This window comes from Hyaena hyaena, unplaced genomic scaffold (assembly GCF_003009895.1).
Source record: "Hyaena hyaena isolate Hyena2069 unplaced genomic scaffold, ASM300989v1 scaffold_228, whole genome shotgun sequence".
NCBI classification, from domain to species: domain Eukaryota; kingdom Metazoa; phylum Chordata; class Mammalia; order Carnivora; family Hyaenidae; genus Hyaena; species Hyaena hyaena.
Window position 1 is genome coordinate 70,626 of NW_024080860.1, and position 60,948 is coordinate 131,573.

Consider the following 60,948-nt stretch of genomic DNA (forward strand, 5'->3'; position numbering starts at 1 on the left):
TCTCCCTCCTCCCCTGCTTCCCCAGGATGGCTGAGCTCAGGCCTCGGGGCTGAGCTGGAAGGTGGTCAAGGCTGATGATGGGCTGGGGTGGTGGAGGATGGAAATGGGAAGGAGAGCTGCCAGCTGGCCTGAGGGGCTGGGTTATATGGTCAGAACAGCTGGGATATAAAGGGATGGGGGGCTTACAAACCATGTCCCCAACCTTTGTGATCCAGTTTGTGTTTACCTCCCTGCGCCTCATCGTCCTCTTCTGTGAAATGGGGTAAACGGATGAGTCCCCAGTAGGGTCCCAGTAAGGGTTAAATGAGGTGCCTCGAACAATGGCCAGTCCTTGCACCGGAATGGGCCAGAGCCGGGCATCCCAGGAAAGGAGAGAGAGTAAGCCCGCCATAAAGCAAAAGAAAAGCAACAAACAAAAGGAGATTATCACCATCATCATCAACAACAACAACACACGCTCCCTATGCTCCCTCTAGGTCAGCTGCCCCTTCCTGCTCTGCACCTGTCACGGACTCTGCCCCAGGGACAGCTCTGTTTCTAAATTCTACACCAGCTGCCTCCTCATCCCCCTCCAGACCCCTCCAGCCCCTGCCCTTCCGCACTATTGTCTTGTCGCTGTCAAGGTGTCTCTCCAACCAGCCCGGGGGGCTTCTGGAGGACAGGTGGTGACTGCCGTCACCCCAACCTGGGCACACAGGTGCTCAGCTGCGATGGTGTCAGAAGAGCAGCACCAGCCTTGGCCAGCAGGTGGCAGCAGTCCCCAATCTCAGGGATCCAGTGGGCAAGGGGCCCACCCCTGCCCTCCCCAGCCTGTGGGATAGGAACCCCAAACTGCCCCCAAATGCCCAGCCTTTCCCTCGGTGCTCCTTTATGGGAACACCGCTCATTCAAGCGTGCACACATTTATCACCCACTCGACAAACGCACTTTCTGTGCCAGCCTTGGGGAATCCACAAGATGTGACCTGGTGCCTTCCCTTTATATGTCCCCATCTAATCAGAGGACAGACACCTAACACAATCTTCGCCACACAGGGCAAGAAGTGCTACAGTCAGGATAAATACAGGTCTTTGTGGGACCACACGGGAGCCCAGCCCTCATTCTTGGGCAGTCAGGACAAATTCTTAGAGGAGGTGGTATCTAGAGGAGGGAAAGAGCCAAAGTCAAGGGCCTGGTGCACGGGGAGGAAGAAGGAAACAGGGAGGAGAGTGTCCCAGGCCTGGGGAACTAAGACCAGTGCAAAGTCCTGAGGGGCGTGGGCATGCCCAATGAGCATCGTGACTTCGTCAAGGGAAGGTGGCCTCCAAGAGGCGACACGGGAGTGGACCACAAAGAAAATAGAAATCTATATTGGGGTATCAGGATTCTTCCCCAAGGGCAAGAGTAAGTCATTTCCCTGAACAAGTAGGGTGCAGAATGCCACAGAGATGCTCCTTTTTAAAAATTTTTTTAAATGTTTTATTTAATTCTGAGAGAGAGAGAGGGAGAGACAGCATGAGCAGGGGAGGGGCAGAGAGAGAGAAGGAAACACAGAATCTGAAACAGGCTCCAGGCTCTGAGCTAGCTGTCAGCACAGAGCCCGACACAGGGCTTGAACCCACAAACCGTGAGATCATGACCTGAACCGAAGTCGGACGCTTAACCGACTGAGCCACCCAGGCGCCCACCCCCCCTTTTTTTTTAATGTTTTATTTATTTCGAGATGCTCCTTTGACTAAAATGGAATAGGACTTTACACGGCATTGGTCTGGACTGAATACCCATTGATTATCCACAGTGAAGAATAGGGGTGGGAATGATGTGTTGTGGGAATGCTTATTCTCTCCTATGGGGAATGAGCTCTGCTCTCTCACTATCCCTGTCCTTGGCCCAAAATGCCCTTCCCCCATTCTTCATCTGGCCACCTCCTACTCATCCTGTGAAGCTCCAATTCAAATGCCCTACGTCTAGGGAGTGGTCCCTGATTCCAGAGAGTTGGCTGCTCTGGAGACTCATAGCATTTTGTGTAGCATTTTCTATTTCAGCCCCTGCCATGTTTCTGGCTCCTCTGTCTCTGTCCATCCCTCACCTGTCAGGGAACATTCCAGTTCCAAATTCAGCCCTTGTTTTTTATTTCATACACACACACAGACACACAGATGCACACACTCCCTGCACTGTGGCCCACAACTTCATCTCTACCCTAAGCCAGACTACTCCTGTCTCCTTAGTCTCCAGCTGGCATTCCACATGGACTCTTCATTGACTATCTGCATGTGTCCCCGGATGTTGGAGCAGGCACCTTAAATGCTCACACATGTCTGGTCTGAACCCCCACCCCACCCTGTCCCCTGGATCCACTCCTCCTCCCAGAGCCAGTTCTGCTCTCATCTGCACCTGTTGCTTCTAGTTCATAATATCTCTCATCGTTTTAATGGTTTTTTATAATAATCTCTACATCCAATGTGGGGCTCGAACTCACAGCCCAGAGATCATGAGTTGCATGCTCTACCGACTGAGCCAACCAGGTACCCCTGGTTGTTTTAATGTTTTACAAAAAGCATATTCTTTTCCTAATTGAAATAAAATATAGTTATATTAAGGCTCTTGAAGGGGCATCTGAGTGGCTCAGTCAGTTGAGTGTCTAACTCTTGATTTCAGCTCAGGTCATGGGATCGAACCCTAAGTCTGGCTCTGTGCTGTCATCGAGGAGCCTGCTTGGGATTCTCTCTCTCTCTTCTCTCTGCCCCTCTTTCAAAAAACAAAAAAACAAAAAACTTAAAGTAAGTCTCTTGGGGCACCTGGGTGGCTCAGTTGGTTGAGCGTCCGACTTCAGCTCAGGTCATGATCTCACAGTTCGTGTGTTCAAGATCCACATCGGGCTCTGTGCTGTCAGTGCAGAGCTTGCTTCAGATCCTCTGTCTCCCTCTCTCTCTGCCCACCCCCATGCTTGCACTCTCCCTCTCTCTCAAAAATAAACATTAAAAAAAAATAAGTCTCTTGAATGCCTTTGACTCTTCTCTCCAGTCCAACAGGCCCTACTGTTGTTCAGATGATCAAAGTCTGTCTCCTAGACACCGCTTCCAGCCGTCCTCCAGGCTCCTACAAGCCCTGCCCACATGTCAAGAACTATCTGTGCTGGCCATCCTCAGCTCAGACTTCTCCCAGGAAATTCAGATTATGTGGGCAATGGCGTACTCTCTTTCTCTCCATTGGCTCTACCATTAAAACGTAGGCAGAATATGACCACTGTCACCGCCATCACCATCAACACCTTTGGCCCAGCCACCCTCACAATTGTGATCACTTCCTAAATGACGGCCCTGCTTCCTCCCCAAACCCCTTCACAGTCTACAGGCACAGACTTGGGATGGTTCAATTTATGACTTTTCGACTCTCTGATGGTGTGAAAACGATATGCGTTCAGTGGAAACCATACTTCAGATTTCATATTTGGATCTTTTCCCAGGCTGGCGATATGAGGTGCGATCCTCTCTCGTGATGCTGGGTCCTGGCAGCCACGGCACCCCCCCAGCCATGCAATTAGGAGGGTGAACAACCCATGCACAGACAACCTGCCTGGGCCCAGACAGCCATTCTGTTTCTCACTGTCTGTACAGCATTCAGTATATCACCGGAGAGAGTCAACGCTTTATTATAAAATAGGCTTCCTGTTAGATTTGCCCAACCGCTGGCTCGTGTAAGTGTTCTGAGCACGTTTAAGGTCGGCTAGGCTAAGCTATGATACTCGGTAGGTTAGGTATATTACATACGTTTTCCCACTTTTGGTATTTTTGATTTTCAATGGGTTTATTGTGACATTATTACACTAACTTGAAGAAGATGGGTATTTTCCACCCAGCAAAGAGAGCAATTCTGTTAAAGCCCAAGATGGATCACAGCTCTCCTCATGTCCCTTATCTGCTCCCATCCCAGTCAGAGTAAAAGCCAAAGGAGTGGTTACTTACAAGGCTCTTCCTCTCGACTTCTTTGACTTCACCTCCTCTGAGATCTTCCTGCTGCAGGCATCCACGCCTCCTTACTGTCTCTCCGACATGTCAGGCATGCTCCCTGCTCGTGGTCATTACACTGGATGTTCCCTCTTCCCAGAATGCTCTTCCCCCAGAGACCTACATGGCTCACTCCCGTCCCTCCTTCAGATATTTTCTCCAACGTCACCTTCACAGCGAGGCCGTCCCCAACTACCAGATTTAAAATCGGAAATCCAGGGTGCCTGGTTGGCTCAGCTGGTAAAGCGCACAACTCTTGATCTCAGGGTTGTGAGTTTGAGCCCCACGTTGGGTGTGGAGATTACATAAAAATAAAATAAATAAAATAGGGGCCCCTGGATGGCTTAGTCCATTAAGCGTCTGACTCTTGGTTTCGGCTCAGGTCATGGTCTCACGGTTCGTGGGATTGAGCCCCATGTTGGGCTCTGCGCTGACAGCACAGAGTCTGCTTGGGATTCTCTCCTCCTCTCTTTCTGCCCCTTTTCTGCTCACTCTCTCTCTCTCTCTCTCAAAATAAATAAACATTAAAAATAAATAAATGCATACATACATAGATTGATAAAATGAAATTGGAAACCCATCTCAAATCCAGCACCCCTTCCCCCTACTTCCCTGTTTTGTCTTCTCCCTGGCCCATTATCACCACCATGAATTTTACTGGTTTATTTATCGTCTCTTTTTTCTCCTAAACAAGGACTCTGTGAGGGCAGGGATTTTGTCTCTTGTTTCCTGCCATATCTCCCAGATCTAGCAGAGTTAGTCTGCAGTAGATGCTCAGTTAATTTTTGATTCACGGAATGAAAGTCTGGCATTTGAGTGCCTCCCCCTTGTCTGCACAATAAAGTTCAACATTCAAGGCCTCCTTCACTGGCCTCACCTCTTACTCATGCACACCCTCTCTCACCTGCACCTCAAAGCAGGCTCCCAAGGTTCTCAAACACTCCCCAGCCTCATCCCAGTGTCTTTGGACACACACCTTCTGTCCCGAATGCCACAACCCTACTCCTCCAACACCCAGCTCCAATGTCACCGCCTCTGGGAAGCCATCCTGGGTCCCTCACATACTGAAACCATTGTCTACCTCTCCCACTATATGACATCTTAAGTGCAAAGCAGTGGCTGGAGCATGGCCTCCTAGGTAATGTGTGATAAGTGAATGAATCAACGATTGAATGAGGGTCAGACCGATATCCAAAAGGCAGAGTTTAAGGTGAAGGGCACACATCCATTCTTTATTCATTTTTCACGCTGCCATTTAACATGCACCTCAGTAAGTGATGCTTGGTGTGACACTGAGGCTCTCTGAGGACACAAGCTGTGTCTCCCCCTCCTGCCCTGTCTCCACAGGGCCAGACATGGGGCTCTGGGGATGCACCCACCACCCAGTCCACCAGTTCACCCAGCACACAGGAAAGCACTCTGGACCAGGAGTCGGGTAGCACCTTCCTGGCCACTGGTTCCCTGTAACCCCAGGCAAATGCCTTTAGCAGGTGAGTCCTGTTGAAAGGGGGGCGACGCCAATGCTTGCTCTGTGGGACCCCCAAGGCTGAAGTCTGGACAACTGGAAAGGGAGTGGCTGCCTCTCATGCCAGGCTGCATCTAAGCTAGTCTTGGGCCAGATTTCCAGGGAAGGAGAGATGGCTTTAACAGTGTCTGTAGCCTGTCTGCCAGCCAGCTAACCTGTGTCCACAGTCTGGGAGAAGTGCCAGGACCAGACAACACAGGGCAGCAGGGGGCTGGCCCAGCTCCAGAGCAACACCTTGGCAGCCCTGGGGAAGGGAAGAGGGAGTGTTTGGCCTGAGGTCAAGAGGGTCTGGGCCAGGGCACAGAGGGGACAGCTGGGAGGAGGGTGTTCCATGGCTGCTGTCTCAACAAGATGCTAGCAGGGATCAGAAAAGGAGCATCTGCTACTGACTAGCCCCCATCCGCCACCCCTCTACCTACAGCTAAGATCTTTCCGTTAGTGCCAGAGTGAGCTGGGCCCCAGGCTTAGCTGCCCCCTCCCCCACCCGGCTTCTATATAGGAAATAGGATCTCAGGGGTGGGGAAGCAGGCTTTCACTTAGATTTCCTTTGCCCAAAGACAGGGTTCCTGAATGTGCTGAGAGAGGAAACAAGGAAAAGAGATGGACACCCAGCATCAGACCAGTGAACTGAGAATTCCCGGGGAAGGAGGGGCCAGAGCCAGAGTCTGGATGAAGTGTTGGGGGAAAGTGGGAAGGGCAGGGGCCCAGAGGCTGGAACTCCGGAGGAGGTTTAAGGCTGGAGGAGGTTTTCGGAGGGGAGTGCTAAAGGTTCCAAGACCATAAAATCGAGGGGTTTTCAACCTCCAGCAAATCCCCAGGGAGGTGGGGTGAAGCTCCAGGGTCCAGAACGACGGCTGGGCTGCTGAGCCGATGAGCCCAGGGAGGGGTGTGGTAGGAGAGGAATCCCTGGGATCCCATCCCAGGCAGGGATCACGCGGCGTGGGGAACGCAGGTGAAAGAGATCCCGGGGCTCCGAGCCCAAGGCGCGGGGCGTGGGCCGGCGACTGGGCGGGGCGGGGCTGGGGGCTGGGCCGGGGTCCCGGGGGCCGGGGCGGGGCCGGGCTGGCGCTGCGCAGCCGCGGGGCGGCCGCCGCGCATGCGGGGCTCACACGGCTGCAGCCGGCGCCGCTGCCACTCCCGGGAGCATGAAGGACCGAACCCAGGAGCTCCGCACGGTGAGTCCGGCCCCCGCGCGTCGCCGCTCGCCGCCCGCGCCCCGCGCGCCGGCCGCTCCCCGCCCGGCCTCGGCGGCCACCCGGCGACAGCCCCCGCGTCCCCGACCAGGCGGGAAGGAGAGGTGCGGAGCCGAGGACCGCGACCCCCCTCCGGGTCCCGCCCCTCGGACCCACTCGGGGTCACGGGCTCGCGTGAGCTCGGCGCCGTGGGTCCGCGGACTGGCGGCCGGAGCCCGGGAGCCCGGGTAAACTTTTCGGCGCCCCCTTGTTTTGGGGGGTCGGAGGGCTATTATCGGATACCGGCAGCGGGACAGAGGGCTGACCTCTCCCGTAGCCAGCAGAGCACGTCCCGTCTCTGTCCCCACGCTGTGCCTCATCACTGACCCTCCTGTCCCCCGCACTGGTGGGGACAGACGGCGGGACCGCAGCGGGAAGGGGCCGGGGGCGGTCCCCTGCCCAGAGCCCAGCTGCGGGGCGCTGCGGAAACCGCGCCGCCGGGTGGGGCTGGGCTCTTCGGGCGGGCGCTGTCCCGCGGGCCGCCCCCGTCACCTGTAGCTCTCCCATCACCTGTGGCTCCCCACCCCGGTCGCGCTCGGGGTCTGCTGCCCGCCCAGGTCTCAGAGGAGTCAGATTCGCCCCCCTCCCCCTGTCCACCTTCCTGGCCTCGGGGCAGCCCCGACCCTTGGCGGTGTTTTCAGACCCTTCCTGCGTTCCTGGTCCGATTCCAACCTGAACCTATTTTTCCACCTGTGTCTCGAGGGCCCCCGGGGTGTGGCTCCTGGGGCGGGGTTTGGGGGGAGTAAGAGGATGCGTAAAGGTTCTGACCGGAGCCCACCCTTTCCCAGCCCTGACCCAGACCCCTGCCGCCTGTTTCTCATTCACCCCCCTCCCTGGTCTCCCCTGGCTGCTGACGTTTACCAGGGCATTCTCACCTTTGCCCTTAGAGATGGCAAGCCTGGGGGGCGGTGAGAGCAGTGAGGGAAATGAAGCCTGCCTGTGGGGAGGGGGTCATCAGGGGACTCTAGACCAGGCTGACCCTTGTCTGATCCCCTAGTTGACCACCGTGCTTCCCGCACCGCTGATCTGGGGGGGCGGGGTCGCTCGGAACCCTCCCCCTGTTGCCCCACCTGGAGTCAGAGACATAGATCCTCTCATATGGAAAGTTTCATGTGTGCTTTGGGCTTTTGATCCCATGGCTTGACCTCTCTGTCCAGAGGCTCCCCGCATTTGCGCCCCATCTCCCCCATTATACCAGTCTGGTCTCGTGGGCAGCGCGGAGCTGAGCCCCGCACCGTCCTGCCTCCATCTCCCCCTTGCTCTGGCTACCGGCCCCACCCTCCCATCAGACCTTTTATTCCTGGCCAAGTGCCCGGGCCCTAGGGTAAACCCCATGAGGTTTCAAAGGAAGAAGATGGTCCCTCATGTCATATATGATGTCTAAACACTTCCCCCGCCAGCCCTTGCGGTTGCCCTCAAGCTTCCTGTGCTGCGTTGAGTCAGAGAGAATGTTATCTTGGCGATGTATCCCTACGTGGTGCACTTGCTGATGCTTGGGTGCCTGGTGGGTCAGAGGAGAGTATGTGCGGGGACCAAGTGGTCAGGGAAACACAGCCCCTTGCATGTGACAGGATCTCCGGCTCATCAGCCTTCATCCCCTCTGATAAAGGGGGAAACTGAGGCACAAGACAGCAATGGCAAGTCTGGTAGTCCAAAAGGGATGGTAGAAAGGGGCTTTGGCCAGTCCCGAAGATAGTCAGACGTAGGCCTGGCTGGGCTTGAGGGACTATCAGGAGAGCCAGGGTTGTAGGGAGCTTGAATCCAGGTCTTTTGCTCCCGTGTGTGTCTCTGTGACCCCTCACCCCCACCCCACACACATATACATAAACACTAGCCAGCGTGGTCTCCTAGAGGGTGACGCCTGGCTTCTCCGTGAAGGGAGGGGGGCTCCCTCTCTAGACCCCACCCCTCAGACATTCAGAACCCATGGAGGCTTGCTGTATCCATTGCTGGGTGGCTCTGCCCGATGTTTTGGTTTCTCACAGCCTCCAGGAGCCTGCACTGGGTGGGGTGGAACTGTTAGTCTGTGGGGGGCTATTATTTCCCACAAGTCCCCCTCTGGGCCTTGGGTTCCCATCTATATAGCGGAGATAAGACACCTAGAACCCAGTTTCTCAGGGCAAGGGGTAGTCACAGGTCTCCTGAGTCGGACACCATATTTCGGGGAGACCTTGAACCCCAGGAGTCAGCATTTTCAGATCAGAATCCCCAGGAACCAAGAGGCCAGCACTGGCTGGGCTGGACAGAGGTGGTGCTTGGGACAGCGACTTGAACCACCGCCAGCCCTCCCTCCCTCCTCCTCCCCCCTCCCTCCCCACCCAACGCCACCACATTTGGAAGGAAGGCAAAGGGAGCTTATTTATAAAAGTCACACTTGGGGAAGGAGCTGGCGCATTTCCTCCGCGCTCTGCAGGCCAGGCCCAGCCCTCCAGCCTTCTCCACTCCCATCTCCATGCGGCTGATCCTCCAGTCCTGCAGACAGAGCGGGGGTTGGGTGGGCATGGGGGGGATTGTTGGGGGCCCTCAGGGATCAAAAGGGCAACCCAGGGGCCTAAGAGGGGCAAGGACTAGCCCAGGGTCACCCAGCCAGAGCGACCTGGGGCAAGGAGTCCCCGGGCGGCCCCACCTGGCACATGGCTTCCTCCTTTCCCTGATTCAGAAGCCTCCCTAGTTTTCTGAGAACTAGAAGTTCTCAGACCTACCCCTGGGCCCAGAGCAGTGCTTATCTTTGTACTGAGCCGTGCACGGCACAGGAGGCCTGCTGCAGGAGCCGGAGGATAGAGGCGAGGGAGTGTTGGGGCCACCAGACCCTGGAAGGAGAGAACTTGGGGTGGTCCGGAAAGAGGAGTTGGATTTAAATGTGGTGAGGGAAGGTGGCCCGAAAGCAGAGACCCGCGTGAGGCAGAGAGGTTGGAATGCCCAACCCAGAGAGACTGGTAGGTGGTGTGGCGCCTGCTCACGGGCGCAGCAGGGGCAGGCCCGGCTGGGGAAGCCTGGTGTGCCCCTCTGCCCCCCAGGCCCCCTTCTCTCTCTTCATTGCTGGGAGGAGACAGGGTGTCCTGGGCAACACCAGGCAGGTTCTTGCCTTAACCTCTGTGTGCCCATTTCACAGTGGGATCCGCCTTTCAGACTGGAAGAAATGGGGATATAAGAATAGGCCTCCTTCCTTCCCCTGACCTCCTTGGGGTGCAACGAATTTGGGCACATTTTCATCTGGGGTGCAGCTGCAATAACTATCTACTCCAACCTCCCCTTTCACATATTGGAAAACTGAGGTCTGGAAGGGGCCAGGGCATTATCCAAGGTCACACCATGTTGGAGGGGGCCAGGCAGAGGCCAGCTCACTTTCTGGGGCTGCCCTGGGGCCCTACTAAGGGGCAGGAATCTGATGAAGGGCACACACAGGATGCAGAGAGGGGGAAGGGATCAGATGGGGGAGACCTTCTTTGCTGGAAACGAAGCTTGGCCTCACATACCCCTGACTCAGCTCTGGGTCTCTCTGCTCTGGTGATACTGACTTTGATTCCTCATTAAAAAGGGGGAGGGGGGAATAGCCCTCAAGGCAGACACCAGCAACTCCTGCTCAGAAGGAATGAATCAGCCTGACTGGCTGGCCTCCCGCCCTCCATCCCTGGGGACAGGCCTGGAGGCTGCGTGGCCTCCAAGCCTCTGGGAGGAATCACACTTTTGTTTCCAGGAAGGTATCGTGGAATCCTGAAGCCTCTGCCGGGAGAGACCACCAGGGCTGAAGGTCAGGGGCTTCTCACAAGTGTGGCTTTCATTCCATGAGGCCAGAGCCTATCAGAGAGGAGGAAAACCAGATCAGTGGTTCTCAACTCTGGGGGGGAGGGGGGAGCTTTTTAAAAACAGCCTCATCAGCCCCACCCCCCGAAACTCCAGTCTCTCTGGGATAGAGCCCTGGAAACTGGAGGGGTTTTTTAAGCCCTCAAGGGATTATGGTCCTGGAACAGTGTTGAGAACCACGGAGGAGAGATGAACACAAAAACATCATGACAAGTCAAATGTTGGCTGGATGGGAGAAGAAAAGGAAGGATGTGGATGTATCCCGGTTGCTGATTTGAGGGATCCTTGGGAATGGGGGCTCAGGAGAAAGAGGTGGAACTTTGTTTGGGCCGGGTGACAGGAGGGGTGCATCTTATTGATGCCTGCGTGGGTTTTCCCTAAAGATGTTTGCAGCTTCAAGCTTGTGACCACCCAAGGCTCCAGCTGCCACCTCAAGTCCCCAGTCCAGTCCAGCCCTCTTTCTGGAGCTGTGGCCGTCACTCACAGAAGGCTGGCAGATTTCTAAGGGAGCGGGAGCACTCATGGTTCAAAACTATCTGAGTGGCCCTGTGTGCATGTAGATGGCCACCCTGACCATCCCGGACACTAGGAGATGGCACACCAGCCTAGTTCCTACTTCCTTTTGGGTCAGGAGTGTGTCTGGGTTTGGGGCTTGTCATTTACTCAGTGTTCCATGAGACCTGACTGGGCTTAGTTAACCTGGAGGATGTTTCTAGAAAGGTGCCATAGGGCACCGGCCTAGACATGGATGAGGTTGCAAGGGACAACAAAGTCATGAGCCATCAGATTCTCACAAAGTGGAATAAGGATCTGAACAAATGAAGACACGAAGCAGAAAAAAAGTCCTTCACTTGAGCCTAAAATCCAACCAAGTAGACAGTGGTGGGAAAGGACTTGGGACTTTCTTGGGCAGGAAGCGCTATATGGTCACTGACTGATACGATCATATATCATATATGATACTGATTGCATTAACAGAGGTAGATGATGTAAAAAGAGGGAGAGGATGGGTCAGCTCTTTGGTACCACTCAGACCACCATCAGCAGCAGATTCAGTTTGTATCATGTGCTACAGGAAAAGATAGAGGCTGAACCAAGCAAGTCTGGGGCAAGGGCTGTGACTTAGGGCCCTGAGAAGGATCTGAGGGGCAGGGAATGGCCAATATGAGAAGAAAAATCTAGGGAAGATGTGGATGCTATTTTCAGATCTCTGGCAAGTCTATCCCAAGGAGAGGGCATCAACAGGTTCTTTATGGCCTAGGACGAAACTACACAGGAAAGGGACAATTGGGGCAGCCGAAGATGGGCAGAGCTGCCCCGGGAAAGGTAGTGAGCTCGCCATCACAAGAGGTGTGCAAGCTGAGGCCATGGTGATTTTTCAGGTCCCTCAAGGCCTGAGAGTCTGTGGTTGTGGTTCCAGTAGAGAAGTAAATAGTATGTGGGGAAGCAGAGGAGCAAGATGCTGACCCCGGGAGCTGGGGAAGGCTTCTGGAAGGAGGCAGCATCCAAGGATGAGGAGAATGAATGTCAGCTTCATGGAATCGGCATTCCAGGCAGAGGGAATTGCCGTGGGGAAAAGGGAGGACAGTTAGGTGGGCCGTAGAAGCAGAGAAATGGTTATAGGTGGGGCATGCTGGGTCCAGTTTCAGGCTGCAGCAGTGAGGTGACAAGGGGCAGTAGGCGAAAAGTCCTGGGGAGGAAGAAGTGCGAAGACCCAGTAAGGAAGGGCTCCCCATGGAGAATCCCCTTAGGGTTTTGCCTGGAGCCACCGCTGGTGTGACCAAGGCTGGGAAGTCAGGCCCTAAACCCTCCAACTAGCTTTGGGGCTAATCTGAATGCCACCTTCAGGGTAGTTCCCATCCTGGGGGCCCCCGTGAGGCCCCGGCCCCAGGTATCCCCTTCCTCAGCTCTGCCCTCATTGATGGAGGGTCTGGAGGAGAGCGTGGGATTCTTTCCTGCCAACCCTGTGCTGGAGGAACTGCCTGAGTCCAGACTTCTTCAGTCCTCTGGGGAGACCGTGGAGGGAGCAGGTCAGAGCTCCTGGATGCCTGGAAAAGATATGGCCTCATTTTACAGATGAGCAAGCTGAGGCCCTGGGAGAGCCACCAGCCCAGATCCCAGGGGTCTCTGGCATTGACTCTCATCCTTGGAAACTCTGATGCCCTCCCTTGTCTTTGGCCCCAGCCGGTCATTACTCTTTCTGGGAGGGGAGCTGGAAAATTGTCCTTCTGTCCTTTCCTGTCAACCCCTGTCTCTCTCGACACCAGAACAGAGAGGGCAGGGCGCTGAGTGGCAGGGACTCCTAGGACCATCTACCAAGCTGGCAGGCTGCCCTGGAGGGGGACCTAGGCTCCTCCAGCCTGCACTCTGCCTCAGTTTCCCTAGGGAGTGCTCCTCCAGCTTAGCTCCGGGGCCTGGCAAGGTCCAAAAGTATAGAAATGGCTCCTAGATTTTCTTTGTCTATAGGTGGGCTCGGTTGGGGGGAGGGGGCCACCTGGTAGCAGCCACAGACACTTGTGGGAGCGAGGATTTATTTTAGCTGCTGGGGGAGGAGGTGTGATCTCTTGATGAGAGGGGCCTGTCAGAGCCGCCTCCAGGAAGCTCCCAACCAACCCCCTCTCCTGGTGGGGCCCGCTCCGGTTGGGCAGTGGGACCCCAAGAACCCCCCCTCCTCCGCGCATAGCACTTTACAGAACGTGCTGCGCCTTCCCCCCATGTCTCCGCCCTCTGTCCCTGCAGCCAGGGGTCACTGTCTGCGCTGCATACAGGAGCAGACTGACCCGGCGGGCTCAGTCAGCCGCCGGGTGCACTGGGCGCAGAACCTATGTCCCTCCCCAGCAGGCTAGCTGGGCCCAGCCCTCGGGGTCCCTCAGCTTTACCGACCCTCGACCTCCACCTGCCCCTATCCTTGGCTCTGACCCTGAAGTAAGAGAGATGGAGGTGAAGGCCAGTGCTGAGCCAGCTCATGCCTGTCCCTTGGAGTGCTACGAAACGAGAAGGTGTGACCAAGCCTGAGCGCCCCAGTCCAAGGTGGGGTCGGTCCTGCCCTGGGTATCCTGGCTTTGGCTGTGGGGACGGACTTGCCCTCGCCAGCTGAGCTGGCCGTCCCTGGTGACTGCAGGTGCACAAGGCGGACAGGAATGAGCATGGCCAGTGCACTGGGAAATCAGAGGGGTAATTACCCTGCCCCACGGTGGGGGGGGATGCTTTCCTATGGCTGTTCTTGGGGGGTAGGGAGGGCCTGCACCTGTAGCTGAGGCCTAGGGCAGGCCCTGAGCGAAGGGACATGACTGGGCTTGCCAGCCCCACCTCTGGGCCTGGAAGGAAAGAGGATCGAGGTCCGATGTGAAGAATGACAAGAGGGGCTCCCGGGTGACTCAGCTGGTTAAGCATCTGACTGCAGCTCGGGTGTCATGATCTCACAGTTCAAGGGTTTGAGCCCCCTGCCGGGCTCTCTGCTGTCAGTGTGAGCCCGCTTTGGGTCCTCTGTCTCCCTCTCTCTCTGTCCCTCCTCCACTTGCGTTCTCCCTCTCTCTCAAAAATAAACATTAAAAAAAATTTTTTTTAATTAATAAAAAACAACTGACAGGGAGAGAACAGAGTTTGCAGAGCCCCGTGCAGGCAGTAACCCTCTGGCGTGCCTGAGGTGCTCTGGATGGCCGTTTCTGAGCCCTCCTACCTTTTTGGAGGCACGTGTTGGTGGCACGTGGCCGCCCCTTCCCAGGTACCCCCAAGAAAGGGAACTTGGGAACTTTGGGCCCCATCTTAATTAAAACCTCAGGCTCAGAAAGTAGAGAAGAATGGCTTCCAGGCAGCCTGTCTCAGGCCAGGTCTGTGGCTTGGGGCCCCTGGCCAGGGGACCAAGCCTTCCCAGCTGTGCCCTAGGGTGAGGGGCATATGGGGAGGACCCCAGTCCTGTGGGGAAAGAGCAGGCAGCTGGGCAGAGGAAGGAGTCCCCGGCCTAGAAATGGAGACCTGGTCCTGTCACCAACTTGACAGGCAAGGCCTCTCTCCTTCTGCCCGGTCCCCAGGGGTCCTCCAGGCCTCACTGTGCCTGGGAGCTGAGGGCACAGCCGGACCTCGTCCCTAGGACAGTGACCCAGGCCCTGGAGCCGAGCTGCTGAGTATAGATGTGGGGCAGCTTGTGGCCCTGGGTGCAGCGGGCCCCAGTGGGCCTACCACAGGTCTGCTCATGTGTCCACACCCCTGTGCAGGCCAAGGACAGCGATGATGATGACGATGTCACTGTCACCGTGGACCGAGATGGCTTCATGGATGAGTTCTTTGAACAGGTGGGAGCCAGCACACCCCACCTCCTCACATACACTGGCAGACCTTGGGGGGGCCCACATCTGTCCTCTGAGCCAGGCCCAGGGTTCTCACACCAAATAACAGACCTATTCTGAGGGAGAATAGACTGAAGCTCAGAGGGGAGCAAAGTTTAGGAATGGACTGGGCCACTCTCCCCATCCCATTCTAGAAGGATATTTGGAGACCCCCCCCCCACCTGAAGCCTGCTCCTGCCGCTCCCCAAACCTGACCTCCAGCCCCAGTTTGGGCCGGCCCCAGGTCTGTGAGCCCCCACCCTGGGTCTCCCCCTGACTGGCCGGCCTGGCGCAGGTGGAGGAGATCCGTGGCTTCATTGACAAGATCTCAGAGAACGTGGAGGAGGTGAAGCGGAAGCACAGTGCCATCCTGGCCTCCCCCAACCCTGACGAGAGTGAGTGTGCATGAGATGGGGGGGTGGGGGGTTTGGGGCCTCCAGGGAGGCGCAGCTGCCGGGGAGGGGCTCCCGGAGCCCCAGCACCCTCACTCCTGGCTGGCCAGGGGTACCTGGGCGTGGCCAGGATGGGGCGGGCCCCATGGAAAGCGTCAGGAAACACAGCTGGCCCAGGCACTGGGGGACTCAGTGCCTGGGGTTCCCTCGGACTTGTGCGGAGTGCGGCTGCTGTCCTTGGGCCTGGGCGGCATCTGGCGCCAGCTCCCCCTGCCATCCAGGTAAGCTGGGTAGGTGGGTGCTGCCCAGCTCCACAGGAAGCCTCTCCGCCCAGCCCCTCCCTTTTCCGAGCGTCCCAGGGGAGCAGATGGCAATGCCGAGGCTCAGCTCCGTGGGAGGGCAAGCCGGCCGAACGGGAGGAGCTTCCGGAAAGAGCTGGCAGCCACTGGTACCCCGGAGCCAGGCGTTATCGGGATTCCAGGAAGTCACCTTTCTCCCTCTGCACAGGGAGCCTCTGTGTGTCTGCATTCCACTCTGTCCCCAGATAGGTCCCCTGGCCCTGCTGTCACAGTTCTGGGGGCGGGGAGGGAGGTATTGATCACCGTCCCCTCAGCCCCAGGGAGTCAGTGACAGGGCTGGGGTCCAGGTGTGCGACCTGGCCAGTGGACTGTGCGTACGTGCACACAGCTTCTGCTTGCTCATCTCCTCCCTCACCTCGCCGACCCCTTTGGAAGGCGCCGGCCCATGGGGCCCCAAGAGTGCAAAGGGGAGGGTCCCACCCCTGGTTGGGCCAGGCGAAGTGCTCAGGGCTGGATTTGTGTCTTCTCCAGCAGTATCTCCCCATCCATAGCCCCTCGGCCCTGGGTCCCCTGGCATCCTTGAGCCCCCACAAGAAATCTCTCCACGCCCCAAAGTGTGGTTGAACCTGAGACCAGTGCCAGGCCCTGAGGAAGGCTGGGAGCCGGGAGACCAAGCTGGGAATGGGTGGGAAGCAGAGAGGGGCACACATTGAGTGTGGCCGTCGTGTATCGGCCCTCCCCTCAGCGGTCTGTCTGGGAAGACAGCATGGTATGTCTTAGTGTGCATGTGTGTCTGAGTCAGGTGTGTGCCCCCGTGTGGGCTCCTGCTGAGGAGAGAGGGGGCTGACTGTGGAACAGTACTCGAACGAGCTGGGGCACTGGCCTGTCACCTGCTGGAAGACAGGCAGAGCATGGGGCGACGGAGGTGCCAGTCTGTTTCTCTTGCCACCTTCCACACAAGGTCGCCCCAAGTCATACAGTCGGTAGCGACCAACTGAGAATTACCACTGTGAGCAGGGCAGGCAGGAGTGGCCAGCAGTCACTGATGTGGGCTCCCAGGCCGTGCCTCACAGGGAGGGGGCTCCTTGTCGGGCAGAAGGCATGGTTAACAAGGAGTCACTGGGAGAGATGGCAGCGAGTGGGGGGCCTTCCCCCGGCCGAGGCTTGCTCTGCCTCCCCTGGGCGCTGCCATCCGGGCCGGGCTATTTTGGGTCTGAGCAAAAGCGGCTGAGACATCAGAGCAGCTGGTAACGTAGTTTCCTTTGTTTGTACGAACGAGGTGCCCTCCTCCACTCCCCGAAGCCCCCCACTTCGTTATCCACTTGGTAGGTACCTCCCCCATCAACCACTATAAATGCCCCTCCTGACCCCTTATAGGAGAAGGCCCAGCCCCAGAGGAAAGCAGCCATTGGATAAGAAAGGCTCAGCCAGGAGCTCAGTCCTGGTTTTCTCTAGGAAGTAGAGCCCTGGGGTTGCCCTGCGGTTGGGGGCCAGGGCTCCAACCCTCACCCCATAGGGAAGCAGCCCCCTTGCCTCCCTGGGGGTGGGACAAGCCGAGTACCCCCATGGCCTCTGCCAGCTTTAGAGGTGGCTCCAGTTGGAACAAGGGCCCGAAAAACACTAGGTCATGGCCTTTCCCCAACTTCGCCCTCATAGGCCCAGCCACCTGCTGCTTCACAGCCAACTGTGTGCCAGGGGCCACACCTCTTTGAAGCACTTCCCCATCAGCTCCCATCCAGGCCAGGTGCCTCACGCCCCTGTCCACCCACTGGGCTCAGCACCTAGGAAGAGGGGGACTCTTGAGTAGAACAAGGTCTGCCCCACCCCGGGTGCTTGATTCCACCGCCACCGCCCCCCACTCCAGCCCCCAGCTCTGTCACCCTATTGGCTGGATGCTTTCCCCCTCCCCCACCAGAGCTACCAGGTAACTCTAGGTAAGCCTGCACCCCCTACCTTCTACTCAGGCAGGCATCAAGTAACTGCTCCCCAGTGCCAACTCCAGCACTGCCAGCTGCTCCACAATGATTTCTGCCTTAAATTTAGACCCATCTGCTATCTGCGGGGGGTGGGAGAGCCAGCACAGGAGGAAGGGAGGCTCCTTGGAAGACAGCACCGGAGGGAGAGAGGCTATAGCTGCTGTGGCCCTGGCCCAGGATCGGAGGGGCAGGCAGAGCGTTGGCCAGGGGAAGGGGGAAGACCCGGGCCCCAGGGTCTGCCCAGAGACCCCCACTGGGCCCGCCCTATGCCAGAGGCTGGGGCTGAATGGCAGGCAGCAGGGGAACCCCCAGGTGTCTACCCTGTACCCCTTCTGCCTCCCCAGAGACGAAGGAGGAGCTGGAGGAGCTCATGTCTGACATAAAGAAGACAGCAAACAAAGTTCGCTCCAAGTTAAAGAGTGAGTGTGGGTTCCAGCCATTGTTTGGGAGGTGGGGGGCCCTCCGGGCCTGCTTTCTCTGTGTAGCGATGGGGTTTCACTAACTCTGAAGGATACATTGGATCTTGCTTTCCTTTATGAGGATGCCACCATGTGCCCATTCCCTCAACTGCTGCCCGGCAAGGCTTGTTTGTGCCAGGCTCCAGGCTGGGCCTGGGGACATAGATGCCCGAGGCTTCATTGAGGGAGTGCCCCCCTCTGAGCTTTGTCCCCCATGCGGCCCACACCACAGATGGCCCACCCCACAAATGCACAGGACCAGGGGCCTTGAGCTGTGCCGGGTGTGGCCGCTAGGCCCTCCCCACTCTGGGCATAGCCCCTTGTTGGGCACACAGGCTTCCTGAGCAGGAGGCAGGTTAGGCCTGGGCCACCAGGCCTAGCACATAGTGGGCATTCACACACAGCGTGGCGTGCCCTTGAGGCCTCACAAATGGGCACGCATGTGTGTACACACTGAAGCAAGCAGCATGCCTAGATGGGCCTTTGTTGGCCCCCGATCTGTCCGCAGCTCCCTCTTCCTCTGCTTCCCATGTGACCCCCCTCCCAGACCCCAGGAGACCCTCCCTAGGGGAGGTCCTGAGCCAGATCCTGGGCAGTGGTGAGGGAGACAAGTTATGGCGCAGCAGCCATTCATTCCCCCAGGCATCGAGCAGAGCATTGAGCAGGAGGAAGGCCTCAACCGCTCATCCGCCGACCTGAGGATCCGAAAGACACAGGTGCTGCCGATGGGCCTCTGGGGTGGGAAGGTGGGCGCCTGGGGCTCTGGTGCTTGGTGGGGCCGGGCCTGACACCAGCACCCCCACCTCGGATCCCTCAGCACTCCACGCTGTCCCGCAAGTTCGTGGAGGTCATGTCCGAGTACAATGCCACGCAGTCTGACTACCGCGAGCGCTGCAAGGGCCGCATCCAGAGGCAGCTGGAGATCAGTGAGCTGGCGGGGCCGGGGGTGGAGGGGCGGGGCCAGGGCTGCCACTGATCTCTGCGAGGTGTGCAGGGCTCAGTGTGACCCCTACTCGCAGCCGGCCGGACCACGACCAGTGAGGAGCTGGAAGACATGCTGGAGAGCGGAAACCCGGCCATCTTTGCCTCTGGGGTGAGTGTGGACCACACCCCTCCCACCAGGCCCCCAGGTGTGCTGGGACAGGGCAGCATTTGGACACAGCCACTTTGTGAGGCAGGTTTTAGAGAAGGCTGAGGCTCAGAGAGGAAAAGGGGCCAGGCTGAGGCCACATAAATGTTAGTGGCAGAGGTAGAATGTCTCCTGGTTCCTCCCAGTTAGGTCCACTTCCGTGCTTCTCCTGTCCATTTGCCACCAGCTAGGGGTGCCTTCCGCTGTCCTCTGGGCCTTTCTCCCTTCCTGGGGAACACGGTGCCCCTGGCCCTCTCAGGTGAAGCTTGAGCAGGGGGCTTTCTGAAGGAGGTGGCCCACAGGGTGAAAGGCAGCTTGGGGATGTGGGTTCCGGGAGGAGAAGAGGGAGGGGCAGTTACCCTCTCTGGGAGGTAGAACGGAAGGAGAGGGGGAAGGAGAAAGGTGGTTCAAGGTCTGGGTCCTTGGGGCAGCCAACTTGGGCTGTACGAGACTGGTGATAAGAGCGACCACTTATCTGGCATGGGCCAGGGTGGGTGTTGTTAGCCCCATGTTAACATGGAGAAGTCCAGCTCAGAGAAACCAGGGAACAGCTAGTCAGAACCAAGCAGGAAGTGGGAGAAAGCTGTGGCTGAAGAGGGAGCCACTGCCCATCCCAGCTGCCTTTGCCCTCGGCCAGCTGTCCTGGCCCCGGTCCCTGTCCTTGCCCCCTTCAGCAGGCCCCTGGGTCCCAGCCCGCTGCTCCCACCCCCTAGATCATCATGGACTCCAGCATCTCAAAGCAGGCTCTGAGCGAGATTGAGACGCGGCATAGTGAGATCATCAAGCTGGAGAACAGCATTCGTGAGCTGCACGACATGTTCATGGACATGGCCATGCTTGTGGAGAGTCAGGTGAGTACCAAGGGCCCTGGTGCCCTCCGCCCCCCAGCCCCCAGCAGCACCCAGGGCTGCACTAACCCCAACCCTTTTTGCCTGACACGCTGCCCTGCCTGGGAGGGACTGAGTCTCCAGGTAACTAACCACCTGCTGTTGAAACTGCCTCCCGGGCCGTGCCCACCTAAAGGACCCCGTCCCCTGCATGACTCTGCTACCAGGACCCGGTGCTGCATGGCTCTGCTTGGCCCTCCAGAACCCCAGGCCCTGCATGGCCCCACACCCAGCCTTGTCCTGTCTTATTCGTCCGCTGCTTGTCACGTGGGCACAGTGGACGGCCACTTTTCTAGGAGCCAGAAGTATAGCAGTGACCAGGACAGCGGAGGGCCTGCTTCCTGGAGCTAATGTCTGTTGGGAGAAAGGGCAGCATAAGTCAATGAAAAATGGAATGTTTTCCAGTTGTGCTAGGTGCTCAGAGGTTAGGAGGAGGCAGTGTTCTCCAACTTGAAAGTGCCCAAGAATCCCTTGGAGGGCTTGTAAGTTTGCTGGTGCCCATTTCCAGAGATTGGTAGCTCAGGGTGGGGGCCTGTAAATTTGCATTTTTTTGGAAGTATTTTTCTCTTTAGAGGGAGAGAGAATCCTGAGCAGGTTCCATGCTGTTGGCGCAGAGCCCGACATGGGGCTCGATCTCACTGTGAGATCATGACCTGAGTTGGCCGCTCAAATGACTGAGCCACCCAAGCACCCCTGAATTTGCATTTCTAACGGTTTCAAGGGGGATGCTTACGCTGCCAGTCTGAGGGCCATACTTGGGGCAACTGTAAGAGTCCCTGAGGTGGCCACTTTGGACGGGGTAGTCAGGGAAGACCTCTCTGTGGAGGTGGCATTTGAGCTCTGAAGACTTCTTGGGGTGACAGTGAAGAGCTGGCCCAGGCAGAGGGACCTGCAGCGGGACGGTCCGAGACTGGCAAGAGCAGGGCTCGTGGAGGAGGAGGCCGTGCGGCTGCAGCTCAGGGAGAGTGGAGGTGAGGCAGGGGGTGGTGCCCAACTTCTGGATTCTCTTCTAGGCTGGAGGGGGTGAAGTATGGGCGTGGTGCAGGCTGAGTTAGCAAGCAAGGAGGCCACGAGGAGGCTGCCACCGCCAGTGGCTGAGAGACCATAGCGGCACGGATGCCAGCGGGAGCAGTGGACTTGGAGAGAGCAGTCATCTGTCACAAAGCTGCTGCTGGGGGTCCTGGGCAGTGTCATGGCCAGAATGGCCTCTGGAGGCTGCGTGGGACCAGACTACAGGGCCCAGAAGGGCTATGGGAGTGGGCAGGGGGTCTTAAATATTTTACAGCTGGATGGAAGCGCTGTGCCTGCGGAGGATGGAGTGGGACACTGTCCAGACCGCCTGCTCCTGCCGTGCCCCCTCTGCCGCGCTCCAGGCCCGGCTCAGCGCCCTCTGCATGGTCCCCACGCCCCTGGCTGAGACTGCATGGCCATTTCCCTCCCCCAGGGTGGCTGCTCTGCCTGGGGTGCCTGGCCTGAGGGGCACAGGTGAGAGGCTGTACCCCATCCTCCTCCCACACACCCCTTTTCTTTGACTTCAAGGTGCTCCCCCAAAGTCCTGCCCTGAGGGGGCCCCTGCTGGAGCTCGAGTGTCCTGGCCCTGCAGGGAGAGATGATTGACAGGATCGAGTACAACGTGGAACATTCGGTGGACTATGTGGAGAGAGCCGTGTCTGACACCAAGAAGGCTGTCAAGTACCAGAGCAAGGCACGCCGGGTCAGTAGCCTCCCTCCACCCTCCCATTAGGGCCTCGGGGACCATCACAGACCCCTCCCCACTCTGCCCTGACCCCGCCTCAGAGCTGAGCAGAGCCCTCACCCTGAGGCCTCCAGCACTTGGTGCCACTGCCTCCCTAGGTACAGTCTGGGCTGCACCTTTCCCAGCCCATCTCCTACCCCAGCCCTCATTGCCCCCCCGCCCCGCCCCTTGTGTGCCTCTCCCCTCAAAGCTCTGGCCCAATCTCCTTCATCTGAGGCTGCTCCTTTCTGCTTTCCTGGTGCAGAAGAAGATCATGATCATCATCTGCTGCGTGGTCCTGGGCATCGTCATCGCCTCCACCTTCGGAGGCATCTTCGGATAGAAAGCACCAGCCACTCCACTAGGGATGGTCTGCCCTCAGGAGGCCCCCTGGCTGCTGCCGCCTTCTGGCTCGGGCCCTCCTTCCCGCCCGGTACTGCTCCTTCCTCTGCCGTAGGGCCCTCCACACCCACCCTGCCCTGAGCCGTCGTGTGCATGATCTCTGTGACCGTGTGTGTCTGTACCGAGGAGCCAGCGGGAAGCCAGGCTGGAAAACAGCCAGTGGGGTGGGGCAGGTCAGCAAGGAACAGACTCAGGCCCTGACCCAGGCCGCCTCACCCTTCCCAGGTAGCGCCACACTCCCCCCTTCCCCTGCCTCCGTGAATTCCACTCGAGCCTGGGGTCCGCCCCCTCCTGGGACCGAGGCTCGCTCTGGACCCCAACCTTGCCTCCTACTGACTGGCCCATCTGCCCTGACCTCCGTCCTCTCCAGCTGTCCCCCTAAGCTGAGCCCCCTGAGGGGTGGGGACCAGCTGGCCACATGGTGCTGCTTTTCAGGTTAAGGGAGGGGTGGCCCTGAGAGACAGCCCAGCTCTAAGCCTCTAACAGCTGACCACTGCCAGGGAGGCTCAGGGTGCTGTGGCCAGGTGGCTTCTGGCTGTGTCAAGACCAGGCTCCCTCCCCTGCCGAGGGGCAGAGTCCAGTGGGTCTTGGCTGCCTCATCCTCCCTTCCCACAATCCTGCAGCCCCAGGAGCAACCCCTTTGGGCTACGCCTCACCCCAGGTAACATTCCACGAGAGACCATCCGGTGCCTAGTTTCCAGCCACCCTTCGAGCTAGGGAGGCAGAGCAGGCCCGTCAGGTCTCTGCCCTAAGCCGAAGCCCGCACCCTGGGCCAGCCGCTCTCCCTGGCAGGCCTCAGTCAGGTCCTCAAGCCATTGTGTTGCATGTTTGGGACAGTGGTCCCTGCTCTCTTGTGCTCTGGGAAGTCAGATGTCACTTCAGGCCTGCAATCGCGTCCTGCCCTCGCTGTCCCCCATTGATGTGCCATGTGGGTGTCTGGTGTCTAGGATGCAGTATTCAGCAGCCAGCCAGGGAGGAGCGCCTCCCTCCTCCCCATCTTGGGGCTTCTCAAGTCAGAAACGTGCCCCCGCCCAAGATCCCTCTTCCTCGTTGACAGGCAAGGAGTGTGCATGCGAGTGCATGCAGTAGGGGATGGGGCCGCGTCTGTGCCCTGCCTTCCCTCAGCTCTGCTCCTGCCCAGTGACTGTGACCACTGTCCGTGCTGCCTTCTTTAACAGCAACTTCCCTCCCTCCACCCCTTCACCAAAGGTCTTGGGACAACCAGCTGCCCATTTTGTGAACTTTTTATGTAGAATAAACATTTGTATCTGTACCAGGTCTCTGGCCTAGGTTGTTTACGGTCACGAGGTCACGGCCTTAGAACCGGGGGTAAATGTGCCCAGCACTAACCGGAAAAAGGGGCTCGGAGGCAGAGGATCCCCACTTCCCTCCTCGGCCTTCAGCCTCCAGATCCTCTGGCCCCTCCACTCCTGCTTAAAGCCTGATGCCCATTCTGTCCTGAGGGCCCAGATCTGCCCCACCTTCCGCCTTCCCAGTAGCTACAAACCTGCCCTGGATTCCCATTCACTCAGCCTGCTACAGCCACCACCCCCCAAGCCCCCCGCCCTAGGGCAGGCTTGCCTGCTCTTCTGACCACTAGGAGTCGGACAGGAGACACACCCAGAGGCAACCAAGGCTGGGCAATGAGCATTTGGTGGAGCTCCGGGCCAAATGTCAGCCCAGGCCCTGGCTGAATGCCTCCTTGGGACTGGAGGACCAGAGACTGGGCGGTGGCCCCAAGACAGTGAGTCCCATAGACCCATTTCACCCCACCCATCCTTCCCTAGTGCTGGAATAGGTAAGCAGCCCGAAACTGATCTACCTGTGTTCCTCGTAGGTTAAAATAGGGTGGTTTTCACACATTTAAGTTCCTCAAGCCTCTTTTGGACCTGGGGAATCAAGTAGTCAGAGGAACTTGAGATTTGTTCCGGATCCCAGAGCTAGGAAATGCCAGAGCCACAGTTCCACAGAAAGTGGTTTATTGCTTTTAGAACAAAATAAGATGCATTTACAACTTTTGTTAGTAAAGAAGAACTGTTAGAACTTGAAAACATTTCTGAAACAATTGTTTTGTCAACTGATGCAAGTAGGCACTTCAACAGAAAACTTCCCGCTTCCAACTGTGCAGACCCGAGCTGCCCGGTTATAGACAAAGCGAACCGCTTAGAAGCGGGGCTTGCGCTTGCGGCCAGTGTACTGGGTGTCGGGTCTGACCTCCCTGTGGCAAAGAGACAAGAAGGTGGTCTCAGAAAAAAGAACAAAAGGACCCCGGGGACACTTCTAGATGCAGGCGAGCCCTCGGTGGCCACAGAACCCCCATCCCCGGCCTGTCCCCAGCCCAGGTACTCACTTGCCCTGCCGCCGGTAGCGCTCCTTCTTCTCCAGCACCCACTCACGGCTCTTCCTCACCAGCCCGCGCCTCGCCAGGCTGCGCTGGACCCTACGTGGGAGACAGCTCTGAGGGCAGGGGCGGACGATGTGCGGCACTCAAGCTACTCCACGCAGGGAAAAAGGGTGGTCCTCCCTGCGTCGGGTGGCCTCCAGTGCCCCTGCCACAGCAGAAGTCCCTGCTTCTGGACACCCTCTCCTCCCCCAGTGATATCCCCTGGGGCCAAAGCAGTTGTGCGGTAGAAGAGCAGGAGGTGAGAGGCCCCACTCCCTCCCAGGCATCTTGTGCCAGTGACCGTTTAGGTGGGTTTGTTAGGTGCTGCCTGTGGGGCAAGCAGGGGGCCAAGGTACTTTTGGGACACCACCAGCTGGGGTCAGCTCATGAGAGCCTGGCACTACCCGAGGACAGCCAGATGGCCAGCACTGCCACTTCAGCCCTGGTCTGGCTGTGGGGTCGGCCTGCCTGGTACAGACCAAGTGGAGGTTCCCAGCAACTACAGATGTCTGAGGCAGGAAAACCAGGCTGCCAGCTCCCGGCAGCCCTGACAATGATCCTCAAGCACTGCTGTTGGCCTCCAGCCCTGGCTGAGGAGAAAAGGGACTCCCTCACAGCCCCACGGGAGAAAGGCCCTGGGAACATGGAGAGCCTTTTGTCCCCAAACCACATCCCCACCTGGCAGCTGGGCTCAAATGGTCTCCAGCATAATTCCTGCTACGGAGGGCCGCTCGCCATTTGAGTAACAACCATTTCCTGAGCACCTGAGTGCCGGACCCATGGATGTCCTACGGCAGATATGGACCAGGCTCGCCCTTGAAGAGCCCACGACGGGGCCAGGATAGGGACCAGCCACACCAGGCAAAGCAAGTGCAGAGACCCAGCAGCTGCTGAGGGAAAGACACAGAAAGGAAAAGCAGAGTGTGCGAAAACCAAGAAGGCTGCTGAGCTAAACCAGCATTTCTGCAGGTTGAAGGTGGGGCAGCAGCAAGCCCAGAAGCACCGCACAAGGGGGCGGCCCTGAAAGGACAGAAGGAAGGTTAGGGAACAATCGGTGCCTGGTGTGAGAAGGGGAGGGGTCCAAGTGGGATCCTGAGGGTCCGAAGCACAAGTTCCCTCCTTGCATGAGGGCCAGCACAGGCCGGATTCCAGCACAGGCCCTGTCCGCGGCTACTTCTCATCTGTTCTGACCCAATAATAAAAATCAGAATCACTTAAAAACAAAACAAAACAAAACTCAGGCTCAGTTAGTTGACTGTCCAACTCTTGATTTTGTTCAAGTCATGATCTTGCGGTTCAGGGGATCAAGCTCTGTGTCAGGCTCTGCACTCAGCATGAATCCTGCTTAAGATTCTTTCTCCCTTCCCTCTGCCCCTCTCCCCAGCTCACATGCTGCTCTATCCCTTCCCCGAAAATAAAAAATTAAGGGTGCCTGGGTGACTCAGTGCAGTGTCCGACTTCAGCTCAGGTCATAGTCTCACAGTCAGCCCAGAGCCTGCTTCAGATCCTCTGTCCCCCTCTCTCTGCACCACTCCCCTGCTCACGCTTTCTCTCAAAAATGAATAAAAACATTAAAAATTTTTGAAAAGAAAAAAAATCTCAGAATCTCACTTGGTTAGGCCAGTTCATGGAGATGCGAATACAGGCAAGGAACGTGCTCTCCCTTGAGTAACCAGGCAGCCAATAACGTTTCATGGCAAAGTGATACAACGTGATCTAGACCCTTCAGCACATACAGGCAGTGGGGCATGAAAGAAACGTTAAGAATGCCCACAACCAGTGAGCAGGAGTTTGATGCACCAAGTGCAAAACAGGAGGCAGCTGCCAACCCAGGGCTGGAAGTGCAGGACTAATGAACAAGGGTCTGGAGGGAAGGACAAGCTGGGGGGGGCAAGCTGTGAGCCAGAGAAGGAACGATGGGAAAGAGTCATGAGGGCAGATAAAGGGAGCAGTGAAGGCAGTGACTGGGCGCCCCAGATCAAAGGTGCCAAGAGGGAAGTTGGTCATTAGTGGCAAAGGCCATAGTTGGACCGAGTAATCAGTCAGTCAGAGAGAGCGACAAAATGATTAGACAAAAATGACAAGAACGTGAGAAGGCCGGATAATCCTCCCAAAGGACAACACCCCCCCCCCCCCATCCTCCCACAGGCAAAGGACCTGCAGAGTGAGTGCGCCGGGCACTGCACGGAGTCTGCGCACACACGTGCTCTACTCAACATGCTGCCCGAGTGCTGGCACTACCCTCTTCTCAAAACAGACGAGAAACAGATGCTTACCTAAGTTTACAGTTAGCACGTATCATCTGTAGACCCCCAAGTGAGGACAAGAGGGATTCTACGGTGGATGGAGGGGGCTGAAGAACGTGCACGTCCCTCTGTGAGGTGGGAGAGGGCACCACTCGCCGAGAGCAAGTGGTGGGCACCTTAGAGCAGAAAACATCTAGGAGAGCCCCCCCACAAATCCCCAGGGGGAATGGGGTGAGAAGGCTAAGGGAAGTTCAGGGATCAGAAGTCAGGGGGCACCAATCTACGGTGAACACGAGGAACACCCTTGTGATCTTCACCTATGGCCTTACCAACCTATTCCCTGCCCACTTTTCCTCTTAAATATCTTAAAAGTCTTCAGGCTTCTTACCCACATCAACCAGGACTAAGAAATTACCTCCTTCACTGCCTTACCATCAATTATCCAGTCAGCATACCTTTCACTAACAAGACCCTACTCTGGGATCAAGGACACACCAGCAGAGCCCGAGTCATCCTCCTGGCTGGGGAGACAGAGAACCAGCACCAACAAGTACACAGACACACATGATTCAGAGCAGTGAAAGGTGGAAAGGAAAATAAAGGGCAAGAAGAACTCCACCAAGGATACCGGAACAGAAAAATGACAACATGGGGTTTCCCTTTTTCAAAATTAAAGGAAAAAGGAAGGATTCACCTTGCCGCTGTGCAGAAAACAAATTCAAAGAGGCAAAGACCGAAAGTGGAGAGAGCCAGTGCCGCAGCATCCATGCTCCAGGCAAGGGCGGTGGGGGCTCAGACCGGGGGAGGGAAGAAGGCTGCCACCCAGACAGACGCGGAGGACTGATCAGAGGGGACATAAGAAGGACTGTGTGCGGAAGGGCAGAGGAGGGAGTCTCGGGGTGAAAAGCAAGAGCTTGGTTTTGTTCCTGACACCAGGGGAACTCTAGGTAAGGGCACTCGGGAGGCAGTTAAGAAAATGGAGTTGGGGTTGAGCCCACAGGCATAAATCCAAAGCAACGAACCCAGAGTTAGTGGTTAAGGCGGCAGAGAGAGAAAGGGTCTGGGCTGCGCCCCAGAGTGCTTGGAGAAAGAACAGCAAGCAAGCTGAGACCAAAACTAGGATGCGGTGGGAGGCCAAGCAGGGAAAAGCACCCAGGGAGCAATCGGCTGCTGTCAGCGCCCACGGAGCAGGCAGGTTAAGAGGACAAAAGAGAAAGTGGACTGAGAAGTAGTCACAGATTTATCAAAGACAGAGGCTGGTGGGGTCCTGAGAAGCGCAATCTGTGAGACAGAGGTGGGAGCAGAGAGCAGGAGAGAGAGAATGGTGTGGCAGAGCGAGGGGCACGTGTGAGATGTGACTGGAGGAAGCCTGCACATGGGGGGGTGGGGGGGGAGCTGGGGCACACAGGGGGAAGACTTAAGAAACCGTGGCTCCCTCTGCGAGCCGAAGGGAATGACCCAGGAGAGTGAACATGAGGACGCAGGAGGGGAGGGAGAGCCAAGAGGGGACAGGGGCCAGGATGCAGGTGGGGGAGGCAGCCTCAGGGAGGGAGGAGACAATCCGGCAGTCCTGGCAACAGGGAAGGCAGAGGGAGGAAGGAAAGGAGGTTGCGTGACTGTCCACAGACATCCAGAAGGGCCCCTACTGCCCAGCTTGAGGCAGAAGCAGGCATGGGCCCACAGGGTTCCTCATGGTAACCACCCTGGTGTCACTGCCACACTTGAACCTGAGAAATCTGGTGCAAGCAGAGCCACGTCGGACGACTCCGGCAGCAGCAAGCCCCCGCACCCCAGGCAGGGCTGACAACTGCTTACCTCTCACTCGTGAATGTGGACTCCGTGGCCTCCTCTTCATCAGCAGTTTCAGTCAGAGCCTGTGGGGACCAGAGTGCCCGTAGATCAACCTGGAGACCTCTCAACCCACCTGCCCCACCCCAGGTCGGGCCACCCAGGCCTGAGACCTTCCAACAGGTCCCAGGCCCAGTCCCACGAGAAGGGAATCCAAAGGACACGAGCCTGCAAACTCTGGATCCCTCACCTTTGGCAGAAAGGTTGAAGGCCCGGAAAACAAACAGAGGTAGAACCTGAAACCAGAAAGTACAGAGTGAGGGCCGGGCTCATAAAGCCACACACGCGGGGGACAAGCCCTCACACTCCTTCCCACGAACAGGTGCAGAACGTGTAGGCCCTGGTGATCCAGCCCCGCACTCCTCTGGCCCACTCATCACCCCAACACCCTCTCCCCTCAGCGCAGGCAGCACACTAGCCCCCAGCTCTCACTTCTTGGCCTTGGCGCTGTTGGGGAAGTCCACCACCACGCCCCCGGTGAAGCCAGCCTTGGTGGCCTGGGCTGTGATCAGCTCCAACTGAGGAGAGAACGGCAGCAGCAAGTGAGGCGGGGAGGCTGGCGGAATAGACCGCTTCCGTCCACTCCCTTCGAGAAGCCAGTCTGCCCCCAGGGTGGACTCTGCTCAGGAGAGCTCAAAGTCTTCATCAAACTGTTCCCAATGGAGTCCCCAAAAACCTTACACAGGAAAGTGCAGATGGAACCAGCAATTCCCCTTTTCTAGCCCAGAAACCCACATCCCTGCTCCCATCTCAGTAATGAATGGCCACCAGTCAGGAGGCAAACTCTTTCATATTAGGGCCCGGGACAGCTCACCACTGGTCTTTCAGGGTCTGCACCTCTACCTCCTCATCCCTGTGGCACAACCCGTCACAGGACAGACAGCTGTTACCATCCTGTCAAATCCTCCCCCCACTGCCATTCATTTGGTATGGCAATCAAACATCTTTGTAACTGTCACCCCACAGATCAGCCGAGAACACACATACGTCCTATCCTACCCTGCAGCTACCTCTCCCCCTCAGGTGCTCACTCCCTACCTTTCCCACCAGTTAGCAACAAGTTCCTTGTTCTGTCACCTCCCAACAGCAAGAGGGCAGGTGAGGGAGGCACAGGACCTGGGTCTCTCCCCCTCCCCTGCACCTCCAGTAGCAAAGGGGCTCACCTGCTCTGAGTTCTCAGGATATAGCTGCAGGACAGCCCGGGCTCCACGCACCTGCAAGCAACAAAACATCACTCTCCTACAAACATACCATGGGCTCGGGGCCCAACACTTCTCTCTTCTTCATTCACTAAATATCTGAGATCCCACCGTGCACATGACCCTGTTCTTATGGCTCAAGATGCAGCCATGAACAAAAGGACAGAGCGCCTGAACTTCTAAGGGCACGTTTCAGTGAGAAAGGTGGCTAATATACGGTGGTGACTTAGTACCAATAAAAAAACAAATCAGAACAAACAAATGGTGAGTGACAAGAAACTGTTGGGTTTACTTGTGGCTCGAGGAAGGCCTCTGAGGAACACCTGAGCAGAGTCTTAACTGTCATGGGGAGCTGGCTCAACAGAGGAGGTAAAACCATTTCCACAGAAAAGCAAACAAAGGTCAGATTAACCCCAGTGTGGGTGTGCGACAGAAACCACCTAACAGCTGAGGGCAGCCATCCATCCACAAAAAACAACCCATCCTAGGAAAACCAGGGATGAAGTGGGTGATTAAGAACCAAGAGATACGTAGCCTGTTCCAAAAGCGAAAGAACTCATTTTTAGGACTTGAAATCTCAAACTATCATTTGATCCTATTAAACAAGTGAAATCAACACCAGCAGTTAGGAAGACAAAAAGCTAATATAGGTTCTGTCTGTGGTAAGTAACCCCCTGCACCCCATGTGAGCATCAGCAGCAGGGGAGCAGTGGGGTGGGAGTCACAGCATATACGTAGGTACTCGGCATGCCCTGGACAGGAGGTCTTGGTCCTTATTCTGTGGAGTCCATGTTCCCACACCAACTTCTGATTCAAATTTAGTGCAGTCTGACACAGGAACCGTGATGGGTCTCAAACTGTGACACCAGCACCTTCTACATTTCATTAGGGAGTGTCAAAGCAGCCAGCTCTCTCTTGAGGCTGAGACACGAGTAACCACAATAAGGTCTGCCATCCCGTGAGGTCCCATCTGAATGGCTTTCCCCTGGGACACTTCCTATTCCATCACTGCCAGCAGAAGGGAGAAGAGGCCAGTCCAGACTGGGAGGCAATCCCATACTCACCAGCACAGAGTAAAGAGAAGAAAAAAAGCAGTACAGGCGCTTGGTAGGAATGTCAGACTTCTTATTTGCATTACAGAGCCACTGGACAGCAGAAATGCTGAGAAAGGAAGGGACCCCAGTCAGGACAGGTACCAACACGCACTGCTCTCCCCACCACACACATCCTTTGGGCCCAGGTGAAGCCCTCCTGCCCATAACTCTCTTTCTGGGCCCGTGCAGATCCACTCCAGGGGACCATTCTACAATACTGAATGAGGAGAATAAAGAGAAGGTCAACGTTAGCTTCCTTGCAGCCAATCCAGATTTTCTCAACCTGGTTTCCCCATGCATCTCAAATTTCAAATTACTCAGCGTGTTAAGGCTCTCTGCCACCTACCCCTTCATTCCCTCCCTCCAACCAAGGGAAAACCCCTTTATAGTATTTACACCTAGACATTCATTTGTTTACTCTCCTCCTCAATCAGTTCCTTCAACTGTACCTGTTAGGTGTCTTCACTATCCCCAGATTTAAGAATTTCAAGCAACTATCATGTCCTCCGCTCAGGTGTTTTCCTCTTCACTGCTGTGCGCACACATCCACAGAAACCCAAGCCCCTCTCCCACATTTTATCTCCCTCTACCACTCTCCTCGTCAGCACTCATCACCACCTCCAGCTTGCTTCAACAACTTAACTCATGTCTCCTTTCTTCCCTTTTTTTTAAATTTGAAGGTGGGGAGCACATGCAAGCTGGGGGGGGAGAGGGGGGAAAAGGAGGGACAGGGAAGACAGAGAGAATCTTAAGTAGGCGGGGCGCCTGGGTGGCTCAGTTGGTTAAGCGTCTGACTTTGGCTCAGATCATGATCTCACAGTTCGTGGGTTCGAGCCCCGCGTTGGGCTCTGTGCTGACAGCTCAGAGCCTGGAGAGCCTGGAGTCCGTTTCAGATTCTCTATCTCCCTCTCTCTCCGACCCTCCCCTGCTCACGCTCGCTCGCTCTCTCTCTCTCTCAAAAATAAATAAAACATTAAAATTTTTTTAAAGAATCTTAAGTAGGCTCCATGCACAGAGCCCAACGTGGAGGTTGGCCCCACAACCCTGGGATCATGACCTGAGCCCAAATCGAGTCGGCCCCTCAACTGACCAATCCACCCAGATGCCCCTTCTCCCCTCTTCAATAATGTTCCCAAAATACAGCTCTGATCTGGCCACTCCCTAGCTTCCCATCAATTACTAAAAAAGCTCAAACTTCTCAGCATGGAGCTTAAAAAACTCTTCCTTCTTGGGGTGCCTAGGCGGCTCAATGGGTTAAGCGTCCAACTCTTGAGATCGAGCCCCAAGTCAGACTCTGCTGACAGCTTGAAGGAGCCTGCTTGGGATTTTCTCTTTCCCTCTCTGCCCCTCCCCTTCCCTTGCATGCACCTGCATGCATGCTCTCTCTCTCTCTCAATAAACTTTTAAAAAAAACACCGGTTTCTTCCCTACAAGCTATCAGGTTCCCTTCCCTGGCCACTTCTGTGCCTTTGTTCACACTGTTCCTTCACTCAGAAACCACCCTTTCCCCCGCAAGACTATCCAAGTTCCTCTGAGCCTTCAAGGCCCAACCTCAGCTCCTCCTACCCAAGGCTTCCTTGTGCTCTCTAGCTTTTCTTCACCGTTCTGGTGGGTCCTACAACTCTGTCATACCCCACACTCAATTTCATGTTTAGTTATGTGGCCCATGTCTTACAGCACCTGATACACCATGAAGGGTCTTAAAAACTGTAAGACGGGACTGTGTTGTATGTATTTCCACAAACCTCACAGCACCTTGTATCAGGTCTTACATATAAGATATGCTAAAATAAATAAATAAGTTTGCCATACCATCTCTCCTCTTAAAAACAAAAAACGACTATTTACCCCTAAATATACAGACCGTATCACCAGCCTTTGGTTTGCTGCAGCTTAGGACATCTCACCCAACCATTACTAAAAACCAATTGCTTTCCTTGAAATGCATTCTCTACCACCTTGTTCCTAGATAAACTAATTACTTACCCTAAAAGAAAATCTTCAAATCCAAATTTTTACTGCTTACCTACATCCCCACTCCTCAACCCACAATCACAGGATTAAAGCTGACTTCCTCCCCTATCCCTTACAAAGGGAATAGAGAATACACCAAATACACTACAGAATTTACCACAGGAGACAAGGAACAACTTTGTGTTTCTAATAGTCATTTCAATGTTCTAACATCAGTTATCGAAATACTACGTAATGACTCAAAACTTGACCCTGATAACCCAAAGACTAGGTCACTGAAGAAACTGGAAAATTCTGGACCACTCTCCATTATAAAAGGAAAACAAGATGGCCACTGGGGTCCACAAGATGGCTCCTAGAGGTGTAAGCAGCCATCCCTCCACCCTCCACCCTCCACCCCCCAACAAAGCAGGCAGAGAATCTACCAGCGGTACCTAAACCTGGCAACACAAAATGATCAAAGTAGACAGTTTCAAAATACAATAAAAAATACATAACTGGGGGCACTACTCTAACATGGGGATGTGTATTTTCAAGTCTTCTGTGTTACTCTGCACAGCCAGTTTGGAAAGCACTGACCCGCAGGACTAAGAGCAAGAAGTGAAGACTCTTACCTGATACAACCATCAAAGGTGCCTGGTTTGAAGGGAATGCCCTGGCCCATGTCCCCCAGAAGCAGGTCTCCCTCAGTGTCTCGGTCCAAGGCCGCATCTACATGGGACGATAACACATCAGGAAAACAGACGACGCATAGCTGCTCCATACTCATGAAGCACAGTCAGCTCCAACACTAAGTAGCACATCTTACCCAGCATGGCAGGGCTGATGTCGATGCCCACCCAATAGTGTCCCTCATCTGAGAGATAATCTCCACTCAGCCCAGAACCACAACTGGAAGACATAATAAAACAGGAGCTCAATAGGGTGAGCAGCAAAGACACTCCTCCACCTGGACGCCCTGAACTAGGCTGCAAGATCTCACCCAATATCCAACAGGTAACAGGGCTGACCCTCCGGCAGACAAAGGAGCTCCAATGCACGCCCAGTCATCTTGGTCTGGACATCAATCATCCGTGAGCTGGGAAGGCAGAAAACACAAGCAAGTGATAAAGGATTTCTGAGCTAAAACATTTAAAAAAAAAAAAAAAAAAGGAGAGAGAGAGAACAAGACACAATCACCCTGAGGTACTGTCCCAATCACCAAACTCAACTACAACTGTTTAAAAGCACCCTCCAAAATCCATGGGATACAAGCAACAAGTTATTTGAGGACACAAATTACAACTTTGCCAGCTGCAAAACCAATGTGAGGGAAATAAATCGCTTAGCTAATGACCAGCTACGTGATATTTTCAAGTCAATAAGGTTTTGACACGATTATTACTTAAAGACTCGTTTTCTGGAAAAATGACCCACCGAAGTTACTCTCCTGTATAAGGCTCAACAAGGCACAACAAAAACCAATAGCGGTTATTATCCATGAGAAATACAATGCAAGCCACATGGGTCTTTCTTAGTGCCACGACCACAACGAAACACACAAAATTAACTGTAATAGGTCTCACTAGCCCAAGATGCTCTAAATAGCATCTCAACACATCATCCACATAAAAAAGGTAAAATGCTAACATTTCCTTCACAGTAAGTCATTGAGACCAAACATTATTTTAAAAGAGGACTATGGACTATTAAGAAAACGGGTCTACAGTGCCATCTGCCTTTCCCAAGGTCAAGAGGGAGAATCACACGGAGTTCTGCTGCTGGCGGGGGATAAAAGCTTATGTTGCTACACAGTAACAACTGGGCCAGAGATTTCTGCTCGCCTTCAGGGTCTTGGACTCTAATTTGAATGTAAAGCAGAACAGTTCTCTCTGCAGCAGTCTCAGAGCAGGCTTGGAAGTCTCTGTTGTATCTTTCGCCTGTTACACGACTCCATAGTTAACACGAATAACTTCCCCCCCAAAATTCGGATAAACCACCAACACCCGTCACGAGAGCTTAACGACAACGCAAACGGACACACCGCATTCTGTGATTACGATTTCCTTCCCCTCAATCGCACCGACCCCCTTACACGTACCCACTGCCCCCGCCGATGTGACCACATGCCTCAAACAAGCGGTCACACGAAACTCTGAGAACCACCTGGAGAAAGTACGTAGGATGCAACCCCGTTTTAATGCGAAGTTCCCTGAGGCCCAGAGCGTTCCGCGATTTACTCAAAGACCTAACTCTCCCACCGTAAGCAATGCGATGAATCCGAGTCCCTTCCTTCCCCCCGACACCCCAAACTCTTGCGTGCTCTCCAAGCAATGCCAGCTCTCCCGATAACTTGCCGGTCCCCGAACCCCGACGCCGCGCAACATCTAGGCTCCCCCTACTTGCGCACGTATTTCCGGGCTTCGTTCTTGTCATAAAACTGCGGGAAAGAAAAAGAGAAGAGCAGAAGACAAGGAATCAAGACGCGAAGGCCTTAAACGAGGAGGGAAGGCCGTGCGCGAGCCGCAAGACTCACCAGCTCCGGGGGCCCGCCGTGCTCCGGTCTCTTCCCACGGGACGCCATCTCCACGCCTCAGCCGCGAGCCCACTGCGAGCGGTCCGGGGACCCGACTTTTATGTCTTCTGCCCCGCTCCCGCCCGAAAATACGCATGCTCCACCTCTCTCCCCGCCTCCTCTTCTACTCGATTGGCTGCAGGGCGGACGCGCTGCGAACAACGCGCGCCTCCCATTGGCCAGTTAGTCTTGCACCGCCCGCTTGGCCCTTTCAAGATGGCAACCAAGCGCGATCTGAGGTGGCCGCGGCCGTTGCTGTGGAGGTTGTGGCTGGCCCGGAGCGCTCCACAGACTCGGGGTTCCCGCCTGGGCCTAGAAAGGAGGACTTATTCTCAGGGCGACGGCGCGTACTCGCGCACGGCGCTCTACGAGCTGCTCGGCGTGCCCTCCACAGCCACGCAGGCGCAAATCAAGGCGGCCTACTACCGGCAGAGCTTCCTCTACCACCCGGACCGCAACTCGGGGAGCGCCGAGGCTGCCGAGCGCTTCACGCGCATCTCCCAGGCCTACGTGGTGTTGGGCAGTGCCACCCTGCGTCGCAAGTATGACCGCGGCCTGCTCAGCGACGAGGACCTGCGCGGACCTGGCGCCCGGCCCCCCAAGGCGCCGGTCCGCGACACCGGCTCGCCCCGCCCCCCGCCCCCCGCGTCTCAGGCCCGCGGCCGGGGTCAGGCCCCCACGGGCGCCAACCGCACGATGTTCGACTTTGACGCCTTCTACCAAGCTCACTACGGAGAACAGCTGGAGCGCGAACGGCGCCTTAGGGCCCGGCGAGAGGCCCTGCGCAAACAGCAGGAGGCCCGGGCCAAGCAGGGCTTCCACTGGGACGATACCCGAGACGCGACCCTTGTCTTCCTTCTCCTCACCGGCTTCATCATCATGGGCTTTCGTTTTTAAAAGGAGAGAGGAAGAAAGGGAGCCGCCCCCAGCCAGCCCCAAGAAAATGGCCTTTCCCGTGTTCTCGAACCCTTTGCCTTCCATAGTCTACCTCTGCCGGTGTCCGAAGAGACTGCTCTTCCCCTCCTATTCCCCGCTTAGCCATCCACCTACGCGTCCCACCCCGACGGTCCAGGAAAGGAGGCTTTTCGGTGCCCAAGAAAGAGGCCCCAAGAAGAAGAGTCCCCAGAGCCCGAGAGTGACGGGCTCTCTCGAGTCCCTTGGGTGCCTTGCTCCCAGAGGTTGCCTTCCCGATGTCAGCTTCTGGAACACTTGCTCGGGCTTTATTGTAAAGCTCTGAGCAAGACTTGGCTGCTCCTGCCCCGCATTTGTACCGTGGGGCTCCTGTGTAACCTTGAACAGTGCAATGTGACCAATTGCTGGCTGCCAAAAGAGAAAATGCGGGGTGGTTCGAACCTTGTCTTTCTCTGTGAGTTCCCCAGCCAGAGATGGGACCCGCCGTAAGAATGCGATCTCTGGAAACCTTGCTGTTCTCGCCCGATCAGCCCCAGACCCCGCTCCCCCTTCTCTTGGCGGGCATGTGGGAGTGGGGGAGCAAGGTCATGGAGCACAAGGAATTGAGTGTTCCTGTGCCCGCAGCTATCTAATGTATGACCTTGGAGAAGCTACTCTGTGGGCATAACAGCAGAGGAACAAATCATTTGCTCTCCTGAGGTCTGTCACGCTTTATTATCTACACTTCTAATGGGCTCATTGATTAAAACGTGATGTGATGGAGTCAGGTTTATCCTTGGGACGGTATGCCTGTCCCCTGGTCATTCCCTCTGCCAGCCAGCCCCATCGCTAACTGTGCAGCCCATCCCCTCCCAGAAATAGAGCAGCAAGCTGGGGGGCTGAGTGGCCTGAAGGTGGCCTGTCCTCTTGTTTAGCCCCACAAGCCAGATCCTTGAAACCTGGCTGCTTGAGTTTAGAGTAGACAGTACTGCTAAGGGACAGGAGGCATGTGGTGGAAACTCTTTATTCAGAGCTGGCTGAGGCTTCCCCCCCCCTTTTTTTTATGTTTATTTATTTTAAGAGCGTGTGTGTGACCCCGGGAGAGGGGCAGCGAGAGGGAGAGAGAATCTGAAGCAGGCTCCGTGCTCAGCTCGGAGCCAGATATGGGACTCCGATCCCAGGACTGTGATATCATGACCTTAGCCGAAGTCAAGAGTCGGACACTTAACCCACTGAGCCACCCAGGCTCTCCTCTCTCTTTCTTTTTTTGTTTTTTTTTGCTCTCTCTTTCTAAGCAGGTGGTCATCACTTGGCTAGAGCTGTAGTAGTCAGGCCCTTGACCCTGAGTCCCTGTGCGTGGCATATGTATTGGCTGTAAGATTTTAGGTACTTAAGCATTAATGCATGGGGCCTAAGTGTAAAGCTGTGAGCTGGGGAGACCTTTGCAAGAGATCTGCCACAGGGTGAGGACAGGAGTGTAAGTGCTAAACAAAGCCAAAGGTGCTCGGGTGTATTAATAAGAATTCCTGCATTCGATCTTGTGTGTGAAATCCGTGTAATTAGGATAAGCCCACAGCTAGTTCAAACTGGTGTCTTGGAAACCGTTTGATTCTCTCCAGCCTTGGAGGTCAGGGGCTGCAGTGACTGTCCAATTCAGTGGGAAGCATTTGAGCCTGCTTGAGCTCAGTGAGCCTTGGTTTGGGGGAGAGGTGTATGTACTTGTAAAAAGAACATTTAATGTTGTTATGTTTCATATTTGGAAAACAAGTCCTTTTTGAAATTCAAACAACAGGAACTGTTAAGCTTAGTAAAATGCAAAGAAACAAGTGATTCTCCGCCAAGCAGTTGCCATAATTTGGGGCAAGCGTCTGTCAAAGTATCTATCAAAAAAGAACTGGGGTTCTTTTGGGGTTTGTTTGCAAAAGCACTCATGGTCTGGTCTGTAATAGCTGGGACCTTTCTCGTGGGCTCCTTGGCATAGACCTCAAGTTTGTTTTCTCTCAGTGAATGTCCCGTGGGGCTCCAGAACATGAAAGATACAAAGTTCCATAAGGTTGGAGGAGGGGGCAGACCCTGTGAAGCTTCTGGCTTCTGGAACATTCCATGCAACGCTGAGCAGGGTAGTCAATAAAGTTTGTTAATCATCCAACTGTAAGCCTCTCCTGAGGCCCAGAACCAGGCTCACACCACCCTTACAGTGCCATCCTGCCTGCCTCAGGTTTGTTTTGTTTTTTTAGCTCCGAGATGAACTCTTAAGTTCCTACTCTGTACTCTCCCTAAAATGGAGTTTGGGCACTTTATGGAAGGGGAGATGTGTGGGAGGCCTTTTGAAGGACCCTTAGACCCCTTCCCACCTATCCCCCACCCCCCAAAATTGTCCCAGGTCTGTCCTTTCTCAGTTTCTTGCTTGCTCTGGGGAGGAGAGACTGAACCAGGCCGTGGACATTATCCCCTCCTTTCTAGGCGCTGCTCCCCAATCCCCAATAATGGAGGAAGGCTCAGACACACTCAGCTTTAGTGCCTTTTCTCCTTTTGATCGCAAACTAAAACAAAACTCCCTTGCAGGTTGGACCTTGGAGGCGGACAAGAGCAGCCCAGCCTGCCTTGGGCTGTGTTCACTGGGGTGGGGATGGGGTTGCAAGTACAGTATGAGGCTGAGTGAGCAGCACACTCAGGTCCTAAATTGGGAGACCCAGACAAGACAGGAGTCAAAGGTGGCGGAGGCAATTGTATACCGTCTTTGAACTTGATTAGGACTGAGAAAGAGGACAGCCGGCAAGTGGTGGCATTACTTCAATCCGCTGTCTTGAATTCAGTGCACTAGAAAAGTGAGCTCTCTCCTGGTCTTCGCCTCCTCTCAGTTCCTCAGCCGGTGACAGGGTCACACGCTGTCACCTGCCTATGATCAGGATCACAGGAGAAGGCCTGCCTTACCTGTGCTCAGTGCCTTGGTTCTCAGGCCCAGCTTGTGGTCCCGGTGACCATAGGGTGTGTGCGAAGCAGTTGAAGGTCCCTCTGTTACTATGTGAGGATGACAGTGACCTGAGTCTGGTCCTTGTGAACTTGCAAATACTGAGAACCTTCAGTGCTGTCATCCCCAAGAAGCAGGTGCAGAGAGCCCACCTTCACCATTTGCTGTGAGGTCATAGCGGCACTAACGATCTAGCCATCTCACCACCATCTCTTAAGCCTGCCCAGACCTGGGGTCCTCTAACCAGACTTGAGGTGCATTTGCCCTCCCATCCCACTTTGTTCCGTTCAGCGTTCACACCCTCAGTCCTGGGAGGGGGCTGCTACCAAACCAAAGAAGGCCTGTTTCAGGAAGACCAAGAGGGGGCTGAGATTTGTGGTCCACGGGCCACACAGCCAGCCTGCGCACGGTGTTTGGCTGTGGCTGGCACGGCATCTTAAAAAAAACCTTAAGCCAACTTTCAAATCTTGAGAGACTGTATAAAAATCCAGAGTTCTGACTTCTCTCAAGCAAATGAGAAAATGTGCTGCCATTGCACTCACGCACAGCCTCGAGTGTGTTACCACCTGGGAGAAGCTGTAACATTTGCCTTTGAGAGAGGACACAGCCCAGTTCGCTATGCTCCCGCCAGCAGACGGGAAGTGTGAAAGGCCTTGATCTACACACTTGGCCATTTTGCTCATAACAGAGAAGTATCTCTCTATACTCCATGGGGGGAAAAAAGGGACCATGCATTCCCAAAAAAATGGGGGAGGCCGTATTCCTTTGCGGAAATGGGTTGCTTTGCACCTCTGTGACCTTCCTAGCCCCTGCAGACATTTGAGTTTGCAGATCCCTGGGCTACATCATCTGTTGTTATGAGAGCTCACACTTAAGCGGGGAGGCAGAGTGTAAACCTTATTTTCATCGTGGGACAAGAAGGATCTTTTGAGAAGTTTACGGCAATGGCAAGGCCCTAGACAAAGCCAGAGGTCCTTTGGCACCATAACATCAATTCCTGCGCTCGCACTCAGTCTTTTGTATAAAATCCTTTATAAAGTTGGGATAAACCAGCAGCGAGTCCAACTTGGTTTCTTAAAAAACATTTGATTCTCCAGAGAGAGGGCAGGGGCAAATTCTTAGCCACGGCTTTGCAGTGAACACCCCACAACTCAGTGGTAAAGAACTGAATCCATTCTGGTTCAGACCTGCTTAGTTCAGTAAGCCTTGATTGGCTCCAAAAATGGTATTATGTTTTATCTTTGAGAAACAAGGGGGAAGCTTAGGAAAATACTCAGAAGTTAGTGACTCCCAAACAAGGATATATGCACATAACAGACTTTCTTAAATGGTGGGAGCTCTTTGTTGTTGTTTGTTGTGTGTGTGTGTGTGTGTGTGTGGTTGTTTTTGTTTTTTTAAGTTTATTTATTTATTTTGAGAGAAGAGACCGAGAACTCCAAGCGGGTCCCGCACCCTACTCAAACTCATGAACCATCAGATCATGACCTGAGCCGAAGTCAAGAGTCGGACACAACCGACTAAGCCACCTAGGTGCCCCTTGGAAACTTTGTTTTTATCGAAAAGAGACAAAAGTTTTGTTATTTGGACAATTTTTATCTTTTTGGTTTGTAAAAGCACTGGTGGTCTGTAATAGTGGGACCTTTCTCATGGACCCCTTGATTTAGACTCTCAAGTTTGTACTCTCTCGAAGAGCATTGCAGCCAGGAACATTCCCTGGGGTCCTGGAACCCAAGCAACAGAAAGTTCCAAAAGTTGTCAGGCAGCAAAGGAGAGCCCAGACTGCCTGGAACCTTCCAGAGCTTTCCAGAACATTCCATGTACCTTTAAGCAGGGGGCTTAATGAAGTTTATTAACCATCCAACTCTAAGACTTTACCATGGCCCAGAACTGAGCCCACTCCACTCTGTCACTATCTGTACCCACCTGCCTCAAGTCTTTTATGCTGGAACTGAACACCAAAGAGCCCCGTTCCATACCCCTTCTAAAACTGTTTGAAGCCTTTGAGGGAGGTAAAACCTTTTGAAAGACATCATCTGGTTCCCTTGTTAACACTCTTCCCCCTCTTCCCTGCCCTGGGGAGGGGAGGCTGAGCTACTAGGCCGTGGACATTAGCCTGTGCCTTCTAGAGGCTGCTCCCCAATTCACAATAGTGGAGGAAGGCTCAGACGTGCCCAATCTTAGCTCCTTTTCTCCTTTTGATTGCAAACAAACAACCCTGGAAGCTGGACCAGGAATGGAAAACCAAGACAAGGGAGGCTCATGTTAACCTAGGCTGTGCTGAGAACGTGGGGTCTTCCAAAGTTGTTCAGTCTTCTGTCAGCTCAGGCAGGTACCCTGTGGTTCCAGTGTCCCTCAGCTTCAGGCAGTTCAAGTGCAGGCAGCAAGGACAGTAGGGGAACCAAGGCCAACGTGAGGTAGAGCTTCCCAAGTGGGCACTATCTGCGCTGGACCCCTAGCAGGAGTACCTCTGACTGCTGGCACTTGAAGGATCTGGAAGGCTCAAATGGGCCAGTCCCTCCAACCACTGCTTAAATCTCTGAAGCTCCCATCAAGCAGTCACTCGGATACTGCTCACACATCTTCGTGGTCGGTCCCCATCCTTCCTAAGGTTTCCACCACTGGTCTTGACTCTGACCTGCAGCTCTACATCTCTAACCCTTGGAGACTCAGAAGCTAACTAACTGTCTCACTCGTTTCTCAGACGGATCCCTCAACTACTCATCAGGAGATTTAGTCCCAATCCTCTTTCTCATCATGCACATTAGGGACATTCCAAGGAGACCAAAGGTGGCAATTTATGGTGGGGGGGGTCCCTCTTACAGTGTAAAACTTCAATGAAAAGTAGAGCCAACCCAATACTTTTCTCTTTTTAGATGGTTCTATCCCTATTAACGTGGACCAAGATCACACTCGCTTCTACAGCACTGTCTGCCCCCTCTTGTTGGCAGGACCTTCCGCGCCTCCCTGACAAACTTCATCTCATTAGACTTGACCTAAGCTGACCCACAGCCTGCTTCTGCTCTCCTTCTTGTCCCACACTCATCAGCCTAGCTGGCCACCTCGTATTCACCCTAGCTGAAGACCAAGGCCTTCAGCCTTACAGAAGCCCCTCAGTTCCTCAGTGGAGGCGGCCATCTGGCAGGCGAGAGCGGGAGCCGGTACCATCCGGATTGGGCTTACAGGCAGCCCCGGAAGAGAAGGCGCATACAGGCGAGGCAGCTGGAGAACAGAGATGGAGTAGAGTGTGCTTCTGACCAGAAGTGCTGGGAAGTTAAGAGCTGGGAAAGACTCCCAAGGGTTGGTAATCAGAGAAGGCTTCATGGAAGAGGCAGCAGCAGTGCTGGACCTGAAGGAGCTGGGCTTTGGATAGGCAGGAGGGAAGGGAGGGCATCTCAAGAGTAGGAAGCACAGGAACTCCAGTGCGGAGGCCACATGGCCGAGCGGCTGGTTGAGGGAGCAGAGAGGAGTCGGGCAGCATCGTCATCCTCATCATCACATTTATTGACGGCCCCTGGGAGGTGGGGCTGGGGACAGAACATACAAAGACAAGGACCTGCCCTCAAAAAGGTTCCATTCTAAGGAGACGGGGACAGAAAAATACAGAATGGTCTTTCCTGGGGATGGCCCACTCTCATCTGTGCAGGTCAGGAGCCCCTGGCCTACCTTGCCCCGGGGTCAGGAGCAGGAGTGGGGCACAGAGTAAGCCCCAGGGCCATGGCGTCCCTGGCCACGCACCTGGGGTCTGACCACCTGGCTCCTAGGCTGTGGGCCCCAGAACCAGGGAAAGGTAGGAGCAGTATGCGATGGAAGGCGCTCCCACCGGCCTTGGCGTTGTGCTAGCCCAGTGGAGTGGTAGGATGCTCTGGCCCCCTGGGCAGGGCCCCCGGGGGAGAAGCAGGCACCTTCCCACCAGGCGCCCAAGAGAAAAGTTCTTTCCCTGGGGCTGGCCCATTACCCGGGAGGCCCCAGCCGGGGAAGGAAAAACAAAGGCAGAGTTTCCTCAGCGCCGGAGGCGCCCTGCCCACCCCACCTCCGGCCCGCTCTCTGGGCATCTTCCAGGTGACCCTCCTCCCCAGCTCAGCCTCCAGGGCCCGGGCCTGCCTGAGGCCAGGGGGAGGGGCCTGCCCCTCCCCCCACCCAGGCAGTGGGGGAGGAGGAGGAGCCACAGATCAAGTTTCTCCAGGCCCCCCACCGGGGGGCCGTACTCTGGATCCTACCGGTGGGGGGGCTCCGGCTGCGAGGGCCGAGGGCTCAGCAGAGGGGCCGGGCCCAGGGGGCACCCGGGGGAGCCCTTCAGAGGGGGCACTGGGCGGGAGTCCAAGGGAGGCAGGCTCCGGGGCACTGCCGGCGGCCCCCGGGCGGCCCCGGTGGGCGGGACGGCTGCGGCGGGGAAGGGTCTGGGGGGGTCCGCGGCGGCAGTGGGGGCCGGCTGGGCAGACCGCTCCCGGCGCCGCAGCAGCTCCTGCAGCTTCTCGGCCTGGGTCCGCCGCAGGTGGGCCAGGGCGCGGCCGCGCTGGAAGGCGGGCAGGAAGGCCTCCAGGCTCTGCTCCCCCAGCAGCAGCTGCTCCATCTGCTCCTGGGGTGGGAGGGCCGAGACTGTGAGAAGCGCACCGCCGACACCGCTCTGCTTCCCAACCCGAATCTCTCCCAGGGGCGACCACCCCACGGCTGGGAGATGTAGCCCAGAGTTGTAGCCTGGGTCTGCCTGGGACTAGCCGAGGGACAGCGACACATGTCCTCCCCTCTCGCTCGAGCCTTGGTTTCCTCACTATCACCAGACCTACTGGGCTGCAGAGGAGGCAGAATCAGAGATGGGGACACACTCAGAGTAAACTTAGAGGTGTCTCATCAAGGCCAGGGCCTTCAACTCAGCACTGCGCTCCCAACCCAGCAAGCGTGGAGAAGCCTGTCCCAGCACCTCTGGGGACCCAATCTACACTGTCCTACATGGAGACAGTCACAGGTGGTGAGAAGGAGCCTTGCGGTCCAATGCGGACAGCAGCGCAGCAGGGCTCTCTTGGGGCCAGGCACTCAGGGTGGGCTTCCTGGAGGAGGGGCCCTCGACGCCACAGTGTTAAGAGTGAAACTGAAGGGGATGGTGATAGGCTGGGTCTCCCGCCCTGTCCCAGGCGCAGCGGCCCCTCCCCTCACCTCCGCCTCCTGTTCTGCTTCTTCCAGCTCAGCCTGCAGCCAGCCCAGCGCGCAGTGGGGGCTCCAGCGATGCATGCTCTCCTCTGAAGGCCACAGAGGGACCACAGTAAATAGCTCCTGCCTTCAGGACCCATGGCCTAGGACAGACAGGCCAGAGCCCCAGGGCCCAGTTCTGACACTCACTGACCCTCTGTGTGACTCTGATTCTCACTGGAGCCTCAGTGTCCTCATCCGCGCATCGCCCCGTGGAATCAGTTTGTGAACCCCCTCCCCGCAGGGTCCTGTCCCTGTCCTAGTGCAAAAGAGGAAGCAGGGGCTTCGGCCCCCAGAGCACGTCAGGCCGCTTTCCTTCCCCTACTCAGGGCCCCCTTCTGGCCTTTCCAACCTAGTTCAACTCCTTGACTGCTCACTTCCCCAACTCAGTCTTCCAGGAGTAGAACCCCTAAGGCTCACCCAGGGAATAGGTCTGCCCACGCCGTGCCCTTCAGAGCCTGGTGCTTCCCAAGGCTGCCCGGCCATATGGCCAACTGCCCCCCCACCCCCCACCCCCGTCGCAGCCAGTTCTCCCAGATGTCCCTCACCCAGTCGCTGCAGCTTGTCCGCACAGCTCTCGGCCACCTCTCGAAGCTCCTGGTACTTGATGGCCAGGGCAGCCCGGCCCATCTCCAGGCGGGGCCGCAATGCCAGGTTCTCCTTGGCTAGCGCGTAATTGGAGGCCAGGCATGCCTCGCGCTCCAGCTGCAGGCCCTGAAACTACCAGCACAGAGAAGCCAAGCGGCGCGCTCAGGGGATCTGCCGAGGTCCACCCCCTGCCACCCCGGGCAGCAGGGCCCCAGGGCCCAGCCGAAGGCACCCCAGCCTTCAGGATGGCGGGCTAACAGGTGGAGGGACCGGGAGAGGCCTGGATGGAGCTCTGCCTTGAGGTCCCCCTCCCGGCCTCAGTTTCCTCTTACACAAAGTGAGCTAAAAACATCTACCTTACGGGGCTGTTGTGAGACCAAGTGAGGAAAACGATGACCGCCTCCACAAATGTTAGTTAATTTTTAATTTTTCAATTAATATGTCTGCTCAGGTCCCTAAGGAGTCCCCCGCCCTCCTCTGTCCCATTTTCCATGCATGGGCAGCTTTCCTCTTATTCCAGGCCTTTGTCTGCTTCCTCCTCAGGTGTTTGTGCCGCAAACACTCCCCCCTGCTCTCACTCTCCAGAGTGATGTCTTGGCCCTGTCCCTGCATGGTACCCCCCTCAAGCCACCCTCTCTTCCCTCCGTACCCCTCCTTCTGCCCTCCAGTGGAATTCCCACACCCCAAGGAATACACACCCCCTTTTCCTCCCTGATCCCTAGCACCTGCTCCCAGCTTTCCTTCTCTTGCAGAAAGCAGACCCCCTTTCTCTCCTGGCTCTGGAGAATGCTTTTTCCTTCTGTTTCTCAGAGGGCCAAGCCCCCTTCCCTGCCCCTGGAGAACGCACTACCCTCCATCTGTCCCCTGAAGGATGCACATGCCCCTCCTGTCTGCCTCCCTCCAACATACACTTTCCCTTTCTGCCCCCCCCCACAGATAAGCAGCCCGGGCCTATCTCCTGTGAAATATACAACTTTCTCTTATGGTGGCCTATGGAATACACGCCTCAGCTTCCAGTACCCTCCCCAACGGAAGACACAAAGCCCCCTCTCGCTCCCCTAGAATGCGGACGCCCTCCCTGAGGTCCCCCCAGGTGTCAAACAGGCCCCTAGTTCTCCCTCTAGAAGGCGCCTCCCCTTTTTGGCCCTACAGAACGTGGGTGTGCGAGACAGGGCCCCCCACAACACAGCCGCCCCCTGTCCCCGGAACACACCTCCCCGGAGCATCCGCTGGAGGACACGCCTCGCGGCCATCCCGGGGGTGCACGGGCGCCTCCCTGGGTCTCCGGCGCGCCACCCGCCCCAGGCCGGCTCCGGGCGCCCCCTCCCCCGGGGGCGGCTCCGCGGGGCCCACTCGGACGTGCCACGTTCCCGCGGCCCCGCGGCCCGGCCCGCGCGGCCCTTCGGTCGGTCGGCAGGTCCGGCAGGCCGCGGCCCGTCCCCCGCGCCCCCCGCCCGCGCCCCCCGCGCTACCTTCCTGCTGAGCCGCACGATCCGGTCCAGCTTGGGCTCATCCTGAAGCAGGTCCCGGAGCTGCCCGGTGCTGAGGATCCCAAAGCGCCCCGGGCTGCCGGGCTCCGGCCCCGCCCGCGCCGCCCGGGCCCGGTACATGCCGCCCGCCCGCGCCCCCAGCTCGGCTGCTGGCTCGGCCCGCTCGGCCCGCTCCGCCCCGGCTCCGCTCCGCTCCGCTCCGGCTCCGGGATCCGGCTCTGGCTCCGGCCGGGCGCGCCGCTCCGCCGCCAGAGGGCGCCCCGCCCGCTCTTAAAGGGGCCGCGGCGCCGGGCCTGGGGGTGGGGTGGGAGGGGGCGGGCCGCACCCCTAGCCGCTGAGGCAGAGCCTCGCCTCCCGCACCGGCGATCTCCCGGCAAACCCATCCTCCTGCCGCCAGGCGGGTACCTGAGGCCTTCTCCTCTCCCCTCACCCCTTCTCCGGCCATCATTCACCACGCCCCCCTTTCCCTCCCACCCCACCCCCTGGCGCGGACTCTCCCACCCCAGACGTTTACAGTTTGCAGGGCTATTTCACATTTCTCCCTTGGAGCCTCACAACAATTTGCTGAGTTTGGCTGGGCGCCAGGAGCTTCTGCCCTGTTGCTAACTCGGACAAGTCGTTTACCTCCCCAAGACTCAGTTTTCTCTTCTGTAAAATGGGGTGACGATACACCGTGGGAAGATTAGAGCTAGTGACTGCTGAGCGTCTTATCTGTAGGAAGTGAACGCCTAACGTGAGTGATGGTTATATTAGAGATGAGGAAACAGATGCACACCGATGATGTAATCTCCCCAAAGTCCCATTACAGGTAAATGATAGACATTCTCCTTCTTCCTGTCTGTGCAGTCTGCACAGAGCACATGGTGCCTCTCTGTGCTGGGCACTGGGCTCAGCTCTGTGGGGGCACCGGCTCTGCGCTCAGAGCTCCTGGATTAAGGCACAGTCACATTCTCAGCTTCCTCTAATGGCAGGTATCACCACATGATGTCTTCCTTTGTGATTCCCATGTGATGCCAGAGGATGCCATGTATCTTATCTTCAGGAATAGGTTTGGCCAGTGCCACTGTCAGGAAACAGACACTCAGAGAGTAAGTCACTGGTCTAAAACCAAACAGCAGGGGCGCCCGGGTGGCTCAGTCGGTTAAGCGTCCGACTCTCGATTTCGACTCAGGTCATGATCTCACGGCTCATGGGTTTGAGCCCCGCTTAGAGCGTTATGCTGATGGCACGGAGCCTGCTTGGGATTCTTTCCCTCTCTCCCTCTCTCCCTCTCTCCCTGCCCCTCCCTGCTCGCTCTCTCTCAAAATAAATAAATGAACATTTAAAAAAATAATAAACCAGCAATGAGCGAGCTTATTCCACCTCACCACACTAAGAAGGCAGAGATGGGACCAGGACAAACAGAAAACCTCACGATGGGGGTGGCGGGGAGGGGAGGAAGGAGAGGACACCAGAAGAGGTGATGTTTGAGCAGGGTTTTGAGGGATGAATAGGAGTTCGGAAGCTGAAGGGGAAAATAATGAAACCAAAGGGAAGCCCATAAGCCAAAGAGACTCCCAATCCAGCCAGAGAACATATCTCTACATGGTAGAGATTTCTTAGAAGGAGAGACAAAACTGATGGAGTTAGGCGGGACAGGCTTATTGACAGTCTGCAATGACAATATATCTTCCACATTTTAATAAGTGAAATTTGGGAGCCTAGGTGGCTCAGTCGGTTAGGTGTCTGACTTTGGCTCAGGTCATGATCTCACGGTTCGTGGGTTCGAGCCCCGCATCTGGCTCTGTGCTGACAGCTCAGAGCCTGGAGCCTGCTTCAGATTCTGTGTCTCCCTCTCTCTCTCTGACCCTCCCCTGCTCACACTGTCTCTCTCTCTCTCTCTCTCAGAAATAAATAAAACATTTAAATTTTTTTTTAAAAATAAGTGAAATTTGGTTTTCCCTTTCAAGACTCAGCTGGAACACCACCACCTCCAGGAAGCCCTCTCTACCTCCCCAGACTGGGATGTGTGCCCCTCTCTTCTGGGCTGCCACCGTCCCTGCTGTCCCTCCATCCTGGTCCTGGCCATTATCAAGAACACCTCTACACTTCCCAGTTTCCTGGCTAGGATCTCCCTGGTTCTGGCCTGCCTGCTCAGGACCCACCATTTACACTAAGTTTGCCCGGTTCCGCTAGACAACTGCCTAGCGGGCCCTCCTTTGGGCCCTCCTACTCTGGGCTGCAGGATTTCTGCACTCTGGGAGGTGCCTACCTCCCCTCCATCCCCCACTCTGTCTTGCCCATCCCCCTTTGTTCATCGGTTCATTTTGTTCATTGAATGCCCACAGCAACGCTTCCCTTAAACCCTCCCCCACACTCCTCAGGCCCTCCTACCTATGCCTACCCCTCTCGGGGGCTGGGGGGGGTACCTCTGCTGCCCGTGACCTGGAGAAGCTTCTGCCACTTTCTGCCTCACCTCTTTGGATTTTCTCTGCACCTGCCCGACAGTCCTTCCTTCCCTCCTGCTTCCAGGAAGAGCAATCCCTCTCATTCCAGAGCCAACCCACATACCTTTGCTATGCGTCTCCCCCTCACCTGCCTCCTCTCAGATGCCCTGATCCAATCGAGTAGGTATGTCTCTCTTTCTGTCTCTGTCCCCTACACTTTTAATCTCTGTCTTTAGACTGGCACCTTACTTTCACTACCCCCTCCCGATATTTTGTTCTCTCTCTTTCTTTTTTTTAAATGTTTATTCATTTTTGAGAGAGAGAAAGACCGAGTGTGAGCGGGGGAGGGGCAGAGAGAAGGGGAAACACAGAATCCAAAGCGGGCTCTAGGCTCCGAGCTGTCAGCACAGAGCCCAATGCGGGGCTTGAACCCACAAACCGTGAGATCATGACCTGAGCTGAAGTCAGACGCTCAATCAACTGAGCCACCCAGGCGCCCCATTGCCCCCAATATTTTGAAGTAACTTATGATGGACTGAATCTTTTGTCCCCCCCACCCTAAAATTCATATGTCAAACCCCTCACCCCCAGTGTGATGATATTTGGAGGCGGGCCTCTGGGGAAAATTAGGTTTAGATGAGAAAGTAAGATGGGGTCCCCGTGGTGCAATTAGTGTCCTTATAAGAAGAAGAAGAAAGACTGGAGTTGTTTCCTTCTATGGGGACCCAGCGAGAAAGTGACTATCTGCAAGTCAGGAAGAGGGCTCTCCCCAGGAGCCCGATCAGCTGACACTTACTTTGATCTTGGACTTCCCAGCCTCCAGAATTATGAGAAATAAAAGTCTATTGTTTAAGCCACTCGGTCTGTGACACTCTAATTTGCCAGCCCAAGGAGACTCAGACATCCCCCCAAACTTCACTCCCTGTGCCCATTTCCTCACCCTCCTTATTCCTTGACTCAGTCTGACTTCACCCCCCCTCTCACCACTTGGAGGGCACTGCTCTGAGCCAAGGTCATCGACCAGCTTCTTACTGCCAGGGCTGCTGGTTTTCCCATTCACCGCCATTAACTGCCATCCCTTTCTCGACCACACTGCACTCAGACTCTAGACCTTTCATAGCCGTCAGGCTGACGAAAATTAAAAAGTCAGATAACATCAAGTGTTGGTGAGGAGTCGAAGCAATGGGAACCCTTATGTCCTGCCAGCGGGAGAGAGAATTAATTGGCTCCAGAGAACACTGGCAATCTCGCCATTCAAAGATCCCCATATCACATCCCCTCTGTGGTGGACAGAGTTACGCCCCCCAAAGATGTCCACAGCCTAAACCCTAGAAACTGAATATGTTACCTCACAAGGCAAAAGGGACTTTGCAGACATGATTAAGTTAAAGGTCAAGATTGGGGGGATTGTCCTGGATCGCCCAGGTGGGCCAAGGTCATCACAAAGTTCCTTATAGAAGGGAGGCAGGGGAGGTCAGAATCAGAGGAGATGCAGTAATGGAAACAAAGGGCCAGAGTCAGAGAGGAATTTGAAGACCCTGTGTCTCTGGCTTTGAAGATGAAAGAAGCACCCACGAGATAAATGGCCGCCACCTCTAGAAGCTGGAAAAGGAAAGGAAATGCATCTTCCCCTCCAGACTCTGGAGGGAGCGTGACCCTGCTATCACCTTGACTTCAGCCCAGTGAAACCCATTTTGGACTCCTGAGTCCAGAACTGTCAAGATAATATTGTGTTGTTTTAAGGCACTGATTTGGCAATTTGTTATAGCTGCGAAAGGAAACTAATGCAAACTCCTAGGAATTTCAAGACCGGGAATGTTCACAGTGGCCCTACTTGTAATAATAGAAAACTGGAAACAGGGCAAATGGAGAATGGCAAAGGTACTGGTGAGCCTCCGTAGAGTTATGCCTTTGCACTAGACACCAACAGACATGAGCAAAATGCATTACACGTGTCCCTTTGGGTGAATCCCACAAACAGCACTAATTGAGAAAAGGCAGCCTGGGAAGAGTATATTCAGTGGAATGCTGTTTATATACAGTTTAGAAACAGGCAAAACTATGGGGCGCCTGGGTGGCTCGGGAGGTTAAGCATCTGACTTCGGCTCAGGTCATGATCTCACCATTCGTGGGTTTGAGCCCTGCATCAGGCTCTGTGCTGACAGCTCAGAGCCTGGAGCCTTATTTGGATTCTGTGTCTCCCTCTCCCTCTGCCCCTCCCCTGCTTGCACTCTTGTCTCTCAAAAATGAATAAACATTAAAAAAATGTTAAAAATGAAACAGGCAAAAGTATACTTCGTATTGCTTGGCGATATGTACAAAGTAAAAGCATGGAACAATAAATACCAAATTCTGGAGGGGCAGAAAAAGGATGGAATCAGGGAGACCAAGGGAAGTTCAATGGCATTGATAGGTAGTTCAATTTCTTCTTTTTCTCTTTTAGTTTATTTATTTATTGAGAGAGAGAAAGAGAGAACAAGGAGGGGAGGGGCAGAGAGAAGGGGACAGAGGATCTGAAGCAGGCTCTGTGCTGACAGGCTGACAGCAGTGAGCCTGATATGGGGCTTGAACCCACAAACTGTGAGATCATGACCTGAGCTGAAGTTGGATGCTTAACTGACAGAGCCACCCAGGCGCCCTTGATAGTTCAATTTCTTAAGCTAGCCATGGTACACAGGTATGCACGGTATTATTCTTTCTGTTTTTAGTAAGTCTGAAAGCTTTGATATAAAATTAACAATTTTAGGGCACCTGGGTGGCTCAGTCAGTTAAGCATCCGACTTTGGCTCAGGTCACAATCTCACAGTTCATGAGTTCGAGTCCCGCATCAGGCTCTCTGCTGTTGGTACAGAGGCTGCTTCAGATCCTCTGTCCCCCCCACCACCCATCACCTGCTCATGCTCACTCTCTCTCTCTTAAAGATAAATAAACATTAAAAAGAAATAAATTCATTATTCTTCAAAAATCCAATTGCCAACCCTTTAAAAAAAAAAAAAGCTCTATTGAGATATAATTCATATGCCATATAATTCAGCAATTTAAATTGTACAATTCAGTGCTTTGGGGTATATTCAGGGTTGTAGGACCTTCAGTACAGCCAATTTTAGAACATTTCAGGGGCGCCAGGGTGGCTCAGTCGGTTAAGTGTCCAACTTCGGCTCAGGTCATGATCTCACAGTTCGTGGGTTCGAGCCCCGCATCAGGCTCTGTGCTGACAGCTTGCTCAGAGCCCGGAGCCTGTTTCAGATTCTGTGTCTCCCTCTCTTTCTAACCCTCCCCTGCTCACGCTCTGTCTCTTTCTGTCTCTCAAAAATAAATGTTAAAAAAAATTAGAACATTTCTATCACCCCAAAAAGAAACTCTGTGGCCATTAGCAGTCACTCCCCATTCCTGCCCCAACCCTGCCCTTACCACCAGCCCTAGCAAGAAGCAACCACTAACCTAGTTTGTATAGATTTGCCTATTCTGGGCATTTTGTATTAATGGGATCCTAGAAAATGTGGTTTTGTGGCTGGCTTCTTTCATTTCACATAATATTTTCTCTTTTTTTTAACGTTTTATTTCTTATTTTTGAGACAAAGAGCACAAGCGGGGGAAGGGCAGAGACAGAGAGGGACAGAGATCCTAAGTGGGGGGGGAGGGGAGGGTCTGTGCTGACAACAGCGAGCCCAGTAGGGGGGCTCGAACCCATGAATCGTGAGATCATGAGGTTGTGACCTGAGCTGAAATCCAACTCTCAACCACTGAGCCGCCCCTAACATAATGTTTCCAAGGTTCATTCACGTTGTAGCATTAATTACAACATGAGTTTTCTGAATTTTTTTTGTGGTAAAATATACATAACACAAAATTTATCATTTTAATTGTTTTCTATTTTAAAAATTTTTTATCATTTATTTTTGAGAGGACGTGAGTGGGGGAGGGGCAGAGAAAGAGAGGGACAGCGGATCCAAAGCAGGGTCTGCACTGACAGCAGTGAGCCCATATAGGGCTCGAACTTACAAGCCGTGAACTCATGACCTGAACTGAAGTCAGGCACTCAACTGGCTGAGCCACCCAGGCGCCCCCTCCCCCCATTTTAATCATTTTTAGGTACACACTTCGGGCACTAAACCTGTTCCACATTGCTCAGCGACAATCGCAGCCATCCATCTCCAGAATGTGCTGATCTTCCCAAACCGAAACTGTATATCCATTAAATACTAACGCCCCATTTCCCCCCCATACGCCAGCTCCTGATGCCTACCTACCTTTCTTCTTTCTGTCTCCACGAATCTGACTACTCTCAGGACCTCGTATCAGTGGAATCGGACAGTATTTGTCCTTTGTGACTCACTGATGTCACTGAGCGTAATCTCTCCAAGATTCAGCCAACTAACAAGTAGGCGGGGTCCAATTTCTTCACCGAAACCATTATTATCCGTCTTTCTCATCACAACTATCCCGGGGCGCCTGGGTGGCTCAGTGTGTTCCGTGTCCAACTTTTGGTCTCAGCTCAGGTCTGGATCTCAGAGTCCTGAGCTCAAGTCCTGTATTGAGCTCTGCGCCTGGCATGAAGCCTACTTATAAACAAACAAACAAACAAATAAATATCCTAGTGGACGTAAAGTGGGATCTCATGATTTTGATTTGCATTTCTCTGATGACTAATAATGTTGCACATCTTTTCATGTACTATTGGTCATTGTATTTTAAAGTTTATTTCTTGGAGCCTAAGTGTCCATCAACAGATGAATGGATCAAGAAGATGTGGTTTATCTATACCATGGAATACTACATGGCAATGAGAAAGAATGAAATCTGGCCATGTGTAGCAACATGGATGGACCTTGAGGGTGTTATGCTGAGCGAAATAAGTCAGGCAGAGAAGGACAAATACCATATGTTTGCATGTATAGGAGGATTAGGAGGAACTTGACGGAGGAACAAGGGGGAGAAGAAGGGGGAAAATGGTGGGGGAAAGGGAGAGAGGCAAACCATGAGAGACTCTTGAATGCTGACAAAAACTGAGGACTGATGGATGTGGGGGGGAGGGGGGGATGGGCATGAAGGAGGGCACTTTGGGGATGAGCACTGAGTGTTATGTGGAAACTAATTTGACAATAAACTATTTGTAAAAAAAAAAAAAAAGATAATCTAAAAAAAAAATAAATAAATAAAATAAAGTTTATTTCTTGGGGCACCTGGATGGCTCAGTCGGTTAAGAGTCTGACTTCGGCTCAGGTTTTGATCTCGTGTTCGTGGGTTCGAGTCCCGTGTCCAGTTCTGTGCTGACAGTTTGGAGCCTAGAGCCTACTTCAGATTCTGTGTCTCCCTCTCTCTCTCTGCCCCTCCCCCTTTTCCTCTCTCTCTCTCTCTCTCTCTCTCTCAAAAATAAATAAACACTTAAAGAAGTATTTCTCTCTCTCTTTTTCTCAGGCCCTCTCCTCCATTTGTGGTATCTCTCTCTCTCTCAAAAATACGTTTTAAAAAATCGAGGCAGTGAATATACCCAACCCCGCAAAAGATCATTTCTGTTTTTGTGATTTCTGCCTCCAGCCTCTCCCTTACCCCTCAGCTTCATCTGCAGATAACCCCTGATCTACTCCCTGACTCTACAGATTAGTCCGTATTTTCCAGAATTTTATATAAATGGAATCTTACAGTGTATACTATTTTTTGGTGTGTGGCTTCTTTCTTGTAGGAACTTTTTTTAAAAATGTTTGTTTATTTTTTGAGAGAGACAGAGAGACAGAGCACGAGCAGGGAAGGGGCAGAGAGAGAGGGAGACACAGAATCCAAAGCAGTCTCCAGGGTCTGAGCTGTCAGCACAGTCCGACACGGGGCTCAAACTCACAAACCAAGAGATCATGACCTGAGCCAAAGTCAGATGCTTAACCGACTGAACCACCGAGTGCTCATGTGTGTGGCTTCTATCACTCACAACGGTTATTTTGATATTCATCCACTCTGTTCCATTTATCAGCAGTTTGTTCCTTTATTGCCGGATGGTATGTCACCGTGTGGATATACCACAATTTGTTTATCCATTGTTTGTTTATCCATCCATCTGCTGATGGACATGTGGGTTGTTTCCAGTGTGAGGCTTTTACAAGCAAAGCTGCTATGAACATTTGTGTACAAGTCTGTGTATGGACCTATTTCTTTATTTCTCTTATCTAAATACCTAGGAGTGACATGGCCGGGTCAGATGAGAGGTGCACATTCAACATTTTAAGAAAACCCCAGTCTTCCAAACCATTTCAACATCCCCACCAGCAGTGTGTGAGGTTTATTCAATCCATGTCCTTACCAACGCTTTATATGGTCACCCTTTTCCACTTTACCAGTTCTAACAGGTGTGTAGTCCCCTTGCTTTACTAAAAAATGCTTTTCATATAGACACATGCATCTAGACAGTATGCTATTTGTAGGTGTTTTGAAAGGGAAGGCTCTGGGGCGCCTGGGTGGCTCGGTCAGTTAAGTGTCAGACTCTTGTTTTCAGCTCAGGTCATGATCTCACGGTTCGTGAGTTCGAGCCCCACGTTGGGCTCTGTGCTGACAGCACAGAGCCTGCTTGGGATTCTCTCTCTCCCTCGCTCTCTGCTGCTCCCCTGCACACACACTCTCTCTCAAAACCGAATAAATACTATGGGGCATCTGGGTGGCTCAGTCGGTTGAGTGTCCGACTTTGGCTCAGGTCATGAACTCGAGGTTCGCGAGTTCGAACCCCCATCAGGCTCTGTGCTGACAGCTCAGAGCCTGGAGCCTACTTTGCATTCTGTGTGTGTCTCTCTCTACCCCTCCCCTGCTCACGCTCTGTCTCTGTCTCTTTCAAAAAATAAAAACATTTAAGTTTTTTAAAATAAATAAATAAACATTAAACAAAAAAAGAAAGAAAGAAAGTGAAGGCTCTGATTCCAGCCATCTCTTCTTTCAGCTGCAAGGGATGCCCTCCTGTGTTACGACCTCGCTCCCACCAGCGCAGAGGAACGCCCTCAGGAGGCAGCAGTACAGGCTGAACGCACGGGCAGCTGCCTCAGAGCTCCCCACCTGCCTCGCGGGAGGCGCAGACATGACCTGCTGTCCTGAAGACAAGAGCCTGGTGGGTGTCACCCCCCCGGCGACCTTTCAAAGCATTATCTTCCCACTCTGCCCAGTCACTCTCCCCTGCACCCCCTTATTTGGTTTAGGGGGTCAGCATCCTGCCGGGCAATGAGGTTCAAACCAGGAAATCTTCCATCCGTCCCCAAATCTTCTTGGTGCCATTCCGATGACGCTTACACGCAGGCTATTTAGTTTCAGGTTCTGCTCAGGGGCCGGATCCAGAGGTGAAGGAGAACCCAAGCCTTCTGGAGAAGCACACACAGACATCACGGTGACAACCTGTCCCTTCCGTGTGGCCAGTCCTCCATCCGCCTCCCCCAGTCAGTCACACGTTCAGGCTCAGCTCAAGCAGCCCTGCCACCCCTGGGCTGAGACGCCCACCCCCACGAAGGCTCCAGTCACCACCCCCCACACAGTCCTCTCTAGCTGCAGCCCCAGTAAAGTCCCCCCCACCCACCCATTCTGTCTTTGCTCAGCATCCTTCCATATCCTTCTATGGCTCCCTGCTCTCTCTCAGCTGGTCTTCATTTCCTTGTCTGACAGCTGTGTTCCTCCACAATTCTCTCCCTTTCTTTTCCCCAGTCTCGTACTTGACCCAAAGACCCTTTCCTAGTCAAGCCAGATGCCTGACTATCCCCTAACCTTATGGCGTTTCCACACCTCCCCTGCTTTTGCCCAAGGGATCATCCACCGTGGATGCCCTTCCTCCCTGATGCCCTCTCCTAAAGCTATTGACCCATCCTTCCTGATCTAGTACATACCTCCTCTTCCAAAGGCAGAATTAGCCCTTCCTTCCCAGCATTCCTTCCTCATGCCAACCTAACCTGTGCTAGTGTTATTAAAGACCCATCCACCACCTCCCTTCGACTAGGGGTCCCTTGAGAACAGGAACAGCATTTATATCATCTCTCCAGCAAAGGATCTACTTATTACACAGCAGGTGCAGAGTCAGGACACCTCAGACTCCAGCTCTGCCACCTACCACCTGTCTGGCCCTCTCTGCGCCTCTGTTTCCTCATCTGTAAAACGGGGAGAAAACACCCACCCCATCTGGTCATTGAAGGGATTCAATGAATTAACCCACGTAAAGGGCTTAAGAGATGTAGGTGGGACCCTGGTAAGCAGTCACTTCTTGGCGAACATTAGCCAGAAGTGGTAATGATTTGTTGAGTTGAGATGAAACCTTGCCCTTGTTGTAAAGAATCTTCATATGAAGTGGGAGAGACTTTCTTAAATGAGGACACCCCCCACCATGGCTCCCCAGCTTCCATTAAGGGAGGGGAACCATCCACCAGAAGCCATCGAAATCATCTCCTTTCTTTCTTAGCATCAAAGTAACCATGAACATTTTCCTCCTTCAGGAAGCCTTCCAGGATTGGAGTCCTTCAACCTTTCTCTGATGTGAGGACCCAAGACCATTGCCATCCCCTCCGCCCTGCTTCCTATCTCACGCAGGAGGAAACAGGCACAGGGAGGAGGCTTAGGAGGAGAGAGAGGTCAGGAGGGGATAGGAGTTCTGGAAAGGCAGAGAGTTCTGTAAGGGTGGAGGTGTGTGTGTGTGTGTGTGTGTGTGAGAGAGAGAGAGAGAGAGAGAGGGAGAGACAGAGACGGTGGCGGGCTGCTCAAGGAGGAGAAGAGAGCCCAAGGAAGGGGGAAGGGGTGAGGGGCTCGGTGAGGGCCAGGGGAAATCAAGGTGAGGGAGTGGGCTTAGAAGCCGAGTGAACTCAGGGTAAGGCGGGTGAAGCTGGGAGGGAATGAAGGGGGTTCAGTGAGCTGGATGGGAGCTCAAAGGAGAGAGAGGGGATTCAGGAGCCAGGATGAGGTTCCCAGAGGGGCTGGGGCTCAGGGAGGTGACGGCAGCGTCCCAGGCTCTGCCTCTGTCCACCTGGGCCATGGTCCCACACCTGTGACTCCTCCTTTCTCAAACCCAGCGGGCTGTTTGGGAGGTTTGGGAGCCAGGCACCAAGCCCCCGGGAAGAGGGGGGTTAAAGGTGAGCGGGCACGAGCAGGTCCCAGACGGGGATTGGCAGGCGCCTGGGCCCGTGGCCCAGGCCCATGGCTGTCCCACAGGCCGCCAGACGGGTGAGCGGCTGCCACCCACGTGCTAAGGAGAGAAGGAGGCACCGGATCAAGGGGCAAAGGACACCCTGAACGGGCGGGGGCCGGGCAGTGCCCGCGTCCACACCCGCTGCTAAAAGCCGGGCCCAGGGCGCAGTGCACAGAGCCCTCTGCCGCCGGCGCAGAGAAGACGCGGCTGCTCTCGGCGGCGGCCCCAGAGCATCCCGCGTGCGCCCCTCGGCTCTCCGGGGCTCTCGGACGCCGCCGCCGCTGCAGCCGGAGGAGACCCTGCGGCGTTGCTGGGGCCCAACTTACCCGCAGACCGCTCAGAATCCAGGTGAGGGGTGTGGAGATCAGGTGGGCGCAGGTGCCTAGCCCAAGGGGAGTCAGACCCTCCCCAAGGTTGGACCTCAGTCTCTGCACCTGTTCAATGGGGGAGGGACACCTGTCCGGCTCTGCTGGCCGGTGGGGTTAACACTCTTGTGTGCCGGCCCTGGCCCAGCTGCCAGGAGAAGGAGGCAAGCTCAGACCCCAGAGAGGGCTCAGGATCAAGAATCCAAGAATTCATCCCTCCTGCTCTTCCAGGAGCAGAGGGTGAAGTGCACACCTGCTCCCACCGCCTCCTGGGCTCCCACGAGCTGGGGAGGGATTGAACAGTGGTCTGGGGACTCTCCATAGAGGTGGCTGTGGGGCCAGGGAGGCAGGAGGGAGGCCCTTCTTCCCTGTTGCACCCTCTACCCGGGCCAGGTGTGGGTGCCAGGAGAAAAGCCGGTCCCAGGTGGGCCCCGGGAAGAGCAGCAAGGACTCAGAGCTCCCCCTGTCTGGGCAGGGAGAAGCCAGATGATACTGTGGGGCAGGGAAGCCGTGTGGATTCATGGCTACCACACTTCTAGCCAACAGGTAGGGGCTAGGGAAATGGCAAAGGGCACTCTCCCTGGTCCGGCCCGGGAAGGCCAGGGCTCTCTTCTGCCTCCCAGCCACTCTACCCCCACCTCAGCGTCTCCTGAGGTCACCCTGGTGAGCAAAGAAGCCAGGGGCAGGCCTGGGTTGGGTTCAGGAGCTTTGAGTTCTTGTCTGCGTCTGGCTGTGTGACCTTGGGCCCATTACTTCCTTTCTCTGGGCCTGGCTCTCCCTCTGTGACACGGGGAGACTTGTTCCTGGGCCACTGGAGTGGAGATAGGGACAGGATTAAGCGGGACACCAGGATGCTTTGGAGGACAGGAAGGCCCACTCCAAACAAGGTCCTGTGGTCCTTCGCAGGGAGGATGATGTCCCAGGGTCAGCGGAATCAGGTGTTGGGAGGGGCTGGGGAATCCGGCCCAGGCCTCCATCTTGTCCAGGTGTGTTTCCTTCTGTTCTCTGCATCTGGCCTGCCCATCTCCTGTCCAGACCTGCAGACCCAGTGGGGGGTGGGGGCGGGGGGGGGGGAGAATCCGGGCCTGGGGATCTCAGGCCTGGGAACAGGAGCTGAGGGCTCAGCCCGGCCCCAGGGCAGCTCAGCAACTCAGCCTCAGGGGAGGGGCAGCTCCTGGAGGAGGGGGGAGATTCCCATGGGAGGAGCTCTGCGCTGTGACAACCAGGATTTTCCATCTGTTGAGAGAGTGACCCTTCTGGCTGCACCACTGTCCCCAGTAAGGACACCATCTACCCCAGGCCAGGGCTCTGTTTGGAATCGCGCTCAGGGCTCAGGGTGGGCTCAGGACTCCACCTGGGTCCAGGTGAGGAGGCCAGGGTCAGGGACCCACCTGGGTTCCTGGAATGTTGTGAGTGGCACTAGTGGAGATGATATTGGTAAACTGAGGCAGAGGGTGCGATGAGCTTTGAAGAACTTCAGAGTGGAACAGAAGGGGGAAGGGCTGGGCTCCTGAGGCTCCCGTGGACCACACCTGCCCCAGAGCCCGCTTCTTCCCTTCGTGCAGAAGCCTTACCTGGGGCCTCCCTCTGGGGCTGCCCTTGACTCTGCTGCTGGCTCTGTGGGGGGCAAAGGCAGGTGGAGACTGGGCTGAGAGAGGCTTTCATCAGCACAATTCTCACTTTCTGTTCAGGGCTGACAAAGGGGTTTGGGCTCAGACGTGAGGCAGGGGAAGACAGAAAGAAGGGCTGCCTCAGGCCCAGGGTAGCTCACAAGAGGGGAGGAGGGACTGAAATTTGCTGAGCATTTGCTATGTGCCACGCACCGTGCAGGGATTTTCTGTCACTGTTTCCTTCTTCCTGATAACCTGAGAGGGAAAGGCTATGGTCTCCACTTTACAGATGAGGAAACAGAGAAGTCAAGGCATCGGCTCAAGGTCACACTGCCTGGAAATGACCGGGCTGGGCTTCAAAACAAGACACCCTGATTCCAAAACCCTGATTTCTGCTCCCACTGCTGCTTCCGACTCGTCCCCTGTCACCTTGTGGGCCTCACTCTGCGCGTCCGTCACTTGGGGCTAAGTGGGCTTGCCGGCACTGACAGCAGCAGCTGTAGGCAAGCATGTGCTTTGCATCCAGGGAGCAGCACACATGTGGAGCGTGCTCATGGATGCTCCCGGGTGTCCCCATGGTCTGCACCCGCCTCCCCGTCACCCACCTCCCCGCCGGATTTTCCTGCCCTTGAGCTGCCCAAGGCAGCTCACATTTGCCTTTTCTCTTTGAGGTAGGCTAAGCTGACCTTGTGTAGGGGTCCCCAACAGGGCAGGAGGAAAACAAACATTCCCAGGGCAGGGCCTGGCACTGACAAATCGGCAACACATCCCTCCAGCTGGCCCTGAGGTGTGGGGGCAGGCTGGCTGGCGTGTGAGTCGGGCTGTGACAGTCAGCTCCA

General features: G+C 55.2%; 4 protein-coding genes and 1 non-coding gene across 5 annotated transcripts; 2 read left to right on the top strand and 3 right to left on the bottom strand.

Annotated features, from left to right (window-relative positions):
- Positions 1-6,637: 6,637 nt before the first annotated feature.
- STX1A (syntaxin 1A) lies at positions 6,638-23,431 on the top strand. The gene is made up of 10 exons (XM_039243469.1): positions 6,638-6,689; positions 14,765-14,842; positions 15,171-15,270; positions 17,887-17,961; positions 18,643-18,716; positions 18,818-18,926; positions 19,020-19,093; positions 19,843-19,980; positions 21,620-21,730; positions 22,017-23,431. Exons 1-10 carry the CDS (start codon positions 6,660-6,662, stop codon positions 22,092-22,094), a joined length of 867 nt encoding a protein of 288 aa, XP_039099400.1. The 5' UTR covers positions 6,638-6,659; the 3' UTR covers positions 22,095-23,431.
- A 684-nt stretch (positions 23,432-24,115) lies between these two features.
- BUD23 (BUD23 rRNA methyltransferase and ribosome maturation factor) lies at positions 24,116-35,522 on the bottom strand. Its single transcript, XM_039243477.1, has 12 exons — positions 35,413-35,522; positions 35,279-35,316; positions 33,880-33,975; positions 33,706-33,788; positions 33,512-33,608; positions 30,894-30,990; positions 29,794-29,844; positions 29,063-29,148; positions 28,821-28,866; positions 28,598-28,656; positions 24,504-24,593; positions 24,116-24,371 (listed from the first exon to the last, which is right to left on the bottom strand). The coding sequence occupies exons 1-12, from the start codon at positions 35,458-35,460 to the stop codon at positions 24,317-24,319; spliced, it is 846 nt and encodes a 281-aa protein (XP_039099408.1). The 5' UTR covers positions 35,461-35,522; the 3' UTR covers positions 24,116-24,316.
- Positions 25,040-25,171, bottom strand: LOC120239351. Its single transcript, XR_005530412.1, has one exon.
- A 5-nt stretch (positions 35,523-35,527) lies between the features above and the next one.
- On the top strand, positions 35,528-38,166 carry DNAJC30 (DnaJ heat shock protein family (Hsp40) member C30). The gene has a single exon (XM_039243479.1). The coding sequence runs from the start codon at positions 35,668-35,670 to the stop codon at positions 36,346-36,348; it is 681 nt and encodes a 226-aa protein (XP_039099410.1). The 5' UTR covers positions 35,528-35,667; the 3' UTR covers positions 36,349-38,166.
- A 4,627-nt stretch (positions 38,167-42,793) lies between these two features.
- Positions 42,794-46,695, bottom strand: VPS37D (VPS37D subunit of ESCRT-I). Its single transcript, XM_039243522.1, has 4 exons — positions 46,558-46,695; positions 45,046-45,217; positions 44,465-44,547; positions 42,794-43,889 (listed from the first exon to the last, which is right to left on the bottom strand). Exons 1-4 carry the CDS (start codon positions 46,693-46,695, stop codon positions 43,527-43,529), a joined length of 756 nt encoding a protein of 251 aa, XP_039099453.1. The 3' UTR covers positions 42,794-43,526.
- Between the last annotated feature and the right edge of the window lie 14,253 nt (positions 46,696-60,948).

Bases quoted from the DNA above. Each gene is read 5' to 3' on its own strand.
- STX1A (XM_039243469.1), top strand. From the start codon at position 6,660: ATGAAGGACCGAACCCAGGAGCTCCGCACG. The intron at 18,927-19,019 runs GTGAGCTGGCGG...CCCTACTCGCAG, and splicing joins CCAGAGGCAGCTGGAGATCA to CCGGCCGGACCACGACCAGT. The intron at 19,094-19,842 runs GTGAGTGTGGAC...CCCACCCCCTAG, and splicing joins CGGCCATCTTTGCCTCTGGG to ATCATCATGGACTCCAGCAT.
- BUD23 (XM_039243477.1), bottom strand. From the start codon at position 35,460: ATGGCGTCCCGTGGGAAGAGACCGGAGCACGGCGGGCCCCCGGAGCTG. The intron at 30,991-33,511 runs GTAAGAGTCTTC...TTCCTTTCTCAG, and splicing joins ACCTTTGATGGTTGTATCAG to CATTTCTGCTGTCCAGTGGC. The intron at 24,372-24,503 runs GTGAGTACCTGG...TCTTTGCCACAG, and splicing joins CGCTACCGGCGGCAGGGCAA to GGAGGTCAGACCCGACACCC.
- DNAJC30 (XM_039243479.1), top strand. From the start codon at position 35,668: ATGGCAACCAAGCGCGATCTGAGGTGGCCGCGGCCGTTGCTGTGGAGG.
- VPS37D (XM_039243522.1), bottom strand. From the start codon at position 46,695: ATGTACCGGGCCCGGGCGGCGCGGGCGGGGCCGGAGCCCGGCAGCCCG. The intron at 44,548-45,045 runs GTGAGGGACATC...TGTGGCCTTCAG, and splicing joins GGACAAGCTGCAGCGACTGG to AGGAGAGCATGCATCGCTGG. The intron at 43,890-44,464 runs GTGAGGGGAGGG...CTCCCACCCCAG, and splicing joins AAGCAGAACAGGAGGCGGAG to GAGCAGATGGAGCAGCTGCT.